The following is a 71323-nucleotide window of genomic DNA, read 5'->3' on the forward strand; positions in this document are numbered from 1 at the left end:
TGATTTCTTATGAAAATGTGAATATTCTTGTGAAATCAAGTATCTTATGTTAAAATATGATACCATACGATTGTCTTTAAGCATTAATGTGTTTGTCGTACCCAGTCGTATGACACTTTGCTCGGATAAGAGACAACTTGAGGATAAAAATAAAAGAAATGTGCCTAATTGCTCAATTTTGTTTAAAATCACTTGATCTAACTAAGTCTTGGTTTCATATGTGAGCGTTTGTGTAGCCTACTATCATGAATATCTGTTTGCCTAGTTTGAGATTAAAGTTGGCTAATTCTTAATGGTTGAATTGTCTCAGCACGAGTGGGTGCTTATATGGTGGTCGCTTTGAACATGATTCAGCTATGTGAAATTAAATATGCCAACTAATATTTTGGATTAGCTTGTATAGCTTCATGTTCTTGTGTCACTGTTTCTTTTTTAGCCTTTGTGCATTTGTGAGATCCATCTTCTAGTTTTTATAGTCCTTTGATGTTTCTAGCTTTTGTAAATGTTTTGTGGTATACTTGTGAAAGCTTATTAGGATTGCATATTCATGCATTGCATAATATTTTGTCTTTGACATTTGCATTGCCGAAAGTGGAGAAATGAATGAAAAAGGGGAGAACTGAAAATTTTGCACCAAATCAAAGAAAAAATCTTGCATAAATGAAAAATGTGCATTTATCAAGGGAGAGAATTTGATTTTGTGTTTTTTAGTTGTTATTGCTCTTTTGAGGTTTTTGGATTGTTTTTGTCTCTCTTAAGCTTTATGCAATCTTTCTTATGTCAAGTGATATATTTTTTTCTATTTTTTATTTTTTGTCACTTGGATGAGCCTATCTTCTTTAAACCAAAATCTTTATATTTTGAGGTGTTGTCAATGCACTCATCAACATGGAGATTGAGAAACCAAGTTAAAATGTGTCTTGGTTTATATGTGATGAGTGATTGACAAGGTTGTCGATTTGATTTGTCGAGTTTTGGATTGCTTGAGCTTGGTTTGAGTTTTTCGATTATGAACTAACTGGAGTTGGAGTTAGAGAAATGTATCTGCTTATCTCATATTGTGCAGGTGACGGATGCAACTTGGCAGTTGACAGTGGGTGATCGGGGCTAAGAGGGTGCTTCATGCTGGATGATCAAGGAGGTAAGGCAGAGTCAAGGGTGATCCTAGATGTACATGTGGAGGTCAAGCAAAATATGAAACGGAGGATGACGACGGCGTATTGATAAAGTCAAGTAAAAGGGATGCCGGTGCAAGTGACAAGGCGGTCTGAGAGATCGGGAGCGGGAGAGACTTGCCGACGGTCAGGATCACAAGACAGAGTACATGTGTCGATATCAGAGCTCTTGCTTAAAGCGTAAGCAAGTGGCAAATCACGCTTTGAGAAACGTGCAAAGGATTTCACGGTTGGGCCTCAAAACTATGGGATGGTTGGAGGAGTTATGGCACCATCGTGAAGTTTGTGTCGAGACGAAGTTAAGTCATGAAGGCGTACCCATTCGATGAACGGAGCAAGAAATTGACCAAATACTATCGATGTTATGTCTGGGTATACTAGAAAAAAGGATATTTTGGTAACAAATTATGGAACATATGGATCAAGTTTTTTAGCCTATAAATACAGAGGTAGAGCTATGGGAGAGTTGGAACTAGTCACTTGACCCTTTTATACCACCCATTTGAGAGTCTAGTGTTAGAGTTTTAGAGGAGAAAAAGGATGAGTGCTTAGCTTGTGTACTAGGTGTGAGTTTGAGAGGAATTTTTTTTATAATTTATCTAAAATAGGCTATCCTCTTTGAGTAATGTAGTTTATGTTTTTGCATATACTTGAATTCCACTCCTTCTAGTTTCTCTCCATTGGTTCCCTTGATTTTTTTAAAGTTTTCGATCTCAATTGTGATTTTAGTTTTCATACTTGCGCTGAATTTTTTCACTTTGTTGGAGTTAATCTTCTAGTTGCTAGAGGCATAAAATTCATGCACAAAAGTACACAGTTATATATTGAATTTCTTTGCCTCTAATCCACTAACTTGTAGATTTTTTTAATGAGGTGATCATCTCCTTGAGTTTTTGGTATTTCTTCTGAAGATCCAATTTTTGTATGGGTTGAGTTATGGATTGATTTACTGTAAAACCTATGGCTCGATTTTAACTATGAGACTCACCTTTTGTTAGATTTTCAAATTTGGTTTTTCAATTGAAACTTCCGGATTGAGTCTAAATTTCTGTTACATTGCTCTTTGTGGTGGTTCCTTTTTGAGATGTATTGGATGAAAATAGGAAAGAGAAATTTGTTGAGGCATCTATTCACCTCCTCTAATCATTATTATCGGTTCTGCATAATACATCATCCATCACTTGACTGCGAGCAACAGATGACTGTGACAATAGTATCAAGGTTCAATTTACCGACCGGAGCTCACCGAGCTCCGGCGGTAACCGAAAATGCGCGATAACCGAGGTTACCGGTCAAAAATTTAAAAAAAATAGAGAAAATTCATTTGGCAAAATTTGAATTTTGGAAAAAAAAATTGCGATTTTAGCTGTTCGGTAACCGCTCGGTTTTGGTCGGTTACCGAGCGGTTTGGGTCGGTTACCGAACGATTTTCTCGCATTTTTGAATTGGTCGATTACCGAGCGGTTTGGGTCGGTAACCGCTCGGTTTTCTCGATTTATCGAGCGGTTTTATCAAATTTCAGCGTAGTTCAACAAAAAACCCAAAAATGGGCTCAACCTTGTAAAATCAATAACTAATTCATCTGAGCTTCAAATTAAGTGAAATAAATTTTGTTGGCTTCCTTGTAACATGATCTACATGATAAAAGTATTTATACTCATAAAAAAGTTCAAAATGTTTTGTGAGAAATTGTATTTGTTAAACCAAGTTAAATGCATAGTTTACTCTTTGCTAATCCAAAAATCATGAAACTAATTTTGTTAGTCTTCTTACATGATCCTATGTCTTTTAAAAATACATGAACTCATAAATTAGTCATTTTAACATGCATGATTGTGTAAATGTGTTGCGACTAGATTAATTCATAACTGACCCATCACACCTCAAAAATTAGTGAAACCACTTTCATTAGCTTATTTATACTATGATTTACGTAGAAAAAATAATAGTAGACATGAAAAAGTTAATTACAGTGCTGTTTCTTAACATATTCACTTTATGCTTGTGAACTTTGTAAAAATCATAGAGAATTTAATAAAACTCTAAATAAAGTGAAATCAATTTTAAAGATTCTCTTAAAATATGTTTTATACAAGAAAAATATGTGTTTGCATGTTACACTTTTCCTTAACGTGAGTTAATAACTGAGCCGCACGTTTCAATTTTTTTTCATTTTTTTCAAACTTTCTCCCTATAGAATATGATGCAAACGACATTATTTTTGAAAACGTTTTTCACAGAAGGTCTTAGAATTGTGTCTAGTTTTTTTAAGATTTTTTTAAATTTTTTTATTTTTTCGAATTTTTTAAATTCAAATTTCGGTTACCGTTCGGTTTCTGAAAACCGGACCGGACCGAGAAGTTCGGTAACCGCGATTTTTGGGCGGTTACCGACGGTTTTTTGAACCCTGAATAGTATACGCTAGAATTTTGATTGGTGACAGGAGAAGCATATGCCCTTACAAAACTTACCAAACAACTCTTGCTGCCGCGCACAGAAATCAAATCTTCAAACTAGATGTGCCCATCAGCCGACCTCAGATTTTGGGAAGAAGTAAGAAAAGGTTTTAAGCAAACAAAGGGAGAAACAGGGAGCAAGGAGAGCAAAACAATGCATGAACTCTGTACTGATGGAAAAAAGCTTCGTTGTCCATAGCAAAGAACAACTACATACATGCTTTTAGTCTTTCAAAAGTATGCGTGTTTTTGGTCATTTGATCCAAGGGGAGGAAAAGGCAGGAGCATCTTAAAGCTGTCAGGAACATGTATGCAACGTAAAGGGCCCTAGTCAGATTGCTTGGATTGTATATATGCGCAAAATTTGACCGTCTGTGTATCGCCAGCGCTACATATTGTGCTTATCTACGGCTGAGATCGTTTCATGGATTGATGGTTCTCGTCGTCTGATCGATGGACCCCCATCCCTTGTAAAGTGATACAATAATACAACCTTTCCCACTGAAAAAAGGACTAGAAAAGAGAGAACTAAAGAGCTAGCGGAGAGATACATACATGTACAAGTGGTGTACACATGGTCCACACCTATATACGTATCTTGATGCAATCGTCGTATATATCTCTTCATGGATAAGCTACCTCGTATGGGAAAACAATTCCAAAGTTGCAGTGAACATGTTGAACCACTAGCCACGAATCCCACGATCATGATAAACAAAGATACAGACGTACCGCTTTTTGCTCACCAATCAGTGAGGAAAGAAGGAAACAGAAGAAGATCATGAAAGGGAATGTGAACATGGGTGACAAAGGTCTCAGACATTTGCAATGGCGCTGTCGTAGTACTGTGTTTAGTGAGTAATGATAAGCACGCTTGGATATTGCTTTTGGACATGGAAAGTGTTTGTGTTTCACTATTACTATTGACTTTCACTGTGCCAGCTCTGAAGCTCTGAAAATACATTGTGTATTTTCTAAATTTAAGTCCACAGTAAAAATAAAAAAATAGATAACATATGTCAACGTATTTAAAAAATTAGACAACATGTCGATGTATTTGTAATCTATCATCTATATTCGGCACATCAAAATCCAAAAACCCGTTTTAGTACCTCAAACACCAAAAAAGCGCCGGCCCCACTGATTTTAGCACCTGAGGTGCTGAATACGGTACTGTGCACTGTATTCGGCACATCAGTTATCGAAAACTTTCTGTATTTGATAACTGAGGTGCCAAATACGATGAACAGTGTCATATTCGTCACCTCATGTTCCAAAAACGTCGGGGCCGTATGCACGTCTTGTCACTGCCGAAAGCCGTTGTCGTCTTGTCGCCGCTCAATCACGTCACGTCGTGGGAGTTTTGGTGATGTACGTCCGCGTGCTGCTGCTCTTTTTTGCTTTCGGTGCATCGCGTGGTGGCCATGCATGTTATATGAGGAGATCAGCAGCACAGCGTGAGGAGAGGAGAGAAGCAGCAGCGCGAGGCAAGGACCGAAGAGAAGAGGAGCAACATCAGCACGATGAGTGGAGCTCCAGTGCTTGTTGAACAGTTTGAGAACGCTACCTTCAGCTATAGTAAGTATTTAAATTATGTATATAATTAATATTTAGATTAGTAATAATAATTAGAGTAAGTAGATTATTTAACCTGTTCAATTATATTAAGTTGATAAAATAGAGTATTTAGATTATTTGAATAGTTTGGTTATTTAGATTAAGAAGCTTGTTATTCACCTATTTATTGAATCATGAAGCATGTAATATTTTCTAATTTGTTATTCACGTACTTATTGAACCATGAAGCATGAAATCATTGTAATGGCTCATGGTGATTTTCCTGAGCTTCTTCAGCAACGGTACGATAAGAACCATAGGGGAAGGATGATTTTCACAGGGCGACAGATACCATGATTATATGTGATTTTTAATTACCATGATAATTGTCTACTAACTCAGTACATGTGCTGGATACCTTTTGCAGTTGGTTCCATTGCGAGCCCAGAGTGTCCACACTATTAAAGAGTTAGACCTTCGATTCCACGAGCCCCTCGCATGAGCATGACTACTACCATTCGCTCTCATGATGGCCGGAGCGCCTATGGCGGGCGGTGGTAGGACACCTCTCTCAATAATTGAGGAGGCACTGCTGACTGGTCTCGTCGACCGATGGCGATATAAGACACACATGTTTCACTTTTATTTTGGCGAGATGACCGTAACATCGAGGGACATGGCCATGTTGAATGGGCTACCAATCAGGGGTGCCCCATTAGTAGTTTCGTGACCAGTAAGGGAGCAGTTGAAGGGTTATGTTGAGGGCAGGTAATTATTTGTTATGTAATGCACTTCAAATATTGTATTACTATTCAAGCTTTATTGACCCTTCGCATCTTGTAGGTTTGGTATGCAATATGATATGAAGGATATTGGCCTCTCCATGTCTTGGATTTATGGGCTGTCACAATTAAGCCCATGACCATCGTATGCGGACGAGGCTACACTTATGCAGCACTATGAGTTGTACTTGTATGTCCTACTTGGAGGCATCATGTTATGTAACACGGTAGGCGATTATGCCGTCTCCCATATTGTATGGTTAACGAGTCAGCTCACCTCAAATCCTTATGAGTCGACATCTTACAGTTAGGAATCTGTTGTGCTGGCTGCAACCTACATAGGATTGTATGATGCTACCCAGCGATCAAATAAGAAGGGATCTATTACAGATTGTCTATACCTCTTATAGCTTTGGAATTGGGAGTACATCCCGGTTTGTCAGCCTTAGGTGCTCAAGAGCTACTATCCAGTCCCCACCTCCGATAGCATTGCAAATGAGATGAAGATTGCGTGGGGTATCGGTGGATTCATGCCAAGCTACGATGGAGTTAGCAGCAAGATCATTGTAACTACTCTCCGAGTGATCAGTGATTTAGACGTCCTTAGCACAGATCTCGTGGAGTGGGATCCTTGGTGTATGGCACGAGTCACTGAAATTACATGTGGAGGGCTCATCGCATCCTCTTGTTGACGTGACGCAGACTTATGGTTGATCAGATGTTTCTTATTGTACATGAACAACGTGGAAATATATTCTTCTGAGCGTGTATAGAGGCAGTTAGAGTACCAACAGGTGGTGCCAGTACCTCCCCCATGAGACGCCGGACGGGCGCATGAGTAAGTATGTTATTTTAGGTAGCATTAGTATCTTTTGGCTATCCATGTTAATAAATTATAACTATTTACACAGGGGCACATGCATACAGGACTGGGCATCTGTGAATGCCCAGCACATACAAAGGTGAATGGAGTTAGCCATGGTTGATGCCGTCGTTCAGACTGGACAATACGGCAACACCACTTACTGGGAGTAGCTTTTGTGGTACCGTCTGCAGCGGACATGTAGAGCTGGCCCTAGACCTTTCGTGGTCCATGCACCAGACCCCACCCACCATAAACGCTTAGGGAATGTATTTTGTTCAGACTGTTGTATGACTATTCATTTTGTGTACCTTTCCATTACATTAGTTCATTTAAATGGGTATATGGTTAGTGTCTTCTATTACCATACTATGTTATTAACTAATTGTGAACTTCATGTCTAATGCATGTGATGATTAGTTTGTTATATTAACGTACTATCTAAGCACATTTCTTTCCAACAAGTGAAAATCATCACTTAGACGCTTTCAAGCGAACCTGTGTCGTCAATCAAGTTTTACACATGAAGTGACCATACGACACAACTTTAACCATGAAATGGCACCACATCTATCCTGACTATGGCTTTAGATACCAAGCAACATATTTTCATAGGGAATCTCTGCCAAGCATTAATGCCACAACTTTTCTAGCTTTCGCCTGAAATTCTATGCTCCAGCCCCCGGTCAAGCCCATGAATCAGTCCATGCACTAGCCCTCAGCACCATCAATAACCCCACCCTCAACCATGCATAGACCACTCCTTCATTTGCCCCCTCAACAACAATGTCTTCCTCAGCTCCACCAAACCCACCGAAGAAATATTGAGGGTTTTCATCCCCCAGGGGGTCAAACTGTCGATGTGCTTCTGTGATGACCCGTGTAGACTTCGCGAGTCCCATGACATCTCCTACACATATGGCCTACGCTTAATCATGTGTGCCAACTACCAGTACGATAAGTCTCGATAGGGACCGTACGAGTACCCAACGATATAGCAACATAGTTAACTCATGTGGCACTTTTCATATGATTTCATGCAATGTCTTACTAATCTATCATCTTCTTTCATTCGTCCAGTCGCCTCCACCTATCTGTGACTTCATGGAATGGCTATATATGGAGCAAAATGAGCAACAGAAGCGGTTGATCAATATGATCATGCAATGGAGGAGGAAAGCGTATGAATGCCGGGGTACAAGCAACAACAGGAGGAACTCTGCCTAAAACGTCAGGAGGAGGAGCGCATGAGACAGGCAACAGCGGAGCGCGCTGTGACTCAAGCACGTGAAGCAGAGAGGGAAAAGAAGCGGGAGAGAGCCCATTGGGCTAAGGTGCTTGGCCCCAATGACCTGTGAAAGGGTAAATATCTTAGGTGCACTCAGTAGAGAGTATCTATTATACCTCTGTATTTTTTTATTCCCTATAGCATGTTAGGATTAACAGCAGCACACTATTAGGTTAGTCTTTAGACGTATCGTACATGCTAATATTTGTTGCCATCTCTTTATGGTTAGGGTCCATTAGCATTGCGATGAAAAACCCTATATCTCATTTAATGTTTATCAGCGTATATAATTTCTATGCTGGGTTATATGATAATTGTACTGCACAACTTTTATTGTTCGACAAATTAGAATTTGTATCCTCCCAATGTTACTTCACTAAAAAAATACCCACAAAATACAATAAATGAATAACAAAATGTCGATAAAATTACGTCAAAACAAAATTACACAAACTAACTCATCCGATTCCTTTCTTTATTTATTCTCTCGTATCCTGATGAAACAAAGTTATGCTAGTGCACTCTATTCAGCCCTACTATCACCAGTAGATACTGCACTCTATGCAGAGAGATGACACGAAATGACACACACTCACACATTCAGTTTCTTTCTTTATTTATTCGCCCATACTCTATGAAACAAAGTTATGCTACATTCAGACCCTGGTTGGCTTTGCTAGTAGTGCATCTAAATTGGCTTCAAATATGTTGTAATGTCTGTGTTGGAACAGAATGCCCCTCTTGTGCTAGGAGTGCTATGCGACATGAAATGACACGAAGAGTTGTGACGTCAGTGATGAAAGCAAGGGTGGAAGGCCAGGCCTGCTTTCAGAACCTGAGGTGCTGAATATGGCACTTTTACCGTATTCAGCACCTGACATCAGTGATGAAATACAGAGAGTTTTCGGCAACTGAGGTGTCGAATATGGTGCACGGTGTCATATTCGGCACCTCAGGTGCTGAAATCGATGGGGCTGGCGCTTTTTTGGTGTTTGAAGTACCGAAAATGGGTTTTTGGATTTTGAGATGCCGAATATAGGTGCTAGATTTGCAAATACGCTGACATGTTGTCTAATTTCATAAATACACTGCCGTATGTTGTCTATTTTTCCATTTTTGCCAAGTGCACCGGATGTTCTGTATTTTGGTGGCTACTATACTCTATAGAAAATTCTAGGGTGTGTTTGTGATGGTTTACTAGGTAAGAGGGTGCCTCATGAGGCGGGTCTTGTGCCGCTAAGTGTTAGCCAAAGTAGGTATTATTAAGATCACCATTTCGTCACGTGACCAAGGCGAGGTTCGTGCGACCAGCCTCCTAGTCACAAAGCAAGACCCTTGTTAGTCGCAGAGCAAGGTGTGCAAGACGACTAGAGTGGGATGGGCGTGCGTACCCATCATCATGATGAGCTAGGAATAGCTAGACTTTGTTAGGTGTAGATCTATCATCTATTTTGGCATGATCCGTTTATATGAACATATTTTTCACTAGTATATAAAAGGGTGAAGACCCTGCTTGTAAAAGGAGGAGAAGACACTTAGTAACAAGTTCACCCAACTCATAAGATGATACACAAGATGTATGGCTATTATCTCACAGGAGGTCTGAACCTGGATAAATCATTGTGTTCTTAAATCTAGTTCGATATACACCTAATAAAAATGTAGATCAACACATCCATCGTCCAGTATACCCCGAATTTATTGTCAGGGATCATCCGCCGACAGCTTGTTTCCCCGGATGCGATTTCATAGAGTTGCATCATATAAGCATGTTGAGGTAAATTATGCTGAGTGGAGTCATATTTGTTAAAAAGAAGATTGTTTAGTTGGTTGTATCTGTCTGGATAGGTTGTGCTAAGTTTTGGTTTGGTTAACCAAATCTGAGACCGTATGAGTGAATGCAAGAGTTGAGATTGTGATTGATTACTTATATAAAGATGATTTTGTGACACTGACAAGTGGGTTCGTTTGCATGAGCGGATGTAAAGTCTGTATTAGACGAGCCAGGCTGCAGAGTGAAGCTCAAATCACTCTCGAGCTAGGATAAGATCGTATATTTGTATCTGTTAAACGAAACTAAAACAAATATATGTTTTCTTAAAATTATATACATCCACTAAACTAAACTAAGAGATATTCAGATAACACACCTCTAATAAAAGTAAATGTACCAGTAATCACATGAGGCCACAGGGGAGGCAAATGGGCCCAAAATACGGGGCCTAAAGACTAATGCGTGTCACTGTGGAGAACAAAGATATGCCAACCAAACTACATCTCACTGGAGCATGCAAAGTTGCAAAGCGTGGCCTGGCTCTCGAATTCCTGGTCGTGTTTTCATTGCGTGTGGAAGCTCACGAGCAAAAGACGGCAACGATGTTGATGCAAGAATGTGAAGAAAAAGGAACAAAAATAAGTGACATGAACTTGGAATGGGTTAGGGGTTAGATAAGAGGTGAAAATGCTACCTCGTTGGGCAGCCAAAAAGGAAAGGGGGGGGGGGGGGGGACTTTGCATGTGTTGCGATCACGGACGACCCTTTTGAGATGCCTCCTACGCCGTACCACCACATCGTCCTCCAGTTCTCTGGAGTTATTTCTCATTTTCGTGCATTTATTTAAAGAGCCTAGAAAGTAGAAAGAAGCTACTATCGTTAAAAAAACACACGAGAACAATATATATCTACTGCATCTGGAATCTGACAATATTATTGTTTAGCTATGGTTTGTTGCTGCACACTAGGTAAAAATATAGACTACGTACTCCAGCTCTTTCTTGCTCCTTTTGTGTGATTGTGCGCGTAGAACTGACGCTTCCTCTTCGTCTTTTCAGAAAATCTTTCACGTACCACAATCCAAAAAGAATGCACTTATGCTCATCGGAAAGCTAAGCGAGAGAAAGACAGGGAAGAAGCTAGGGGCCAAACCTCCATATCTGTCACTCTGCACTTCTAAGACATGGCACCGCTCCTCCTGCCACTCACTTCACGTGGTTCTCATTGCTATCTAATTTCTCTGATTTTAAATATAAGTCTATTTAATTTTACTCCAAATTAAATAGTTTTAGCTTTAACTATTAATAACAAAAAATCATAAAGATGGACAATACAAGGTTGATGTTATTAGATTTATCATAAAAAATACTATCATAATATATAACTCTCTCTATTTAAAATACTATTTTTATAGATTTTGTTAGTCAAAATGGTATATTAAAGACCATGTCGATGTCCAAATATACTTGTATTTTGGATTGTAGGGAATAGTATCTTTTGTTACAACGTGGACTAGTTGCTTATTGCTAGCCAAGTGTACATAAGGAGAATTTAATTTCATCATACCTTTCCGAGAAAAATAAAACAACAATTCATCGGTGAGAAATGCACGTTGTATATGGCACAACATAGTTAGCGAGAAATGCACACCAATTATTAAAGAACATATTTGCACGTATTATTCATAGTTAGTGGGATGGAGCCCACAATATGAACTGCAAATCCAAACATAACGACCGATTAAGTCAACCCCTACAGTTGTTAAGCATATACCACCTCTATTCTTTTTTACTTATCATTTAGCACATCGATATGGACACTAATATACATGTTTTAATATGACTTTTTATAATTATTTATCCATGAATTGTGTTAACATATAACCATACGAAAGTATTTATCATGATAAATTCACTCATCTCATTTGCATGTGTCAAAACCTAATAATTTTGTGTGTATTAATGATCTATTTTTAACTTTGACTACACGTATTATAAAACAACATCTATTTTAAAACTATTGCAGTACACATCCACCTCTACCTCCCCTAGTCCTGTGCATGAACTTCTTTCGTGGCGCTTTTGCTTATGATATGGTTGCACCGAGCAAGCAAAGCAACAACCGAAAAGAGAGGATCATATCGACAGCCGGGGGACGATCGAGTGCCTGTCTCTGTTCTTGTTCTCTTCCGCAACCAACCGGTCCCTGTCAGTCACGCCTCCCTCCCTTCCAATCCCCTTTCGCTTTCTCCGGTCACCGCAGTGCAACGCGATGGCTTTCCTATAGCTCCTTCGCCTGGCGTCTTGTGACACGGAGGCCTCGCTCGTTTTCCGGCCGAGCGTTCCTTGGGTGAAAACGCCGCGCTGCTCATGCGATCCGGGCTCGGCCGCTCATCATTTTCCGCGCGCGGCGCGATCGGTCGCCCGATCAACTCGCTCGCTCTCGCCGTCTTTACCACCTTTCCACCCAGGGCGGCTGTTTGGATTACACCCGGGGATAAGGGCGGCCGCCTGGGCGCGCGCAAGTGGCTGGTCCGATCTGTGGAGCCGCGTACGTACGTGCGCCTCGGCTCGCCACTTGTTGGGGATGAGAGGGAGAGTGATCCACGTAGACTGTAGAGAGACAGCTCGGGGCTTAAATTTTTAGAGAAATAGAAGTCCACGTGGACATGTAGGATACATGCTTTATCTTAATCTTCATTTATCCCATTTGATATTTATACATTCATAATTTTTATTTATATTATAATTTGTTTACAATATCTTTTAATATAAATCTTAATGTAAATAAATAGCTCTGATAAACCATGAGTGCATAAGAGCTTGAGGAAATTTCATATTCATATTTCTAGTGCGAGCTGTGGTGGCTTGTTCTGCACGTCGGATCGGACTGGCATATCAACGCAGCGCATGTGAGGAGTGCGGACTAGCCATATTCTAATTTGTGCCTAGCGTATGAATGTCCATGCACATGCAACCAACTATTGATTTGCGTGGCAACAAAAACGGAGATTTGGGAGGTAGTGTGATCTCGTACTACTATCAGTTTAACCGCCGTGATGTTGTTGCTCGTGTACGAATTTCATTTCTTTGTCGGGGTGCGGTAGCATTGGCCGGCCGGGTACTTACTACTCGTAGTCGTAGCGAGCAGCAGTATAGTGCAGAAAAAGGCGAGCATTGCTCGAACAGGCAGACACGAGCGCGCGAGCTTTTGCTTTGCGGGGCTGTCCGAATTCCAAATTGTTTGGACTAGACCAGTAGCAGACTGGCGAGTTTTTTTTATTTGTATAATTTTTAATATTAATATTTAAATAAATAGATTTTTATGAAAAAAAAATTATAAAAATAGACGTCTATCATCCTCTCATCGGTGATATACTTTTATAACTTTTAACAATTGTTAGTGTCTCAAATAAATTTCTAAAAATCTAGAAAAATTCACTGATATTAATCTTATGTGATAGAATAATTTCTAAAATTATTTTCAGTCCTAGGATATATGGTAAAAAAGTGAGTTTTTTTAATACTCTATTATATACATTTTAATCATTTTACGTGAATAGAGCTTTATAAAAGAACTCACTTTTTCACCATATAGGCTAGGTCTGGAAATAATTTTAGAAATTAGTCCATCATATAAGATGAATATTAGTGAATTTTTTCAATTTTTTGGAAATTTATTTGAGACCCTAACAATTGTTAAAAATTATTAAAGTAGTCTTTTTGCCAGAATTTTAGTTTAAATTATACACATGTTTTTTATGTGAATCTAATTAAAATGAGTTGCACATTAATTATGAAACACATAAAAAAATTTAGAATTTTGAGTAACAAAAGACCACAGTTCTATGAACAGTGATTTTTGACGCAACACTGTTCACGCCACGGCTATTATAATTCTTTTCATCGAAAATCTATTTATTTAAATGTTAATATCAAAAAATATACAAATAAAAAAAACTCGCAGACTGGCAGTAGGCCAGTAGCCACTAGACAGTTGGTCCGGAAAGCTGGAGCAGCTGGAACAGTACTGCACTGCAGCAAGAACCGGCGTGCCGTGCTGGTGCGGCGTCCAATCACCTGGAAGCGAGCGAACAAACCCAAGGCAAAGAAGCATGGGCGACCACGCTGCCCTGCCAGCGTTTTCGCTCGCCCGAATTCGGCCCGGATCAGGACGACTGCCCGCGACCGGTCGGCGTTCCATTGCGAGCACCGAACAGTTAACACTGAACATCGTATTGGCAAACCGCGTGCTGGATCAGTTGCTTTCGCCTCGGCTCAGATAAGATCTCACACGAAACCGGAGGTTAAATAAAGAAGCTCGAAAGTTATGGCTAATGCGTGTCCAGCTAGAACGTGCTTTGCCGAGGGCATCTGATGCAGGAACATATTCGTGCCGGCTTCACTAACACGGCTGTTCGTTGGTCTCGTCTCTCGCCGGTGCAGCGAGGCCACGATAATGGCTGCATTATGCAATGCCATATCGCCGTGGCTTTTTAGTCCATCTGGTAGTGACCACAGTTGACTAGTGTTTTCACTGCATGGTGCTAGTGGAAAGCGTGCAATCAAATAACAACTATGTGTGGATCGCGAATCAGAATTCGATTCCAGGGACTCCAAGTGGAAGAGCTGGTCTTGCCACCCTTTCCTGAGAGGACTGCTCTCGGCCTCCGAGTGTAACTTGCCAATAACCAAAGATGAAGAGGCCCAAGAGCTTCACACACTGCGGACCTATTTCGGAGACCCAGATGTTCTCGCCCAGCGAAAATACGAAGCCCAGTTGTGCGCCCGAATAGCACAAACAACAAGGGGGGCTGGCTAATTCGCGATCACCCTCTGCCGCTCCAACGGCAATGTTTCCTCATCTTCATTCTTATTTAGTTACCGAGCGAAGATTTCTTTCTTCTCTGTTCCCGCGGGGAATTTTGCAGAGATCGAGTCCTCAATAGAGATGTAAAATTAAATCATATTTAATTATTTTTATATATTAACAATATGTATATAGTATAAATAAGTAATTTATTGATATACGAGGGTAATTCATACAAGATTGATTAAATATCGTATGTTAAAAAAAAGAATAAAAATAATTTATTATTTACTCTACGTAATTTAATGTTTTTATATTTATATACTAACATGAACCTTGAGCGAGGCCGCGGGGAGGGGAGGCAGCAGAGGCGAGGTGGAGGGGAAGTGGATGGAGAATTTCCTGCAACTAATCGCAATTTCCTGCAAGGACCCAATAGTTGGCTTAGAAATATTGACACCCCAATGAAGAAGTCCTTTTGGCCCAATAGAAGCCCATCAAGCCCCGTTTTACGCGTCGTGCTTCGTTACTTCCGTCGAATTAGCATCATGACGAAGAAATTCAGCACTAGTGAAAAATGGGCACGGCCAATTTTTTGGTCCCTGAAAAGCTGAAACGGTGAAAGTAAGATCCCAAAGACTGCACAGGCAAAGAGCAACCTTGATAAACACTAGTAGAGGCAGGATCATGCTGCAACATGCCCGTAACCTGGATAGACAAGCTATACAACAAGTCATTCCGCAGCTACTACAATTTTTGGGTCCACTGGTCGTCCTGTCCATGAGCTTTGCATACATTGTCCTTTTTCTGGGATTGCTTTTGCTAACAGAAGGATGCATATGCAGCTCAACGAGCAGATACGCAAATCCCCGCGCCGTAGCCCGATCACATACTCACAATCAGCATCGTCAGCAACCAGGCATTCCATATACATATGACGTGATACATCACAAGAACGAGATCCCGCAGTTCAGGGACAGAAGGGCACCTAATACTCGGGCCTCAAATCAGAGGTGGTCTGCTCTCCCACCACTTCCACTTCCCCACGTGAACACAGCCAGCTGCCCAGCTCAACCATTCCCAGGTTAAGGTTCATCCATGGAGGACACGGACACGGGCAGGTCGCTAGCAGAAGCAGCCCTCCTGGGCTCCATCTTGGCAACAATCTCTGCCACGACCAGCCTCGACAGCAGCAGCCCGGCAATGAGCGCCGACACCATCAGCATCGTGAACACGGCGCCCCAGCTCCTCGCGGAGATGTACCCCGTCAGCAGCGGGCCGACCGCAGCGCCGATCGACCCCGTGCCATCGATGATCGCGGTCACGGTGGCCAGCGCGCGGGAGTTGCCGTTCAGGGAGCTGTGCGTGCCGAGGTCCGCAGACACGGCCGTGGTGATCAGCGCGTAAGGCCCGTTAACCAGCATCCCGGTGACAAACATGAGCACGATGTTCCAGGTCAGCGAAACGCTACCGTATATGCGGTAGAAGAAGAGCGCCGGTATCGCCAAGAAGGTGAAGCTTGCTGCTGTCAGTGCCCGGGTGTCGAGGTGGTCGGAGATGTGTCCGGCGAGGATGCCGCCTACAACGCCACCCACGTCGAACAGGGTTGATAGTACCCCAGCTGAGGAGTCCGACAAATATTGTCCGCCGATAGCTGAAAAACGAATGGATTGGTGATGTGAGTTAAAATATGTGAGTGCTAGTGAGCTTTACTTCTTAGAACCTTTAATTCAGGGCAGTAAAACTATTTAAATTTTTACGAGATCAATGCGTGATGAGACTGAATTAAATCGGAATTAATTATGCACCCAAACTAGTCAACAAATTCTTTTTTTTCCTATTCAGAGACTGATGTGAGTATACAACAATACTCAAAACAAAAGTTCAAATCATCCAGTAGCACCATATTGCACACACTAGCAAATACTATCACAAAATGTGTCACTTTGTTTCTGGTTTGTTTAAACCGAATACTGAACAATACCTAAAAAGAGTGAGAAACCAGTAACATGCTGCGTCCATCAAAGAATACAACTTTTTTTTCTGTACTAACAAGTCAAAAGAGCACCATGGTCGCAGAGTGCATTTCAGGGGAGCCTAGTCCAACTGAAATGTTCTGCTCCTGTTATGATTACAAAACTTTAGACAAGAGCATGATGATGTATCTTAGTTAATGAATGTAATGAGAATGCTTTTAGCTTTCTGCGATTGTAGGAACTAGAAACGTTAACTTTCAATTCTAGTAAGTGCTTGCCAACATAAAGGGTTGGAAACTTTGATTTGAACATCACAAAGAGCTTATAATTTTCAATTGCTAATCTGCTTTGACACTAGGTAATATCTTAAGCACATATCCTACTAAATGACCAGATCATATCATACGGCTTGTAACTTTGGATGTCAAATAATGCTTTCTGAAAGGGTTCACTTGGTAGAAGCCAGAAAAAAAAAACTGTGCTTATTGCATACAAAAAACTTGACGAACCTGTGTGGCTGATGTAAAAGGGAAGCCAATATAGAAACGTATAAGCCACAAGCTTGCAAAAGAAAAGGCAGAGCGCAAAAGGAGCTACACCAGGAATTCTCCATGCCTCAATAAATCCAACTGCCTTTCCTTTTGATTCTAAGTGTCCTTCCAGCAAAGGGGTGTCCATGTCATTCTTTTCAGAGTCCTTCAAGTGGAGATCCTCCTCAATTCCAATCACATCAGGACTAACAGGCAAGAACAAAAACACTGTGAGCCCAACTAGAGCAATCATGATACCAGGCACCGCGAAGGACCAAGACCATCCGAACTTTAACATTGCAGCAGCAATTAGAGAGCCAGATATGTTTCCCACAGATGTGTGAGCATTCCAAATTCCCATTATCAGCCCCCTCTTGCTCTTCCCAAACCAATTACCAACTACTGCAACCACTGAAGGCCATCCGGATGACTGAAACAGGCCAGCAATCATCTGCATGCCCAAAAAGTAGTAGAAGTTGTGTATATTGAACCAGTATCCAGCTCCGAAAGCAGCAGTGAATAATCCAGTGCCTATCATTCCGATAGTCAGCAGGATCCTTAGATCCACTCGATCGCCCAAATGGCCAGCAAAGAACATGCCAAATGCATATACACCAAGAAAAGCCAAATCAATCTCGCCAAGCAATGCGGTGCCATCTTCAGCATTGAACGGAGCCCAACCACTAGAGAGAGTCACATTGTTCTCTGCGCCTTTTAACTTTTCAAGATATAGATGACTGGGCCAGTGCAACAAACCTAGGTTTGTCTTAGGATCAAGAACACTCTTAACAATGCTTGTAGTTTTCCTAGTTGCATGATAGCTGGCATATGATAAGAACGTCAGTACTAATACAAGAGCCTGGCATGATCTGAAAGAGAGAGGACTCCCATGGACACACTCAAAAAGCTGGATTCCCAGGGGCTTTTTGCTACGCATTTTGCTTTTTTGTTCACTTGAGGAGACCATGAATGAACCTGAATCGATTTCTTCGCAAAGATAACTCAAGCCAGGAAGAAGGCCCGGCCAATATTATACTATTGTCTTACTTGTGAACGTGTTGCCTGAAAAGGTCAAATAGAGCAGACATCAGAACTACCCATAGAAGTATAGGACCATAAGATTTGGCAACTCGGCACAAGTAACAGCTATAATTCTTATTCTATAATGCAAAAAAATATCCACGACAATAACGAAAGTAAGCTGTCATCAATTTGTAACCAAACGAATAGGTGGCATGTGCGGCATCAGCAATGAGTTATAAATAATCAAATTCTTCCAACTGCACTGCCCTTGACATCAGCATAAGCAATTAAGCATACACCTAATATTAAGTAGGACTCTAGCAGGCGAAACAACCTCTAGTTGTTCATAATATGAAATACGCAGCTCTATCGCGCGTTCTCGAATAAAATAAACTAATCATAGTACAATTAAAATCTTTTTTTTTTGCGAGGAATGTCTAAGTATTTATCTGCAGTAGTTTGACAGCACAATAGTTCCTTTTTTATCTTTTTTTTTTTAAACCGGGCCCCCTCATCCAGGGCCGGGGCCTACATTGGAGGCCAAATGAGGGTGTGCGATACCCGGAAACTTAGGTAAATTGGGGGATTGGGGGTAAATCTGGGCAAAATTTATGTCAAACATCTATATGAATATCAAAATCAAAAACCGTGATTTGATCAGGTTGCTACCACGGGAACAGCCTGAAGGCACCAATCCAGTGTATAATCACCAAATAAAAGAGAAAAGGAGCGAGCTTCACAATGAATTGAACAAATAGCTAGTGGTATGAGCTAAATAGGCAGAAAACGCGAATAGAATTCCTTCAACTATAGCTTCATGTCACCTCCAGTCAGGAAGGGAAAGAATCAAAGAAGGGAGGTAAGGTACAGAAAGCAATACCACCTATCTATCTTGCATTTGCGGGTTAAGCAGAGATGCAGATATAGAATACCAGTATATTACACAACCAAACTTGCAAGCAAGCCAAGACAGACCGTACGCAAAAGCAAACCAAAGGATAGCGCTCTTCAGAAATAAGCAAAACGAGCAGGGATACAAACAAATCAAATCAGGCTGCCGCCAATTCGCAAGGCAAAGAAGGTTAGGCGATCCGTTACCTCTCATCTCACCGCGGCAACTGAAAGCATCCTTTTTGGGAGGCGGATAAAGGGATGGAATTGCAAGAAGATGGACGGTGCAGGATTGCGCTAAACGATGGATGCGATTACCTTAAAAGCTGGGAGAAGCGCCAGTCGCCGCTGGCCTTGAGGTTGTTCTTGGCCGCTTGGAGCCGTGAGCGAGGCGCGTATGGGGTGCGGACCGCGGAGGGCAGCTTTCAGGGGCGCCTCGGCCGTGGTTTCCAAGGCGCTACTGGTCTTATAGAAGTTCACAAGAGCCTTTTGACTGGCCGTGGTGAACCGAGGTTGCCTCTGGTTCAGGTCATTCCCCGGTGAGCTTAGTGGCGCCTGATTGCTTAATCTATTTCTTCGGTAAACGTGATTCTTAATCTACTGTCAAGGCTCCACGTCAATGTGGGAATTTCACAGGATTCTGACTGAAATTACGTTGTTTCCTGCGTTCGGAACAGGGCCTGAGCCCTAAAGGCATGCTCGGAAAGGCACAAGAATTTCGTAAAGTTAGACATACACATAATATCATCTCCAACTATATTTCTTTTATTTCGTTCCTTTTTTATTCCCTTTCTCGTACCTATTTCTTTTATTTTCTCTTATCTCCAACAGTTTTCTTTCGAGAGGAATCTGAAGAGAAAAGAACGATAATCTCGTCTTAAAGGGAATTCCTTCGTGACAGGAATCGTAAAGAGAAACCATTGAAACGCTAAAATTAACGAAAATCCCTTCATGATGAAATTTTCGTCCCTGACAAAATACACTTAGGCATAGTTTAAGTTCAGGATAGGTTTTAAGCATTTAAAATGATATTGGACATACCAGGATATCAACCATTTATTTTGATATCAGGACCAACTTAAACAAAATAACAATGATCTACTTAAGATAGTCGGATTCGGAAGGACAACTTTGTTTCCTCTACCATCAACTTGTCAATATCTGCCTCAAAGGCACTCACGACTTCCCTGCATCCGTTATTATATCCCTGTAGTTGGATATGAACGGGGCCAGGACTATTGGCTTGGGAATTTCATATTCTTACGTTAAAGACATTTGTTAGCATAACAATTGTTCCATATATGTCCGTTCCTAGTTCTACATAAATTTAATAGCAAAAGTTATATCTTCCCATAAAAGTGTGTATATGCGTTTGCTCTCAATGTTATGCTCGTGGACTTTTTGTTGTTTCACATTTAAAGTCGATTCGCTAAGTGATATGTTGGCATAACTCATGTACAACTCATACTTTCACTATGCTTTGTGCTGCGTGGTTGACACTTGACTCACATAGAAACAAATGGCAATATAATCATGGCTAGCTCTGTAAGTCGTTTGGCCCTACTGTTCTTAGGTTTTACTTAAGTTACACGGTTGTATGCTCCACGGTGTTATCTTGATAGTTCACACCAAACCTCCACCTATAATTAATTGTATGAAATACAGACTAGGTCTTTTCTCATACTATGGTCCTATTTAGATAGGCTGTAGTTTTAAAGTTTCTGGCTAGTTGAGGAAGTGACTGTGACTGTTGAAGTTTGTTTGTTAGCTTTTAAAATAAACTTTAGCTTCTTAGCACAATAAAAATTAGAAAAACTCCTCTCAATGTGCTTCTCATCTTAAGTTCATTTCAGTCAAAAAAAAAAAAAAGTCACAAGAAGCCGGAGCAAAAAACCAGCTCTTTGAATAGTTTCAACCCTTTGAAAAACCAAAAAAAAATCCATACAAAGAAGGCCTATATATGGAGTACCTGGTGTGAAGCAAATGAGGTTAGACGAACTATGGTCGCGCTGGTTGGTGTAAAGCAGGTGACGATGCTCCTTGTTCATGCCGGGAGGTGACGACACGCACCTAATTTTGCCGTCTCACAGGCGGCCGGTTCAAACGCTAATATTGGAGAATCCAGAGGATATAAAATTGGATATTCTCTTGGAGATGGATATTCCTTTGATCTAAAATGCATCGCATGAGATCCTCCCTCTAAGACCCACAACTGTAGGGCCCTCACGAACCCAAAATTGTAGCTCATACGCATGTGACCACGTGTAGAATTATTTAAATATGAAAGATATAAATCATAAAAGATTAAATTTATTTTTAAAAATAAAAATAAAATTTAATTTTACACGGTAACTATTTGATCAACTTGAATGAATAATAAAGATAGATCTGATCTATCATAACTCGTGTATTTTATAATTACTAATTTTTATATTTGAACAATAAAGACATATATATAACTTGTGCATTTTATACTTACCAACTTTGATGTTGTGGGTGATATATGGGAGATAAGTTTTAATAGTAAATAGGTTGAATAATCTCAAGCATGATAAGGCACGGGTAACGCAAATGTAAGTCGAACGCAAGCAATTTGACAAAGCAACGTACATGTAAGATTCATTCAAATATAAAACTGGATTACTGGAGACATGACCAAAATATTTTGGAAAGCGTACCTTGTGAGGATAATCTCTGCGGTTGATGTGAACAAGAGCCCAACAGTTGATGCACGGACGACGCGGCGACGTGCCTGCACATGAGTGATGGGACGAATCGAATCGAGCGAGGAGAGCGAGTGAATAATCGCAAGCGTCCAAAGGGAACAATCGGTGGCATGAGATGAACAGCGAGGAGAGGTACCTTCGTCTGTCGTCCAGGAGGGTCCATGGGCGCCATTGCAGGGGGAGGAAGAGAATAAACGGACAAGCAAAGAGGACGAAGCGCTTCTGCCTATTTTATGCACCGCAAATGTGGATGACTGTTTCGGTTTATTTATGTACACTACAGCTGCTAAAACTATTTTCTACAGCTTCGTGATAAGTCAGTTTTTCACTCCGGAACATTGCACATGTTAAGATAAGATGTTTGAAATTTTCATCTGAAAAATGAGACGGCCATCGTGGCACGCGTCCGGTCCCTCAGCCAGCGCTCGTGAATATTCTACGGCCGGTGGTCACTCAGCGCCAGCTTCGCGCTGCAACCATCGATCCGTCGAACTGATCATGCCGAACTGGTAATCCGTAGAAGATTTGTTACTAATAATATGTTCAGAATTATACTAGGTACCATTAAGATCAAGAATCGAGTCCAAGACGTGCCATGTAGATAGGTAGAGTCTTCAGCTAATGTAATATCTTACATTTTGTATAAAGATTGATGTATTTGTATTCTCTCAAGTACAAATAACTTAAGTTAAAATTATTACCAAAAGTAGATCAGATCTAAACTAAATTATAGTTGAAATTACCAAGTATCTTTTATTGTCTTAGTGCTTACGTTGAGTTGAGTCGTGTTGAACTGTTTTAGGTCATCCAAGTTGTGGTTCTAATTGTAATTCTCTCCATCCATTCAAGGGTTTGGATCTTCGCCTTATATAGACCTTGACACTACCTTTAGTCTTGCTATAATTGATAATGAATCCTCTGTTTTGTCCATTAAGGCAAGGTAGCCGAATCCAGTTTAGATACTAGTCGTACTCGAGTTGATTAACTTGATTGAGACCTTCCTAATATAGCATTTCATGATATCCAACTATACCGAGTCCTGTAGATTCGGGTCCGTAATATCTGAAGTCGTTAAAGATATGAATAAAGTATCATATCCATATATGATGTACTTCTTATGTGTATATATCATATAGTTAGATACTCGACAGTATCCTAATAACTCTTCTCAGCAAGGAGGATTTTCACAAGCGTCTACTCAAGTACTGCCAAGTCCGAACCTGGTCGAGTAAGGTAAATCAAGCATGCAGTTGAAATAATCAAGCAAGGAAAAGCTCTGTTCCGAGTATCGAGTGGAAACGCTATTGGGTCGAGTGTCCTGCCATTATCCGCACTCGAGACTTTAGAAAGGCTTGAAAACTCGACTTCCTAACATCTGTCTCTAAGTATAGTTAAAAAGAATATCTCCAAATTTTGAAATGTTAATTATAGGCGTATTTAATGCTTCTAGATGGGCAGGCAGATATTCGCATGACGTCATCATCTTGTCTTTCACGCCGAACGAGGCACCACATCAGTGCCTCAAAATATCTTAAGACGGAAACAATTTCTAGAATCCACCTCTGAGAAGCGAATGTTCTTTGAAATTCATCATAGGATGAGGCCTATTTTTTATTTTGATGAGAGTTTCGTCATCCATCTTTTCGACTTCTATAGCTTGCTTGCTTTAGAATTTTTCCACCATCATCTCTTTCTCTAGCACCACCACTTTTACTCATAAACTTGTCCTTTAGCCTAAATCCAATGGAGGGGACCTCCGATTGGGCGGTCTTGCCATTGGGGTGCTAGATGCCATCTCCAATAAGTTACTACATCCAGAAGACTTCGCCTTCTTTCGCTGTGTCTGCACCACCTGGCGTGAAGTGCATAGAGTAGAAGAATTTGCACCTTGGATCTTAAAAGGTCCTTTCGTGCACGGGGACGACGTGGTAGAAATGCAGCGCCCGGGAGCGATGCATTTTTCGATCTTCATCTTTGGGGTTTAGCCAGCAACAGTTGGGAGATGATTGGTGCCTCGAACGGGTTTTTGATCGTCGTCGAACAAGGGCGTCAGATCAAGACCAAGGTAGTAAATCCAGTGATCGGACTCATTGAGCTTGGCCGCCCATTGCGCGATTCGTCCAGTATTATTCCTATTGCGTATAACAACCTTCAGTTGATACATCGTCATGACGGTGATCTTGTGCGCTTAAAAATAATTTCGTAGCTTTCGGGAAGTCATCAGGATAGCATATAGCAACTTCTACACTTATGGGTATCGCAGTCTAGATCATGTAGGACTTTGCTCGCGTAATAAACCAGCTTCTAGATCTTGGCCTTCTTCTCGGGGCATTCTTATTCGACCACCAAGACTGTGCTTCCGACTTTTACGTCGACCATCTCGTCTTGGAGATCTATGGTTGTTGTACCGATGATCATCATCATGGCGTTCCTCACGACGGTTGTCTATTACTCTCCGTAAATCGTGGCGATCACAAGGAATGAGGTTCCTTAAGTCTTCTTGATTTCCGCACCGATGGATAGGGCAGTTACAATTTGGCCCACAAGGTTGTGCTCGAGTTTGACTACTCGAGCTTCCCGTCTGCGATCCCTCGACTCAAGGATATTCGTGTCCGTTGCTCCTCGAATCGGCACCTTGCCGACTGGGATGTCTAGAGCCACTAGGGTTATTTGCTCGAGCTGTCTGAACTTGAGCTACATCGAGTAGGGTCTTAATTTGGTTGACCATTGGGGTTAGCGAATTTGTTGGATCCAACTCGGGAAAAGATCTTAGAATCATATGGGGTGCCCTGAACATTGGCCTCCAGGGTATTGAAAACAACGCTGCCCAGGCTTATCTGCGGTCTGGCCGATGTCACCCTTGATTACTATTCTGAGAGAGTTCATTCATTGATCTATGGGGTGCTGCAGGTGGAGGTGTATCCACAGCAAGTCATCGTTGAAGATCAAGATAAACTTGACCTCCTATGGTTCGTCGATGAAGAGTTGTATCAGGGATAGTGCCTTGCGATGGCACCTCCATGGCGTCGGTTCCTGCAACAGTGGCTACTGCCGCTGGGGTCTTCAAGGATTTCCACATTATCGTTCATCATAGTATCTTAATCTCCATCATTCTGCTCAATGGGTGTTTCAACGGCTCTAGCCATAAACACAAATCGATCTGTTCGACTGCTCCAGCTGTCGATGGAGTCACCGTTGTCACTTTCTTGACTTTCGCCGTCACTATCGGTGACCATGAACTGGAGAACGTTAGACTCTTTGGGATCCTAGTCGAGGTGCCCCACATTGTGGTATGTGTCCAGTGGGCTGAATTCGAGAATACTGGTGTGGATCGGTCCACTTGATTACCCCAGTGGTAAACTATAGTTTTGAAGGTGATCTTGGAGCCGACGGTAGGTGATTCGAAGATAATTGCCATTAGCTCAAAGTGGTCATAGAAACCGGTGTTAGAGAATCCGATATAGATGCACACTTGAGATATGATCAATCCTGAAAAATGAAAGAAGACCCCTACCTGGCGCGCTAACTGTCGAAGATTTGTTTCTGACAATGTGTCTAAAATTAGACTGAAATACCTTCGAGATCAGAGATCGAGCACAAAACAAAACATGTGATGTAAACAGCTTCAGACCCTCCGACTGGAGTAATACCCTACGTCCTGTATGGAGGTTGATGTATTTATATTCTCTCGAGTATCAGTAAGGTGGCTAGACCTACTACAAGGAGTAGATCAGATTTATACTAAACTAGAGTTAAAATTGTCGAGTATCTCCTATAGTCTTCATGCTTGCATTGAGTTGAGTTATGTTAAAATGCTCTAGGTCATCGAAGTTATGGTTGTGGTTGTAATTCTTCTCGTCTTTTCAAGGTCTAGATTCCTGTCTTATATACACCATGACACTGTCCCGAATCCTGCCATAGTTGATGACAGGTCCTCTATCTTATCGATCAAGGCAAGACAACTAAATCTGATTTGAATACTAATCGTATTTTAGTGGATTAACCCAATTTAACCTTCTTATTATATGCTTTCATGATTTCCGATTATACTGGATCCTACGGATTCGAATCTGCTATATCCGAAATCGTTAAAATATAAAAAAATCCTATCTATATATAATATACTCCTTATACGGTTATATTCTATAGTCAGAAATTCAGCAGAATCATCCGCCGCGCGTTTATATCCTATACTCAGATATTCAACAGAATCATCCGCCGCGCCTTGACCTGATCGATGAGTCAGCGTGTGACACGGGCGCAGCAATCACGCATCGAGCCAAGGCCTCGACCTGATGGCAGCGGCAGCGTGTGTCAGGGCGGGCGCGGCAATCGCGCACCGGACTTGCAGTGCCGACGACGCGACCATCTAATTTACGTGTAACCCGCCACGTGCGGATATGTGTCCCCAACTGCCTCCCTCCAGGCCATCCTGCCACGGCAGGGCGGCAGCACGGACACCTGGCTCCGAGGAGGAGGGGGGATGCCGGCCCCTCCGCGGCCACAAGTTTTCTAGGCGTTTCGTGAGCGCACGTTCCGCGCGGCACGGAGGGCGACAGGGGCCGGCCACTCTTGGACGAGAGCGGCGCGCGTACGGGGACGTCGTGACTCGTGACGGGGCCGCGCGGGTATCTCGTGGCGGAGGAGAGACGGCTCGGCGAATCTCGGGGACGTGGCTGACGCCGTCGGCCTCAGCTTTAGCAGGCGAAAGGTGCAGTGCACCGGTACCTTTCCTTGGGAGCTGCCGTTCGGCGGTGCGATAGGGACCGACGCGCGACCAAACGGAGCGAATACCGTGCCGGGGCAGTTCACGATTTTGGACTTTGAATGGGGCATAATCACCGTCGCCGCTTCCCAACCAAGGCGTGGCGTGGCAGGGAGCTGAAAGAAGCTGAGGCGTGGGTCCCCTAGTCAGTGTAAGGGCACATATAGCGGTTTAGACAACGGTGGTCTATAAGGCACATCCGTATAATGAATTGTCTAAAAGTTGTAAAAAAAAACCTCAAATGCAATGCTATAGACACTAATAGCTGCATATACAATGGTTTACATAGCGACAAGTCATCTGATAAATCACCCACTAATTACTAGACATCGTTTCTCTCTCCTCTTTCTTTCTTATCCATGTCACTAAAAATCTCACGTGTTATCTCTTATAGATAGCTAACATTAAAAAAGAACCAAGGTTTTATGCATGTTAAATCATTTTTATTCAAATTGAATTAAAAAGATAATATCACATGAAATAATAAAAATGTATATAAATTGGGCATTACAAAGGAACTCACTTTTTCACCAAATAACATAGGATTGAAAATATTTTTATAAATTAGTTCATCACATGAGAAGAATATTAGTGGATTTTCTTAGATTTTTGAGAATTTATTTGTGATATTAAATATTGCTAGAATTTATAAATGTTGGTTTATTTAGAGAATTTTAATTAAATATTGGCTTAAGTTTTTTGGATCAAATCAATTAAAATGGTTTGCTAGTGATCTCTAGTTTACTCATAAACATGTTTAGAATTTTTAGACTATTTTTTCTAAAAAAGTCGTGAATTAAATAAAAAACTTACACTTTTATACGCTTCAGCTTTCTAGCTTCTCACTGGCTTGGCGCACGGGCGGACGCCAAATTCGGCAATTGAGCTGCCGGATTAGTTATATTCGGCAGCTCAATTGTCGAATACATAGAGATTTCGGCAACTGAAGTGTTAAATACAGTGAACAGTGTTGTAATCGGTATCTCAGTTGTCAAAAAGGGTGGAGCCAGCTCGTTTTCAACATTTGAGTACTAAAATTGGGTTTTTTAATTTTGAGGTGTCAAATATAGATACTAAATTTATAAATACATCAATCTATTATCTATTTTGATAAATACAGCCACGTATGTTATCCATTTTTCATTTTTCCCTATGCATACACAACACCACAGGGAAACCTGCACATATCCTGAATCAATCCTCGCTGGAGGAGTCACCGTCGCTGGCCACCGGAAAGACCAAACGGGAGTAAAAGTCCCCATACAACCTATTTCCCATGGAAAACCTAACTAGCCTACAACAAAATCTATACTAAAGAGTATTTACAGATGGACAGCGGGAGGCCGGTTCCCCTGCCCACCGGTGCTGGAAAGGCCGTCGGGGTCGGCTTTCCTTTCACCTCTCTCAACTGTAGCAAGGGGAGGGGAAGGTTCGAGAGTGTTTGCTGCTGCTCTGCTTTAGCAGCCGTGGGCGTCTGGACTCTGGAGTCCGAACTCCTCCGGGAACGCCCACGCCACGGCTCTACAAAAATCAGCCAGCCCAGCCGGACCTCGGCCCAACCAAGTTAAGCTTTCCACTTTTGGCCCACCCCACCGGAAAGGAGGATCTGTGCGATTTTTTGTTGTTGTTGTTTTTCTCTTCAGAATTAAATTTGTGCCGTCGATCTGAATCAGCAATGGGTGGTGTTTGTGAAAACAAACTATACTCTTCTGTAGCATTGGTGTTGACTTCGGTGATTACTGGACCTGTATGCCCATTCGCTATAGCAATTCTTGAGTTTTGCCTTGAACCGCGAGTGTAATTTTGGGTATTTGATCTTGACAAACATTTTTGTTTTTCGTCTCTTTATTCTGGTTCGATCTGAAGCTATGAAAGCATATTTTGAGTCCAGTCCAATTCTCCTCTGCAGCCCGACCCAAGACAGACGACACAATGAACCAGATGTCCAGATCCAGTTGCCAGTAGTTAGTTTCCAACAGTTAGCCATTTAGGTTGACACACTGACTACTGCCATTGTCATCTACGCTGATCGATCATGAGCACTTGCGGCTGTCGACTTGACGCCCCGGTCTCAGGCGACAAGTGGTTCAATTCTTAGCGCAGGTCGTCGTGGAGGGTGACCTGCCCCATGATCAGCGAGCAGATCAGCCTGCCTCCCAACAACCTGCAGGCTGCATCACGCAGCTGACAACCAAAGCAGTCTTGCTCAGCAGCCAGCGGGCGGTGTGACCAGGAGGGCTGGTTGATGCTCGCAGGAAGGAGTCTTGCTTGATGATTGGTCACATTCGTTCCCTACATTCTGCCATCTGAAAAGAAAACATGTGCAATCCAAACATGTGGTTTACAAATATATATCCAACAGCAACCTTCACTTGGCTTATTTAGAGTTCGAACGGACTAATATCTGTCCATGCATACGTGTGACTCTCATGTACAAGTTGCAAGCATCAGCGATCTTGCTTGTCGATGCTTGGAAGCAGCAGCAACATCAGTCAGCAAGATATCCACAAGCAGATCAGAAGCTACGAAAGCAGAGAGATTTCTTTGGACGAAATAGTGGCGATGGGATCTGAAACAGAAGCACCAAGCCCAACCTGTCGGCCCAACATGGGCTGAAACCCCAACTCTGGCTTCAAAGCCCGACGACAAAACACGCCTCCCTCGATCCACACATCCCAAACCGCACAAGCACGATCCAATGACTAGTGAAGTGTAACATACTGAGTTTTAAACATATGAATTATAACAAAATTTACTTCAATTTAATTTTTTTATAATTAATAAAATAAAATAAAATCAAGAAAATAGGTATATGAATATATGTATACCTGTATGTATATATTCATATATATTAAATTGGCTAAGTATTCCAATTGCACTAAATTAAATTCTAAACTTCTCTATGCATTAATTGAATCATAAGTATCTGGTTTATTGCTTTTATGGTTCTTTGAGTGGAGATTTAAAATTGAATGTCTCTCAGTTTCAAATCTATTATTATTTAAATTCAAATCTTTTGGATTCAAATCGTCTTCCAAATCTCGAGCTTTACTCCCATTTCATAATTGAAATATCCCTATTTGAATTCATACCAAGTTCACAGTCAAATCCAAATTTAAATATCTCTTTTGAATTTATCCCAAAACCCTTTTCCCTTTTTCCTTTTTCCTTCTCTGTCCGGGCCAAATCTCCCTCCCCTCTCTGTTCCAGCCCAACCGCTTGGCCCAGCCGACCGTTCTATGCCCCCTCCCCCGCGCTCAGCCCATTCCCCGCCCGCCTGTGTGGCCTGGTCGACGCGCTCTCCCACGCACGCGCAATCGCCCATGTGTCGCCCATCCATCGGTCCCCTGCTAATGCTCACCATCTCCCTCCTCTAGCGTGACATCACGCCGCGCTGTCTCGTCACCGCAACCACCATCGCAGTTAATGCTTCGGCCACTTGCTCACCACCTTGCCCATCCCTCTGCACTCTCACTCTCTCTCTCCCTCCCTCTGCTCTCTCACGCGCGCAGCCTGGACTGCCTGTCACCCACGACTTCCTTGTCCGCTGCACGTGCTAGCCGGCACAAAGCTGCTACCACCGCGTGAAATCCAATAGGTGCCACCATCGAGCTATGCCACGCCTTCTCTCCCCTTGCCACCTTACTGCCACACACACTCTCTATATATAAATAGAGCGCCCGACCTTCCATTTCTCTATTTTTCCATCTCACCACCACCACAACACCACCATCACGCCATTGCTAGTCGTCGCGACCTTGTCGTCACCATTCTGTCCCCGCGAGCCATCGAGGAGCTTATGGAGATCATTGTTGTCCCTGTGCTGCCCTCCATCGCCCAAGAGCCCGATGGGAGTGCGCCTGAGCCGAAAGTCGAGTCGCGTCGCCGCCACCGCACCGTCGCATTGCTGGCCACCGACCAGCCTCTCGCCTTTTTCGAGCTTAGTGAGCATCCTCGTCCTCCCTTACACCCACCTAACTAGCGTGTCACCGTTATTGTGCCCTTCCATTGCCTAGCTGCGTGCAGCCGCCAGCTTCCTCCCGTCGCTGCATCGAACTCTCACCACCAATGTGCACATACCCTCTGTGTGTGAACTAACCATCGTGCCATGTATCGCAGGAGCGCTAGGCTCCTTTTCCTTGCAGATAGACCACGCTTAGTATAGGGGAGGTGCTACCCATGTTTTGTGTGCTGCCACCGTCTTCACCAGTCGTCGTCTGACACTGCCCTGAGCGTTGTCTACCATCGATGAGCTTCCAGATGAGTTCCCCATAGTGTGTAGATGCTCGTCACATCTTCTTCGTCTTGAGTCCTCACCCGCACTCATGCGGCTGGGCCACCATTCCCGCGCCGCACACCAGTGGGTCGCGGCTCGGCCCATGCACCGTCAGCCAACCAACCCAGCCCAGCCACCAACATGTCATACCCCAGTGGGCCAGCCTAGCTTCCATAGTCCGCAACACCAGTCGGCCCAACCCGAGTGGGTTGTCTACTATGCAGTCTAAACCCGATCTGGCTCAATCCAAGCCCATTTTGGCCCAACCCAAGTTACTATACCATGGGCCCAATTGAGTTACTGTTTAGTGGGTCTCATCTATGGGCCCCACCTATGAATAGCACCATTTCATATTTTTTGGATTTATTTTTAGAATAAATATTCTAAGAGTCTTTACTTCTCCGTTCTAACTACGATTTTGGCAATTCTTTCACCTAAATTCATCTAAATTCGAGATCTACCTTTATATCATGGTGTGACATCCATTAGGGATCATTTGGTTTTCTATTTAGTGTTAATTGATTCTTCTCTGGTATAGTTTGTTATTGATCGTCACGTTTGCAGAAACATGTGCTATATATTATGCTATTTAAATTGCTTGCAGTAGTTAAACCCTATCAAACAATTGTTATACCTATCGTTATCTATATTAACATCGGGCGACAGAATGATATCTAGCATGCTTATGATTAAATATGTCTCTTCGGAGATGTCGCTTTGGAATACATCTTCAGATATGTCGCTTCACTATTTATCAATTAATATATATTCCATGAATGCTTGATGATTGTGAATTCTGTGATGGTTGTGAAATCCTCGATATCGTGTGGGATATGGATAGTGTGGTGAAAAAATGGGTGAAAACTGATTTGGCGGGGGTAGGTGGAGTAGTCCTCCAGTCGAGGATGCTCTTTTGGGGGCTTGAATCACCTTGGTGGTGATTCATTGCCAACAATAGATACCTGCCTTGGCCGTATAAGTACAGATTCATTACGCGATCATGCTAAGTCACCCTAGTGCAATAATGTGTTTTTGTTATGGATAGGACTTGACTTTTCTTTCTCCGACCAAGCAAGGCATCCTACTAAGGGGGGCTGGGGGGCAACATTCATCCAAGCGTCTTCAGGTTGTCGCGAAGGAGCTCCCCCCCCCCAACTGATCTTGGGGTCTGGCCTCTATACAAGACCTGAAGCACTTGACGTATCATGTAGTAGTGTCCAGCAAGAAAATATGATTAAAGTGTCTCAGTATGATTGCTCCTTCGCTTGCAATGGTTGGAGGCTGAGCATATTGTGTGGGTATAGTGTACAATCTCTGTAGAGTGTAAATATATTTAGTAGCCGTGTCCACGCTCATGGACATGCGAAGCATTGGTTACGCTTTGATTAGACTCAGAGTGTGTGCGTCTTGATAAGTGAGTATGTGAGCTAGATGTTCGTGAGGTGAAGTTACTGGCTCAATCCACCAGGGGCTGTGTGGTACTAAAGATACACCAGATATGATGATAATGATTGCATAGCGAGGTGTAACTGATCCATTAGAACTCGGCTCTACCCAAGCAATGTAGTGTAGCCATAGAAACCCACATGTCTTGTGGTACTGCTGCCATATCAAAATATTTCTCACATTGATGCGTCCATCCAACAGGATTATCTCCATTGAAGGTAGAAAAATCGAGCTTGGGTTTGGATATGGACATGTTAAATGCATTCTCAGTGTGCCTGTTTTGGCCAAGGTTGTACCATGGTTCATAATGCCTAGCATGGGGTTGTATGTAAGTAGGGTGGCTATTAGCTCGGATTGGTTGGTGTCCCTGCATATGGAACGATCTACTGGGGCTTATGCCAGTGTCAAGCAATTGTGTACCAGGCTTAACTAGAAGGTCAACATACACATGCCCGAATGTTGTATTCAGATGGGGTCCTACAGATTCATCAGTGTCCAATTTGCCATCAACCTAAAACTTTTCACCATTCTCTACCCTGAAGGTTTTGCTTGCTTGCTTCCCCACTTCATCACCCTCAACTTTGGCCACCTCAACTGCAAGAGCTGAAGATGCCATAGGATCACTCGCCCCTTTCACAGATCTCATCAGTTCGAATATGTCTCCCTGTAGCGAACTGATCTGTTCATACACAAGACCTAGTTGCAAACCAAAATCCCCCATTGTACTCTTGAGTGCAATTACCTCTTCCTGAATGTTCTCGGCGAATCCTTGACCCATCCAAATCTTCTAGACCATTGATGATCGTGGCAGATGCAGCCATTGCCGTTGTGTTGCGAGTCATTCCTCCGATGAAGTAGATCGGTTCGGAATTACTCCATCCCCTTCAGGATCTGCTCTAAGCGTCTACCGTTGCCTGGATTGGGGATTGGCTCCAGGATTTTATGCACGAATATACCGCACAACCTTCACCATAATCCAATCCGCCTCCGGCACCACCACGAGCAAACAAATCGCCAGAGCAACACATTTACAAACCGGTACGGCACTGTAACCTAATGTGAACACTTAAAGGGCAGAGAGTGGTACCAAACTGGTAATTTTCAAACGGCGCGTAGTTGGCAGACAAATTCTCTTGCAAGTTACATAGCCGTGATCCGCAATAAAACTTGTTCAGAAGGATCCTTTGTATCGGAAGCTACAAATTTTTCATTCTTTAACCAAAGAATTTTACAACTTTTGTTGCTTGTTTAGCTTTTGCCTTTGTGTTAGCATTCTTCTCATCGTTGCCTGTCCCTGTGCCTGATTTTGCCTTTTTTGATTTGGTGGGTTTTGGTTCTTCTTCTTCAACGAAATCGTCTGCAAGGTCATCTCCACCGTAAAGAACAGGACGGCCTTCCGGATAGTGTTCTTCCATATTGACAGCTGAAATAAGCAGAAATAAACCAGGGAATAGTTAATTTCTGTACTGCACAAGCCCAGTTAATAGTTTTTTTGTCTAAAAAAAGTACAGCAGAAGTTCAGTTGCATCAGCTTGCTGACAATCTCAACATATACTACAACATAATTTATCTCACACATTGGTATATGCATAGCCAATCATTACTAAGAAGTAAAAGGCAACATGTTCACCCATCCTTACAATGTGACACCATGCGGCCTACAGATTACTTTCTTAATCTTTGACATTCATATCCAAAATCATGTTCTCTAACAACACAAAAGAAGTACGCCTTTAGAAGCAAAGTAAATATAGCTTCCTTTCTGGAATCATCTGTCCACATAAATGTATCTAACAAGCATATGGTGTAAACGTCCTGGTAAAACACTTCGCGTGCTCATCGTGGAGACTGAATGATAACAACAGGTATGTAGAACACGCGGATCAATTGTAGAACAATTCGCAATGCTCCGAATTTTGAGAATGCATCAAAAGTACTTGTGATATTCCAAAGATATGTAAATCAGTTGATAATTGGGGTTCACTTACCATCATCTCTGGAGGATAACAAATCCTGTTTCCCTTTATTTGGACAATTCTTGGCCAAGTGCGCAACTTCACCGCATATCTTACAACAGCCACCCTAATAAATATATACAGAGTTTACATACATGTGTAGTCAAGCCATAATTTCAACAGAATAAAAGAAAGATTGCACAAGCAGTAGCAGTCTCAACATTCACAAAAGCAATAAAAGAAACTTTTGACATTAACAAGCAGATTGATGTCTCAAAACATGATTTTCATCAGAGTTCTGCCCAAGGATAGGCTTGTGCCTTGTGCAGGACCACCAGGAAGAATAGACTAGGAGCTTGTTAGAGGGACTTGACATTTGATTATGAGTTGATACAAGTATAGCCCTCCAGCAAACTGTTTCTGTATGTCTGAATTTTGAACAAAGACAACCTTCACAGCAAAATGTATCGATAGCTGGATTGTTGTAGTTTAGAGGCTCATAGGATAAACTCCTAAGATGGTGTACTTATCAATCGTTAGTCATGCTTAGCTATACATTTTTTACATGACGCATTATCATCACAGCAGCCTAACTAGTAAATAGGTAATGATCATGGACCAAAAACATCTGTCAGGCATGCCATGCTTGTTTCCAATAAACTCTATATACGATTAAAACGCGTGTTTTAATTCAGTGCCTTACATTTGCAATAGCATGAGAATTGAGAAGGGATAAGGGAGCATGGTGAAATACCTTTGGATATATTCCATGTTTGTTTTCAGGACAATTCTTGCTCAAATGTCCTTGCTGTTTGCAAACAAAACAGCTTGCAAACTTTGTGCCCCCTGTGTATAGAATCATGTTAAATGAGTGAAACCACATAAGTAATGATAACACAGGTATCTAGTACCAAAAAATTTCTACGATGGATGTACGAGGATTACCATTTTCAATGGGCTTGGGGCACTTGGAAAGAGAATGACCAGATTCACCACAGTTGTAGCAAAATTTCTTCAAATTCCCCTCACTTTTCTCAGGGCAGTTCTTCAGACTATGCCCCCGCTCCCTGCAGAGCAAGCAAATCTAAAAAAAAAGAGCTTAGCCCTATCACATTGCGAAAAGGAATTGGGATATAATCATTTCAAATGGAAAAACCAGACATTAAACCAACTGGCAAAAAAGAACATCAACATACACCACTGATTTAACTCTCACTACAGTTCATTAGGAACATGTGGCCACCTTATAAACACTGATCAAAGTGGCACATGTTTGCTCAAAAAGTTCAGTTGTGAGTTTGCATCTAGCAAGTAAGGATGGTGTTAGTACCTGCACAGTAGCACTACATGCCTAATGAAATCTCACCCAGCAATGCCATGCACTAAATTGAACAAACTCATGGAAAGGCGCAATCACTTGTACCGTTCTAAACTTCGCTGGTTTTACCCCAGCAATGGCAGAGAGAATATTATGGCTACTATAAACCTACTACCCAGCTAAGTTACATCATTCGATGTCCATGACATATTAAGCAATTGGCGTTACTTCTAATCAAAACTAGCTTCACAAGCTTCTAAATACAGCGCTTCTAGGTGGCTAATGGTAGGCTCGTACCTTGTTCTTGTCCCAGAGGGCCTTCTCGGGGCAGGCCTTTGCGACGTGGTCGGTGGACTTGCAGATGAAGCAGCGCTCTCCGGGCCGCATCCCGGGAACCCGCAGCGGGTGCTTCGACCTCCCGCCGCCGCCTCCCTTCTTGGCATTCTTGAACATGCTCTTCTTGTTCTTCGTTCTCTTCTTTTTGGTGCCGTCGGCGGGAGGGGCGGGCTTGGGAGGGCAGAGGTCCGGGTTCGCCTCGCGGAAGCGCTTTCGCGCCAGCCGTTGCCGCTGGTTCACCATCGGTGTCTACGGCTCTCTCTCTCTCGCGCGCGCGCGCACAACGCGCTTGGTAGGACACTGTAGGAGCTGTGTCTCCCTCTGCGGCGGCGGCGGCGGCGGCGAGAGGGGGAGAAGGGAAGGATGCGATTGGGAGCTCACAAGGGTTCTCTTTTGGGTGGCAGACGTGCTTTAAGATTCGTGTTTTCATACTAGATGGACAGATTTCTCACTACAGGAGCTAGCTCTAGACAGAAGTACGACTTCTCACTGGTCACTACTGCCAAACGTAAATACGTCTACTGTTAGCGCGACATTGCTGGTAGGCTGTTTGCTTGGGTGACCAAGAGTTCAATTCCCCTTCACTTGTTGTGAAAGTCAAAGAGTACATCAGAATGTTTTATTCAGAAACAATAAATATATATTTTTTAAAAAGTTAAACTTTATTTATTTTGACTAATATTTAATTAAACTATAATAATATCTAGTGTATAAAAATTATACAGCTAGATTCATAATTCAAAATAATTTCATAATATATAGATTTTATAGCTATAAATAATATATTTTATAAGAAAACCTTAGTCAAAATTTGACGTCTACTATTTATGAACAAAGGGATTATACCTCAACAGACAAGACAGTGTCCTGTATGAGTATGAAATCAATGGATTACAAATTTACTGTGTCTCCTTGTACATTTGAAATTCTAGTACGAGTTTCAACCGTCCAACTCCAGTCACCGTTTATAGAGCGACTCCCAAAGAACACCGAGGTCAACATTGCCTCCCGAAACAATGATCCCTATTTTGCTGCTCTCATGCCAAGCACAGCTTTGCTTGAACTCGTCGGACAGGGCTGCGGCGAGGCCAATTGCACCACTAGGCTCCACAGCCATCTTCAGGATCTCGTAGCACATTTTCATGGCGTCCACAATGGCATCGTCATCCACAACGATGATATCATCCACCAAGTCACGCACCACTGGCCTAAAACATAGAGATCAAATGTTACACATTCCATGAAACATGAGCAATTGGTGAGCAAAGAAGTAAATGAATCGATCTTTTAAATGAGACAGAGAAATTTGCAAATGCATTCCTCTATCTGCAGAATGGTTCAGAACTTTGCTATTCGATATAGTGCTCTTTCTACTGCCAACATCATTGATTAACTCACAGAGCAAATGTAAGTTCTACCCACTGGCATATGTCCTTATCCAAACTTCATAACACCAAGTATTGGCAGTGTTACAAACCATTTCAGGATATTAACACAAGACACTTTTTTTAGCAAAATATATTTTCAAGTAGCATTAACATTGCTATCGAAGTTTTTGTAAGGATAAAAAATATATGTTAGGAGAAAGGACCAACATTTTAGTATGGTTCGAAGTACTATAGACAATGCATGCGAAAAAGATATTGCATATGTGTTTAATGCAAATTGCTTTACCATGTTAAGTCACCAAGAAAAGCTCGTAGTCCATCAGCAATGGTGTTTGTCGAAGGCAGTGTGATGATCTTTCCAGCAGCCTTGGACTGAGCAGAATCATCAGCACCTTTGGGTTCTGCTGCCAGAATACGTATTGAAGGGTTTATGGCCTTTGCAGCAAGGGCCACACCAGAAATTAAACCACCACCTTTAGTTCAGCCCCCCCCAAAAAAAAATATGCAAGTGTCAAAAAAAAAAAGAAAATAGTATTGTTTAGATCATAAAGAAGTTCACGTAGTACATACCACTAATGGGAACAATTATTGTGTCAATTTCAGGGACTTGCTCCAAAAGTTCTAGAGACACTGTACCCTGACCACTGGAAAATCATCACAAATTTCCATGTTGCAATTAGAACAGATATTGTAAAATGGTAATGCACTAAAACGAAACCTGAGGATTTTTTTATACAAGTTGTTCTTTTTCGAGAAAGTGGCTTGATGCAAAATATGGGTTACATAATAGCAATAGTTTGTGTCTTTCGGTTAATATTTTACAGGTAAACTGTCCTGGGGTTAAGAAGCCTTTTATTTTATTTATTTTGCTTCCTTTTGTGTCTGGTTGCATCCGCAAGCAGATGTTCCAGTCCCTTCCTTTCCCTACTCTCATTTCTCCTGAAATCTGCAAGCTCTATGTAAGCTGCATCTTACTTTTGTCTAAGAATGAAAATGAGTTTATATTCGTTTAAATTCAATATTTCCATATCCTCCTTGTAATCATTTCACTAGAAGAAGAATCCATGAGTACTGAAGTAAGCATGTGATCAAAGTTATCTATCCCTTATGCTCCAAATCCCAGACTGACTAATTGCACATTGAAACAGTTGCTTAGGAATTAGGACTAGCGAATAAAGAACTGAAGACAAGTGGCGCACTAAATTCACTTATATAACCAAAAGCAGTGTCTATGCAAAAAGAAAAACAATTTTGTGGAGTAGACATAATTTTCACATAATAAAAGAAGAGTTCAACAAAAATAGCTTTTTTGTTGTCAAAACACACCTGATAGTGTACTTATCATTGAACGGATGAATAAGAACAGCGCCAGTCTCCTCCTGGATTCTTTTACAAACAGATTGTCTCGATTCAATGCTCATATCACTCCAGATAATATGACCACCATACCGCTTAACATTGTTGACCTTACATGCTGGTGCATTCTTTGGTATGACAATGTGTGCAGGTATACCACGCAGCTTTGCAGCCAAAGCCACAGCAGCCGCATGGTTCCCACTGAGAAGAGACCATCTTATCAACATCCTTATGTTCTTCAGATGTATGGAAAATTTGCAAAAGAAACACTAAAGCTTAGCACCAACCTGCTATGTGTCACAACGCCCTTCGACGCCTGCTTGTCATCAAGCGCAAATATCGAATTCGAAGCCCCTCGGATCTTGAATGCGCCTCTACACAACACAACACACCCCCAAACAAACAATCAGTACAGTACAAAAACACAAAGCATTCCAGAACTGAATAACACATCGGCCAGTAATCCTCACGCCTTCTGGAAGCACTCGCACTTAAAGAACAGCTGCTTCCCCACTATGGCATCGATAGATGTCGACGATAGAACGGGCGTCTTGTGCACGTACGGAGCAATGCGGGCCTGCGCCTCCCTGATGGAATCGATGTCAGCGGCGTAGCCCTGGCCGCCTTCTATGCAGCGACCACCGCCGTCTCTGCTCCCCATCAGGCCTAGTAAGGTTTAGCGACTACATCAATGCTCTGTACCGTCCTTAAAACCTCAGTGCTTCAAGGTATTGCGTACAAGCAGGGGCGGACTCAACATGGGGAGTTGAACCCCCAATTTTTTGGGGAAAATAAACTGCTACTGCCTACTGGTACTCCACCACGCAACTGGGTGGATTTGAGTATCCATCCGAGCAGGAAAGATTTGGACTTGATTGATCACAGTCCTGCAGAACAAAACTCACTCTCGGGAAAGTCCGTCCGAGAAAGCTAGGGTTTCCTTACCAGCAAAAGAAGGAAGCGATTGAGTCCGGATGGATCTCCAGTCTCCACTCCGCGCCAAGAAGAGGGGAGGACGACGACGACGACTACAAGAGAAGAACGGAAGGAGGCTGCTTCGCTTCAGTGGAAAGAGGCCGGGGCCGGAAGGCATGCGTAAGCCCATACGCAGCCGACGCAGAAGACTCGACCCAGCAACGGCCCAACTCGCTCGACCAGGAGTCCAGGAGTGCTCCTCCGCACTGCAGGCTCCCGCTTTCTGCGAGGCCGTGGAGCGATTAGAGCTGACCGTTCAATGCTCTCACAAATCAAACTGCTGCGAAAAAAATGCTAGAAAAATTAAGAGATCCGTAGCACACTGCTGCCATAATTTCAGACTCAACTGAGAAAGGCAGAGAGGGGGGGGGGGGGGGGCGATGAGAAAGAGGGGGAAAAAATGAAGGGGCATGGTTCACCTATCAGGCTATCGCCTTTTGCATTCCTATCTACCTAGGTCGTTGGCAGCAGTAGACCAGCAGTGGCATGCCGGCACTGGCAGCAGACACGGGTCGTTCGTCGGTCTCTGTCTCTTGCTGCTGCTCGTGGCGGCGATAGACCAAGAGGCAAGCTTCTCCTCCTGCAGTCCTACTAGCCATTGGCCATTTACATCTAACATCAGTAAACGTACAATGTTAGTACGGTGAAACAGCTTGATCTTGATGGTATCAGATTGATCTCCTTGACCGTTCGCATAAGATTTTCAAATTCAAGAGCAATCACCTGGCTTAGATGGATAGGTCCATGCATCAGCATGCCTCCAGCGGCATCGGTTGATCTAATAATCATCTCCCACTTGTTCCCTCGCTTTTGGCGCTGACCTTCATGATTCAGATAGAGACAGTGAAACTGATCACTTATGTATTCCTTTTGGTTATAAATACATATCATTGTAGATAAGATATAATATTTACTATAGAGTTTTGATCAGTATTTTTTATTAAAATATTTTTATAAAAATCATTGAATTTGTGATATTATGAAAAAAAATTAAAGACAAAATTTGATTTTAAGGTTTTCAAACTAAATATTTTAAAAGCTATTATTAGTCAAAATTTTAAAAGTTTGATTGAATCTTTTTTAAAACGACATATATTTACAACCGAAGGAAGCTAAGTAACAATATATGCTCCTCAACAATGCAGGCAGCTTGCGCTTGTTAACTTGATTATATATATTCTCAGGCTATTCTTCAAGAAAATGTCATCGAAACCGAGCACAGAAACCGCCAAATTCGTATAAAGAAAGAAATAAATTACAGCGAAGCTGATCTTCAAGAATCTAGGATTCAGTGATCCAAGACAGTTTGGTCTCCTCCCGGTATTTATGAAATTACTATATATTAGAGCAGCGTGGCTTTCTGGCCAGCCATGGCATCCACGTTAGCGAAAAACCTTTAGACCGTTCGAACCGTATCGTGCGGCTTTCGGTGCCTTCAGAGCGGAGCTTGTTGCACATCTAGTGTGGTCCATGTGTGGACAGGTGAAGGTGCATCTAGTTTATAAGTGTAGTTTTGAAAATTAATGATAATACCTATAGACTAACAATTGTATTGAGAATTGTTTAGTAGATTGTTTTATAGGTGATACATGGAGGATTGAGCATGGATTCATTGAGAAATATCATGTGATCAAAATAAATACGTCAAGATGAATAAACTCTAAATGATGCTTAGGTAAGTAGTGATAATACCTATAGACTAATAATTATGTTGAGAATTGTTAGTAGGTTATTCTATAAGAGATGCATAAGTGATAAATAGATTCGCTGAGGAATACCATAAGATCAAAAGATATGCATCGAGGTCAATTGAGCTCTAAGTGATGCTCATGTGGTAAAGTAGAAGTTAGAGAGGAAGAGATCTCGGAGTTTGAGGATGGTTTTAAGAATATTGACAATAAGCGTGAAAATCAAAGTTACTTGTGGAGATCAAGTAGCTAAAGGTATAAAATTGTCAATTGAGTTTTATGGACTAACCCATATACTATGTGTTTAAAAGTAAATTGAGGTTAGGTTACATATGAAGGTAAATATTGAATTGAGATATTCAATATGACGAGTTGGAAGAGCAAGATTAAGACAAGCTTAATGGATAACTTGTGTACTTGATGCTTACAATTCATATCTTGATGGTGAACCGAATGAAGATGATGTGAAAAAAGGTCTTCCATACTTGGTGTATAGGAAGTAATCAAGTGAACTTCATTAAGCTTCCGAAAGATCAAGAGAGAATTAAGATGAGAAGTGAGGATGAATATTTTCATCAAGCATAACTGAAGTGTTGATGACAAGCCTAAAAGAAGCATCGGAACTTGGATAATATGTTCGTCAAGTCCAAAGGGATAGCTAGCTCAAGGTAAAAGTATAAAATATATGTCATTTCTTTACCGATCAATGATGATTAGAGAAGAAAAATTACCAGATTGATAAGATAAATACCGTACTATTAAGAGGGGTTTATACTATTGCTTAAGTTTTTATTATGTGTTGATAAGCTCAATCTTTCATGTGCATACTCTCTTTGGTAGGATGCTATAGTTTGCAAATGAGTTTTGCAAATAGCTCAAGTTCATGTTCTTACTCCGTATGGCATGTCACTAAGTTTGCAAAAGTGTTTTGCAAGTTCTCATAGTGAATGCTTTAACCTTTGGTCGTATGGAACCTTTAGGTTGCAAATTTGTTTTGCAAAAGTTTAAGATTCATGCAGTTTTTATTGTCATGGATTTTTAGACTATATTTTAGGTTTGATCTAATGTGTTTGAGATCAAGCAATTAGTTGAGATGTGTGGTCCTTTAAATAAGCTTTCCGTAGAGTTTAAGATCACATAAATCGGACATTAGGTTAGAAAGTTATCGCTATTTCTCTGAGTGTCAGATGTGTTGATTAGGGAGTGACGGTCAGACCGCCAAGAACTCCGGTATGATCGCCAAGATAGCCGATCTGACCACTGGAGCTTGCAGAGAACATTTATCTCTCTAGAACGGGTGTCGGTTTGACCGCCAAGGTGGTCGGTTTGACCACCAGACAATAGAGAATTTTGGTAGTCTATTTGAGGCTTGCGGTCTTGGCCGCGAGAGGCCTAAAAAAGCTGTAATAGATAGTTTTAGAGTCGTTGGTCTAGTGACGGTCAGATCATAGTACAACTACGGTATTATCGTCAGATGCGTATTGAAGTTAGACTTTTGGCAACAGCTATATTTTGCATTTTGGCTTATATATATCCTTTGTCCAATAACTTGGAGGATCTCTTATGCCCCCACTGAGCCTTGAGCAAAGTGAAGTCATTGCCACATATTTGTGCATGTGTTTCACATAGAGAGGGTTGTGAGGTAAGAATCAAGTGTATCTGTATTAGAGATTGAGCTTTAGACACTTGGCGAGAGTCGAGTTCATCTTGGCTTGTTATTCTTGGTGTTTGCTAACACCTAGACGGCACAGTGGTGTTGTGATCTAGTGATATTCTCAAAGAAGCTTGTGAGAAGGTCCGGTGTGATTGTGAGAGGCTTTGTACACGCCTTGCCAGAGTAGTAAAGTGCAAACATAGGGGAATAGAGGCAGTAAGTGATTCATTGGATTAATCTAGCTTAAGATCAGGTTGCTCGTAGTGAGCCTCTTTTTGTGGTGAGAATTGCATACTTGATAGAGGAGCGGTTAATGGCTTGAAGTCACCTCAATATGGATTAAATGAGACCGGCAAGTCTCTGAGACCACGATAAAGAATCTAGTGTCTCCTTTGTGGTTTATCTATTTAAGTTTATTTACATTATGCAATTTACATTCCTAGAATTATAATTGCATATATGTCACTCTAGGTTGCAAAACTTGACATAGACATAGAATTGATCACTTTATTGAGATATAGATTTTGAAGGTTTTATATGTGTTGTAACCGATCTTTTAATTCCGCGTTAGAATATAATTTATATCTTGGTAGAAATTTTAGAACCGCCTATTCATCCCTTGCTCTAGTCAGCCTCCTTGATGCTATAAGTGGTATCAGAATCTGATCTCTCTTTTTAGTGGTCCTGAGAGAAAAAAGATGACGACTGTTTGTATAGAACACCCCGGTGAGACACTTTATTTGATGTCACAAATTATATTTATTGGAGAACACACATCATTTCTTATTTTAAAGTCATAAGTCCGAAAATATGGTGGATCGTAGATGTAGGCTTTTCTCATGCTTTGGATGACCATGCTCCAACAAAAAGGGCCAAAGAAATACCTACATCTCGATGCTATAACTATTAATGCTTTATTTAGTGCTTTGAGTGTAGATGTGTTTTATAAGATATGTAATTTAAAGAGTGCTAATGACATGTGGATCAAATTGTAAGAAAAATATGATGGATCAACATGACAAACGATGATTGCATTGATGAGTTGATGATTGTGGATGATTCTTCCATCTCAAGCTCTAACAATAAAGATTATCATTCTCCTTCAAGTGACTATGTTGATGAATCTACAACTCCATCTACATCACCATATTGCTTTATGGCAAAAGGTAACGGGAAGGTAAAAAGTGTTGATGATGATGATCATGAATATTCTTATGATGATCTTGTAGAGATGTTAGAAGGCATGAACGAATATATTGGCCAAGAGAAATTTTAAAAAGAAAAATGCTTTTTTGAAAGACTTATGTGAGGAGCTAAAGCGGTCTCATGAGGAGGTTAACGAATCTCATGAAAAGCTAAACTTCTCTCATGAGATTCTTAGTGAAACTCATGAGAAGCTCAAATAAACTTATGATTCTCTTGTGACCAATGTATCCGAAAATATAAAAGTGGACATAGGCATTATATGTGATTTAATTAATGACATGACATATGTATCTAGTTTATGTATTGCATCTAAGATTGACATGTCCACTTATTATGATGAATTACTAGATATAACTTGTATCTCAAATTTGGATATTAGTTTTTTCTCTATGCTTGTTGATACTAACCTTGTAGAGAAGAACAAAGAGCTAAAAGATGAGATCAAGAAATTAAAGAAGAAACTAGAAGATGCTACAACTCGAAGGTCTTTCTTAATGATATCTTGAATTATCAAAGAAGCATAGATGATAAGGATGAACTTGGTTTCTACACCAAGAAAAAGGTGAACAACTGAAGGCATAATAGAAGGCATCAAAAGGAATATCAAGATACAAAGAAGATGAGGAAGAAGAAAGAAAAGAAAAGTCTCGCTCACATCTTGTGCTTCAAATGCAAAGAAATGAGATACTTTGCCTCAAGTTATCCTAGCAATCTTGATGAGAAGCCAAAAAAATCAAAGAGGCAAATTGGTAAGAAGGAAGTCGATGTGACTAGAAGCAAAAATATGACTTGTTATAATTACCGAGAGAAATAGCATATTGGTAATAATTGCTCAAATGGTAACACTCCTAAGCCTATTCTTTTTAATGATCATTATTTTCTTAGGAAGACTTGAAATGATACTATAATTGTAAGGTTGTTAGTTTACATAAACTTCATGCAAAAGTCATTTGGATACCTAAATCTCTCTTGACTAGCATTCAAGAACCTAACATGTTTTGGGTACCACAAGGTACTTGAATTATTTAATAGGTATTTGAAGAGGCATTTAAGTCTTGACTCATTTGGGTACCACAAGGTACATTATGAACCAATGCCATCTCGGTAATAAATATTTACATTGAAGTATCTAGTCTGTAGCCTTGAGTAGGTTACATTGTTTAGTTGTAGTTAATTTTATTAATTATTGCTTTTTTATGTATTATGTTATATTTTAGCTTTTGGAGCATATTTGTTTCGGTTAAAAATACTCAAATATTTTGCTAGTTGAAATCCCATAGTTCTTCACCCAATCTTTGTAGGGATCTTAAGATTGAACATATTTATTTAATTAACAAATTAGATGATATACCTCTAGTAGATTTAGATATGTTATGTACTAATTTTATTTCTTTATCTAATGACAAATCCATTATTTCTCCTATTAATGATGTTTGTGTCTCTAACTCTATTTCTTATATAGCATATTTGGAGAAATAAAATATTGAGCTAAGGGGTCAACTTAAAAAACTAACTAGCAAGTATGTAGAATTATAAGAAAATCATAATGAGGTTTCGTGCACTCATGAAAGTCTTGTAGCTTCTCATACCGAGCTAGAAATAGCTTATGAGGTAATTCTCTCAACGGTAAAATCATATAAATCTCGTATGGATAATAGTACACTTTCTTTGCATAATGTAGATTTAACATGTGTTGGTCCTATCAATTCATTTGATGCGAAATTTATATTCAATGAAGAATTATTGGTTATTTCTTGTTGCTCTAACAAAAATACCTCCTCTAGTTCTACTTGTGAAATTAACATTGTAGAGAAAATTAAGAAGCTAAAGGATCATGTCAAGAATATATATGACAAGAGACCAATCAAATGATCATCAAGACAAGAATCCTCAAGTGAAGAGGCTTAGCGGCAAAATATGATATACATGCCATAATAAGGAAAAATTATCCTCATAATGTCCTCAAGGTGGAAAGGAGGGCGTCGGAGATTTGGCAAAGTACTAAAAGTGCCAAGTCATGTGGAACATTCATCATCTATCTAATATCACCCTATGGGTAACACTCTATCATAATATTTTTGAAGAGATATGTATTCTTGGAATTCGTATTTCCATCTTTATGATAGATACATAGTCTAATAAGATCTGTGGAACTTTACACACATCAAAAACTTTCGATCGAAAAATCAAAATATCCGACGGTCTAAGAAACCATCGAAGGTTTCTAGCCCTTTTCATATATAGGTTTTGTATCTATACATAAATAGAGTTTATGATTTTTGCTTATCTAGCATTATATCATGATTTACATGCTCATATTTATATATACTATTCATCCTTATGATCATAGCAAGTTGATGCAAAATTTCGAATTGAGGTACTCAATCTATGGTTATGTTTGATAGAAGTTGCTAGTGGAGTTTTCAAAAATCATCTCATTAGAATTATTTTTAAAATCAAAATCTTAACTCAAATTCTCTCAGCAAATATAAGAACTTCGTGATGCCTTATTTGACTTTAAATATAAGCTAAGAAAAGACTTTTTTAAAAAGCTGGAGGTTACCTTCGGTGTTCCGTAAGCACGGCAGCCGGCAGCATGAAAAAAAAAAAGAACAGGGAGAGGTAAATTAAACGCCAATTGCGAAATGAAAAGCGCAGATATGCATGGAATGTTGCACGATTGGTTCCTGCTGCCAAGAGCTCGAGTTGACTTCTCTTGGGTTTCCAGACCAGTAGAGTAGCGTGTCAGTATGCAGCGTGTTCGCATGCGTGGCATTTTTTCATATAAAAAACTGCTTTCCTATAAACTCTCCGACCCTCGTGTCATCTGACTTCTGAAAGTGGCCTTGATTTCGAGTACTACTACCTGCCGCCGTGAAGTTTCAGAAACCCTGGGTGGTGTATGGTTCAGTTCAACTATGGCATGGCATGTCGTGCCGTATCTTGAATTCACACAGAGCTCACGCTTTCAGCTGCGATTATCTTCTTGCGAATTGTGATCGACCGATGTTTCGCCACACACTGCCTCGTTTGTAGCCTGAAATCAGAAGTGGTCTGCCCCCTGACGGAGCCGCGACGAGGTCCTAAACAATTCGGTTGTCAACGAAGCAGTCGTCAGCTCGTTTGATTGCCAGGTTATTTATCTGAACACTGACGACGCCGCGATGTAAAAACAAGGCTTATTTACTGCACAATTCCCCTCAGATTAGTTATCTCTATCATATAAAACACGAGTTGATTTTCGTGTCATCTATTTTGATGTTCTTCTCTCATCTAATAAAAACTTTTAAAATTCAAATAATTTTAAAGGTTGGGTGAAACAATTTTTTTTCTTGCCATTAATTTGAACAGCTCTATCTCACATCAGCGCCGTAATAAAGGGAAAATGCAAGTTGTTTCGTCTGCTTCCAAAATAGAATTATGTAAAAACTGGGTTTTAGTTCTAGAGTATTTTTACCTTCTCCTTTAGAAATGTGATTTTAAAAATCACATAGACTATCTGTAATTGACATTATAGCTATGTTTGTTATTCATAGATCGTATATGGTGCTACTAAAAACAATTATTATAGATTATCAAATAACATATGTGGCATTTTCCACTAAAGTTACTAAAGATGGAACTACATTAATGGGTATAGAAAGTGATATATCATCGCTGATAGTCCAACAAATCAAAATACCGCATGACTATGGTGAATGCCTAGGCAAGCAATTGGCATCATGTAAACGAGCTGCTTTTGCAAGCCATGATTTTCTTACAAAAAGATATATGCTTTGCAAGACATAATTTTACTATTTTCTACAGGCGAGGAGGGAGAGTTGATAGGCATGGTCTGGATGAGATGAGGCGGTCTATGCATTGGCGAGGCCAAGGGCGAGTTCTCGATGGCGTAGAGTGGTGCAAGAAGAAGTTGTAGACCACCAGACGCAGATCGAATGGGTATTGCCGCTGTCCTGAAGCCCTGCCACCATGTGCAGGTGCGTGCAGGTACCAACTTAATCTGTCTATGAGTGGTCCTTGCGAAATGCTATAGAATCTGATTGGTAGTAATTGCATTTTTTTGGAAGAGCATGTGCTGATTGCAGGAAGCAAAAGAGTTCCTATTTAATCCTAGATTATTATTCCAATGCTCCTCAAATTCACATAGGAACTTAACTTTAGTGTAGTTGTAATATAAGAAAGGTTGTCCAAGTCGATTAAAAGATCATGCTACCAATGAAAATAAGGATTAGGAAGTTGTGCCTAAATTAAGAGGTTGTGTTGTCATTACAATAATGTCAACATCATCATGTTGTGTCCTGAAATTTCTATGTAATCTTTATCCTTGGTGGAAGCAATTAAGTATGCCGACCTTATTTTTCTTCAAATTAGCTAAAAATGAACTTAGAAAAATCAGCAAAACTATCTTTAAATTTTTTGCTAAACTGAATAGATAGAACACTGAAATTTACTCATCATTTTTTAGGTTTTTAGAGCACTACATCCGGTAGGGTGGAGTTCAAATTGGAAGCAGCAGTAGCAGTGCACTTATGGACCAGCTATCCTACCTACCATGCAGGAAGCACTCCGCCACCGCAGCACTGTCATAACAAGATCAATTATTGGTGAGTTCCCGTTGTTCATACCGGAAAGGTTAGCAATGTTGTTTCTTTTGGTTAAATTGCTCACATGTCCTTAGTGTCAGTAGTTTCTTCCCTTGAGTTAGTTTTGAGTGAAATGTGATATGACCGTGTTCCCCTTTCTATTATGGTCTATTAACAATGCAGTCTAGTGTCATTCAGGAAAGATGACCAACATTATTTTCAAGCAATACCAAGGGAAAACATTATTTTAGGTTTTTAGAGCACTACGTCCGGTAGGGTGGAGTTCAAAGCCGAGGGAAAAATATATGAAATGTAAATATGCTAAGCGTGTGTATTGTGGTCAACTATATGCTTTGAGAAAAAAGATGGAAAGTATAGGAGCAGTATTATATCGTAAGACTTATTTACCTTTTGATGCTTGTTATTGTACTTGGTTTATACATGCTAGATGGAATTTGCAGTTGCTCTTGTTGATGTTGATTGTTAAATTGAAAACTTGAAATTTCGTTATAGCAAAAGGACAGTAATAGATATAGGTATGCCCACCACTCTCACTGTGATACCGTTTGACTAAATTTTGTGGCAATATAGAGTTCATGGCCAATATACATATGCATAGTTCAAATTACAAAGTAGTAGCTATGGCTCAACGCGCGCATGGGCGCGCGTAAGCTACTAGTGTTGGTATCTAGTGATACATGGATGAGTAATTTCCGGTGTGGCACGACATCCCATGCTATTTAGTCAACCACTACGTACTAGACCATTAATACTCCTATTAGATATGAAAGAATCTGTGAGACTCATCTGTTAATATGATTGAGGAGTTGAAAATCTGGGATTTCATTTCTGCGGAAATGACTATTGCTTAACAATTTGAAACCCCCCCCCCCCCCCATCGTCTCCCGAGAGGTGACACGGGGCGACACCACCGCCGCCACAAGAGGCCCTCCCCACTGTGCAGCCTAGAGCAGCCGCTGCCACCACCCGTCTGCTGGATACGGCTGCAGAGACAGTGGCCGTCGCGGTGCTCCCCCCTTCCCCTCTTTCCCTCTCTCCCTCCGCTCTACTCTTCCTCTCCTCTCCCCTCCGGTTGAATACTAACGAGATATGGCAGACCAACGCGAGACCTACCCTTATCTGCTGTTTTAGAGGCTGGATCTATGGGTTTGGGCCGTCATATAGTGGTGGTCGGATTTCGACGTGTTCTTTGCTAGCGTGCTCTTCCCGGCGCGCAAGGGTCCCTAAGGGCGAAGTGGATATGGTATCGGGAGGAGATGGCAGCGGTGTGTGTGGTCATGGCGTTTGGCCAGGCTATGCGGCTGGTGCTCCGGCTGGTGTAGGCGGCACGCCGCGCGGCTCTACATGGAGATGGTCGGGAGTCCGTCGGCGGGGTGCATGCTGGCGGCGATCCGGCACCCTAAGGCAATGGCCCTGAGCTTGACCTTCCCCATGGTCGCCTTGTGTGCGTTGGCCGCATGTTGTTGTGACTGCAGGTCTCCCTGACTATGCTACCACCACCATCTCCCTAATGCTTGGGCTCCTTCGCTTGCCAGACCTGCCTATTCCCCCATATTTGGCTCGCGGGGAGCCTGTCGGTGTGCAGAAGGTTGGTGAGGCGGTGCGCTCTCGTGATGACAGCGACATCAGCAGAGGCAGCACGACCACTGGCGTGCTTTCTTCACAGTAGGTGGGCTGGAGGAGTCTAGGGTGAAAGCCTAGCTCGTTTTTGCCAATGCCGATGATGGCGTGCCCTTGTGTGCCATCCCCCTCCATGAAGGCGTCTGTCGATGTGGCTTCCCTTCCCATGGAATGGGTCCTTCCATGTGAAAACTCAGTCTATTCTTTGGACCAACGATGGCGGTGCTATTGGCATCACGTCCTTCTTGGAGGCATCGCCTTGGAGGACTCTCACTGTGATATGGTGGCTGTCGACTTCGGTGTTACGTGGTTGCGATCGACGGTGAAGTTTGTACACATCTAGCCTCATTAGGGGTTTGTTGCGGCAAGGTTTCTACCTCTTTTGAACTGCACCTCAAGTTCATGAGGGGCAGTTGAGACGCTTGGTTACGCAGGCGGAGGTGGAGTCGGAGCTGCTTCGTTGTGAGGTGGGCGATGAGCTTGGCAACAATGACACGAAGTGGGGCTCTCACGCGTTTCAATGGTGGTCGTGAGGGGAGACGTGACAACATAGAGGCTGAGGTTGAGGTTTTTTATGGGGAGTCAGAGCTCCTATGCCGCTAACGCAACGAGCTTGGCAACGATGACTCATGGCGGACCCTATTGGTTGTGTTTGTTCAGGTGTGTGGTAGTGCGTTGTTTTGGTTTATGGTGGTCTTGGAGTTCCCACAGTTAGGATCTTTGCCAGTTTCGCCTAATTAACCGTGCAGTTGTATAGTTTTTTTTTTACCTAATTGATCTTATAAATTGGATCAATTTTCTTCTTGTATGATAAAATCAGTAGATCTTGTATCATTATTTTTTAAAAAAACTAATGCTGCTTAAAAAGTCCTGATGCTTAAAGACGAGGAGAACATCTAGAATGGATGAAAAATTTTGCACCTACTCAAGATATTCTCGCTGACATCGTTGAGTTGGCTTTGTCCTTCGAATGGGTTTGCTGAGCTCATGGAGAGATGTAGGTAGACTCCATCTAAGTAGTTGGTTTTGTTTTGATATCCTGTGCTGGTCTTACTAAGTTGGTAGTCCCAGAAAATATAAGAACTTCGTGGTGCCTTATTTGACTTTCAATATAAGCTAAGAAAAGACTTTTTTTAAAAGCTGGAGGTTACCTTCGGTGTTCCGTCATCACGGCAGCCGGCAGCATAAAAAAATAAGAACAGGGAGAAGTAAATTAAACGCCAATTGCGAAAATTAAAAGCGCAGATATGCATGGAATGTTGCACGATTGGTTCCTGCTGCCGAGGGGGGCCGCCCGCACACGATTGTGGAGAGCTCGAGTTGACTTCTATTGGGTTTCCAGACCAGTACAGTAGCGTGTCAGTATTCAGCGTGTTCGAATGCGTGGCATTTTTTCATATAAAAAACTGCTTTCCTATAAACTCTCCGACCCTCGTGTCATCTGACTTCTGAAAGTGGCCTTGATTTCAAGTACTACTACCTGCCGCCGTGAAGTTTCAGAAACCTTGGCTGGTGTATGGTTCAGTTCAACTATGGCATGGCATGGCATGCCGTATCTTGAATTCGCACAGAGCTCACACTTTCAGCTGCGACTATCTTCTTGCGAATTGTGATCGACCGATGTTTCGCCACACACTGCCTGGTTTGTAGCCTGAAATCAGAAGTGGTCTGCCCCCTGACGGAGCCGCGACGAGGTCCTAAACAATTCGGTTGTAAACGAAGCAGTCGTCAGCTCGTTTGATTGCCAGGTTATTTATCTGAACACTGACGACGCCGCGATGTAAAAACAAGGCTTATTTTACTGCACAATCCTCCTCAGATTAGTTATCTCTATTATATAAGATATGAGTTAATTTTTTTATCATCTATTTTTCTGTTCTCCTCTCATTTAATAAAAAACTCTAAATTTCAAATGATTTTTCACTTTTACCATCCACCCTCTTCACTTTATTACCGAATACATTCACATTTCTGTATCTTTAGTTTGTGTTTGATGTTACCATATCAAATATTTATATATTTTTACAGCGTATGAACACTTACCTAAGTCTGAATTTGACTTTGTGACCAGACGTCGTAAATTGTCTTGCACGTGTTTGAATTTGCGAGTTTTAGTTGTCCTGATACGAGTCATTGATTCTTTCTCAAAGCTACGTGTTAGTTGTCCAGATTGAACCGGCATTCCCTGCTTTGTTTTATCTGATTCGATTTGACTCCGTTTGTTTTTTGAACGCTGACCGGTCCAGTTTAATTGCAAAGACAAATCGGGGTCGAATTAGATTCGTGGGTTCGGTTTCGAGAGAGTTCATTGTTGACTTGACACAAATTCAATCCGACTTTGATTTGTTTGGAGGCTACGTGGGTGCGTAGGGTGCTGCCCAAGCAATTCGAAGTCAAATTTGAATTGAAAACTTATGTTGGTGTTCCTGTCATCCAGGCTTGCACGCATTATTTTGAGAAGCTTTGACGTGTGGAACGTTCAAACGAGACCGAAAATGTTTGAAATTCGAATGACACGCAAGTTAGACGTGGTCAGGTGCATTTTCAAATTTGAAAGCTGCAGCCCGCAAGAAATGGGCCAACTGGGCCCGTCCTCCAGATCCTTCTGGTCTGTAACAAAAAGAAGAAATAGTTTGTATTGGCTCCCTTAACTATTGTTCAAATCTATTTTCCTCTCCGAACCGCAAAAACAAATATACCCTCCAACTATTCAAACCGGTGTAATTTACCTCTTTAACTGGTTTTGATGATATTTTTGTCCTACGTGGCGCTGATGTGGCAGTGAGACCCATATATCGGATGACACGTGGTATGAGTTATTGTACACGTAGACATTCCAATCAGATTGCATGCTCCCAATCACCCTCCCTACAACACGTCCTCGCTCCTGACCACGCGCCCACCCTTTCTCCCTCCGCCGCCACTCCTCCTTTCTTCTCAAGCTCCGGCAACAGCTGTCACCACTCCTCGAAGCTCCATTGCTCAATCCAAGCACACCACTGTGACTGCCTCACTCCTTTGGTTCCATTTTGCCGCTCCCCAACCTCGATTCATGCCGAGACCGAAACGCCCAATCTGGTCCGCCTCTGCTGCCTTCTCCAATTTCTCACCGACGGTAAGATCTCGCTCCAATCCCCTCTGTATACACCATCTAAAGCATCACTGCTAGCTAGCCAAACACCCAAATCGAGCCCTCATGCACCGAGATGCCTCGGCGCCATGTCGCCTCTGTTCCAGCCACAGAGCTCCATCACCAGACCAATAGGTAGCATCTAGACCTAATCCAAAACACAAGACTAGTGCCGTCCTAGCCTCTAGTTGCTTCGACCAAGCCCAATTGACCCAAGATGCCCCTGTCTTCTCTCCTCTCTCCGACGGGCGAACACCCACTGCGTTGCCGCTCATCGTGTTCCTGAGCCCTATAGCCTAATTAGAGCCACTCATCCCCTTCCTCTCTCTCCCTCCTCTCTCCCTTTGCAAAATATCATAGCCCGAGTCACCATTATTTGACTGGCTGAGCCCGAGCATCGTCGGTCATCCATTATCTTTTTCTACCTCTAGCCACCCTCACCGACACCCTCTCGTCCGCCCGTGAGCGCAGTGGTTGGTGGTTGCGGTCGAGCATGTGGTCGGGTGCATGGTTGGGAGCGAGGACACCAAGAGAGGGGATGACACAGTGACAGCGATGCTCAGGCTAGTCGTCGCGGTGCTGGACATGTCGCCGAGGGTGAGGACGGCGGTGGAGCTTCAGGCGTGTGCGCTCCTCGTGCTTCGGTGCTACCACGATGTCGCGAACATGCTCAGTGACTACATCCCCATCTGCAGCAAGCCATGCTCTGGTGACTAAGCAACCTCCTCCTTCTCGTCGTCTTCCTACTCATCCGGCTATGGCGACCTCAGCGTCACCTCCCGGACTGAGCTCCTGTCCCCAGGGCACGACCACTCCGAAATAGCTGACGCACACTGCACGCTCACAGGGTAGCGACATCGCAGGCTTGTGGCCATAGCCTAGTGTGTCGGCGCTGTGTCTACCCGGGAACATTGGGAACCTGCACCTGAGCCGACTGAGGTGGTCGAGGAGGGTGGGGTCGGCACCGACAAGGAGGAGGCAGTAGACGACGATGGGGGACGAGGCATCTTCTCGCTCTAAGCCGCATGCATGAGCAGAAGACGAGGAGAGAGAAGAAGTAGGAACAAGATGATGAGATGTCATCTGACATATGGGTCCTACCGCCACGTCAGCACCACTTATGACGAAAACACCATCAAAATTAGTTAAGAAGGTAAATTATACTAGTTTGAATAGTTAGAGAAGATATGATATCTAGTTTTGCGGTTCGAAGAGGGAAAAATCAGATTTGAAAAATAGTTAAAAGAGGAAAAATAGATTTTTACTTTAAAAAATTCGTCGCCCAACACATGGAAGGTCAACGAGCTACAAGCGATGGCAGCCCAGCCCAAGCCCGCTACTGTGAAATAGAAGATGCTAGACGCACACGTTACAGTTGACAACTCAGTGCTGTCGATCAAAAAGATCTACTCCTCCGTTTCTTTTTATAAGGCGAATTTTAAGATTCAAACTTTGTAATCTTTAACTAATAATTAATTTAATAACATGTATATTTTGTATTAAAAAATGGTACCACTAGATTCGCATCTAAAAGTATTTTGTAATGATTATAATTTTGTTTCTACAAATAATTTTACTTGAGAGAAATTAATGATTAAAGTTTAATTTTAAAGACCGTGTTATGTCAAACTGCATTCTATATTTTAAAATAGAGGAGTATATAATACAGTGAACAATGAAGTAGACGACTCAGTGGTATAGTGCTAAGTAGTCAACCAAAAATTAATGTCTGCTCAGAACAAAACACCCTCCAATATGTTGAGTGAAACTTTCGCTCGTCCACTAGAGCTGCACGTCCCCTTCTGCGTTAGAGCAAGGAGGCAGCGAGGTGGCCTCCTGATCCGGTATCGATCGCGTGACTCTCCTCCTCCTGTGGCCTCACAAACACTGGAGGATGCGGGGAAGCTACGAATAGACGCCCGACTAACTTGTAGCTTAGGAGGTAGCTTATAGTTTGATAGATCTAGTAAGGTTGTGTCGGTGTAAAGAATAATATTATTTCTTGGTAGAGGATCTATGACGGTTAAATATTAATATTTTTTATATATCATGATTAGGCAAGAGCATGATCTCCTGACGCGTCCAGCTAACGACTACACGATTAGTTTCTCTGATCAATCTCTAGGTCTCAGAGGAAAACCCCGCGACTAGTTTTTTCTGGTCGTGAGACAGGTATGTGCCTAATCAGTCTAATTTTATATATACTTTTTCACTCAAGTGTTATCTCTTACTTAAGTCGTCCTTCCGAGCGAACCTAGACGTGACCGGCACAGGCTTGTCGTGTCCCGTCCCGTAGCATTAAACACTACGGGACGGCCTGACAAAGTATGATAGTAGGTTTTGTAGAGCACAGACGGCACATCGGGATGGGACCTAGCAGACCAGGCAATAAGGCTTTCCCCACGTACATGTTTGGCCACAGCCAGAACTTCTTGATGGCGTGAGCATGGGATCGATGGCATAGACCCTGCAGATCGATAGGGCAAGTAGAATACGGTCACTCACCATAATGATAGGCATAGGGTAGAAGGATTAGTTTGATCTGGGTTTAGCATGGGTCCCTATATAAGTCATCTCTCCCTCAGATATATAAAAGAAGGGAGACACGGAGAAGGAATCCAGTTCATTCAGACCCATATAAAAAATACACATGATGTAGGGTTATTATCCCAAGGAGGTCTGAACCTGGATAACTCCTGATGTTCTTGAGTTCATCACACGCTCGCAGCTAGGACATACGGCCCCAGGTCATGAATCACGCGAACATCATCAGGTATACCTTGGTATCATTGTCAGGGACTAACCTTCGACATTTGGCACGCCAGGAAGGGGGCGCGTTTTTCGCATCTTGGTAAATTTCTATAGTGTGTTTAGGCTACCCATGGCTGGATCCACCGCAACTGACGAGCCTAGCTCCAAGGACTCGGGTTGCCGTGGGGTGTTCACCATGAAGTAAGATCCAGACGAGCCCGAGGGTTGCAGAGACCTTCATGCTGCTGGGTCCTAACGATAGACTCCAAGCCGTGTGCCTTGGGAGAAAATTGCCCTGGTAACTACAGGGCTGTCTGGAAAGTCCCCTTCCGTGCAGGGATGGTTCGCCAACCATCATGTGCATTCCCCTATTTTTATGAAATGACCTAGAGCCGCCGACAAGGTAAGATCTATAATCAGGTAAAAGAGTACCCTGAAGCTAACCAGATATGAGCCCTCTTTGAGTAGGTTCATCCAAAGGACGAAAAAGGGTCTTACGCTCTTCAATTTTTTTTTGAAAGAAAGAACAACCATTTTTTTGCGGATAACTAGAAAAGAAACAGCTTGCTCGGAACATCAAAAGACAACAGGTTGCGAACATGATACGGGTCGTCTGGCAAGAAGGGCATCCGAAATCGGGACTGAAACGAGCTCGACCCTACCAACTAGCAACCTCCTCAGGTACATAGTTCAATTATGTTTTTCCCAATTATTTGACGATATTGCGAAGTATAAGGGCTTGTTAACTGAAATATGAGCAATGGCTGAACAAGGGTTAATACACCAACTAGCAATGAGAGACTCGCTATTAGGCATAACCCAAGTACATATAGGGCGCCAGTGCTCGGGCCAGCCAACGACGATGCTCCAAAGTAAGAAAGCTAGAGCGACTCTTCATCGGCTTTGAAGTCTAGTACTGTCCCTTGCAAGGATAACTTCTTAGGCCGGTGAGCTAGCTCGTCTGGTCTCTTCTTACGCACCTATCTTGGTCAGAGTCTTTGAAAAAAATCACACAATCACCATTGTGGTCTCAGATCGATGTGTAAGGGATGCTCTGCTTGGATATATAGCACCAAAGGCAATACCTTTAGAGACAACGCCTCCTTCGGTGTCGTCGACCTCGGGTGGCCATCATGTAATCGCCCTGCTTGATTCAGGTACGGCCTTGATGGATCAGATCTCGGACTACCTTCAGAATCAAGTAACCCTTGACGATGACATATCAACAGAAAAGGTCATGTGGCAAGCTCGCAAAAATACTCCTTGGTAGAGGGACGTCTTTACCACCTAAGGAGCAACGACTTTTTACTGAAATACGTCACTCAGGAAGGGAGGAGCACACCGTTTCCCAACATACCGCTCTCCGGTTGGAAAAACATTCTGATAAGGATTCTCTCGGCCCACGATCCTTCAAGATGCTTGTGAGCTAATGAAATGATATGTGCTATGATTGTACCATGGTCGATATATCAACCAACCAACCCAAGCACCGAATAACTATGAACCATAAGACTTGATTCGCCAGTCAGAGATCGCCTGTCAACCACCTTCGATGGCCAACTACTCGGGTAGTGGCCAGGTGGAGTGGTGAGAGGGTGATATAGACCCGAGCGAAGAGTTTCGCGAATGTGCTCTAACTTCAAGCAGCCCAATGCCGACAAAATCCCAGGCGTTTCCACGACCACAAGGTTCAGAATAGACACTGGTCACGGACAACCCCGATGCAGTCTATAGTTCCCGACCTGGCATGGTCAAGTTTGCCGTGGAGTTCGGCCACAAATCACACAGCTCGCAGAACATCAGTTCTATATGTAAGGCTGCTCGAAAACGAGCATATTTTCCTATTTTGTAGGGCCTTCCAGACGAGCATGGAAACATGACTTGTAAGTCTTTTAAAGTTCTATAAACTATGCTCTCTATTTTGTAGGATTTCACGAACAGAAATGATTTCCCACCAAATTGTAAGTTTTTCTGTTTCAAAGGCTTGACCGCCTAGTCGGAGTTTTTCTTCTTTCGATCAGACGGTCGGGGGCTAGAACTATTAGAATATGTGCTTGTTTTCGTGGCAGCCAAGTTTTTTTCCCACCTGACTGCTCACCTTGGTGGGGTGAGGACTATATGTAGCCACTTGCGGAAAGTCAAAGGTATATACGCTCGTGGGATCGCGACCACAAGGCCACAGGTCCCAATTCTGGTCGAGCGCTGGTCGCCACGAGGGGATTATCATACCGAGGGCCACCCTAACAACCACGAGTCCACAGGTCCCAACCCAGGTCGAGCACTGATCACCACCGAGGAACTTGTTGAACTAAAAGTCATCATTAGCGTAGGAACCTAACTCGTGAGCGACTACGCCATAGAACAAAAGCAAGCCACTCGCACAAAATCAAAGGTATAGACGCTTGTGGGATCACGACCACAAGGCCCCATGACCCAATTTAGATTGAGCGTTGGTCACCACCGAGGGGTTTGTCATACTGAGGGCCACCCTAACGACCACAAGTCCATAGGTCCCAACCTGGGTCGAGCACTGATCGCCACCGAGGGAATTGTCAGACCAAAAGTCATCATGAGCGCAGGAACCTAACTCACGAGCGACTACGCCATGGAATAAAAGCAAGCCACTCGCGCAAAGTCAAAGGTATAGACCCTCGTAGGATCACGACCACAAGGCCACGGGTCCCAATTCGGGTAGAGCGCTGGTCGCCACCGAGGGGCTTGTTCTGCTGAGGGCCACCCTGAAGACCACAAGGCCACATGCCCCAAATCGGGTCGAGCGCTGGTCACCACAGAGGGGCTTATCATGCTAAGGGCCACCCTAACGACCACAAGGCCACATGCCCTAAATCGGGTCGGGTGCCGGTCGCCGCCGAAGAGCTTGTCACGCTAAGCCATTGTGAGCGCTTGGAACCTAGCTCATGAGTAGTGCAACGTGATCCCCCATGCATAGCAAGCACTCCTAATCTACTTGCTACCGGAGCACAAGAAAAACTTCCTTAAATAACATGTCCTCTCATTACAAAGCAACCCCTCGGGCCACACTCGGGGGCTGACGCTAACTTTCTGGTTAGTACATATGGGACTCAAAAACATGTGGTAGGAGATCAAACCGAACAGTCCAAAAAAGAGAATGAATGGCAGGAAGATATAGGTCAGCTTGACCACGAAGCTCCTCCGTTGTCCTCGTAGCGTCGACAAAGCCTCCAGAAACTGCCAGGATAAGGTTAATGTCTGGAAAATGCTCTTGGACGCAGACCAAGGCAAGGCAGGCACCAGTGGCTCCAACATCCAGCAAGTGGTTGACCACCGTCATGCGAAGCATGTCCTCGAGATCACGGGCCTCCTCAGAGGCTGCCAAAAACCAGTCAATATGATTGGTCATAGTGTTCCCGGGTGTTGGGCGAAACTAAATGCCGACGGACTGGAGAAATGAGTCGAAGGGGGTAAAAGCTTGGCTAAGGCAGTCGTAGAACTTTTTGCGCCGCTTGTTGTTCTCCCTGACCATATGTTCTTGGTCCCTTCGCGTCACGAGGAGTTCATCCCGAAAGCGGCTAAGGCGATTGTAGAACTGTTCTCGCTGCTGGTCGTTCTCCCTAGTCATTTGCACCAAGTCCTGCCATACCATAAACAGCTCCTCCCGACATGCTGATCGACAAACAGGACAAGAGCTATGCAGGAGTTAGCTGGTTGAAATTTTACACGGCTAGCCTAAGACTTCACGTAGCTCGGACGGTAGAACCAACATACCTTGGAGATCACCCTGTAGACTCGCTGGCTCGACCGCAAAACCCCGCTCACACTCAGCCACCGCCTTCCGAGTACGCTGGTCGTTGAAGTCATTGGTAAGCATGGTCGAGGGCACACTGCGAGCAGAGGGGTCGGTCAGCTCTAGCCACTCTATGTTTATGGGCGTGGTCGGAGGCTCGAAGTGAACACCAGGTTCGAATATGTCATGGATTCTATGACCACAACAGTGACACAAGCTTATCAGAAACCAAAAGGCATCATCCAAATATATTACAAAACCAGAGTTGCTACTCGGTTCTTACTCATCGGCGGTCTCCACCCTAAAAACAGACTCTACAAAATCTACAACCCCTTGGCACTCCTGCTGCAGCTTCTCCTCAGCTTTAGGTCCAGTGGCCGCGACTCCCTCCTGAATGACGTCCGGATCGAAGTTGGGTTCACGATTGTGGTAGCACTGGAGGACGTACCCCGCAGTCTCCCTCACTGCCTCCATCACGTCCTCCACTGCTCTTGCCGCCAGGATACCTGGGAGCTCAGAAAATCTCTCCAAGAGAACCTTGGTGGTGCGGGCCTAGGATAGGGCTATGGGTCGTGACTATGGCTCAATGATGTCTAGCCCGAGTTTTCCCAAGGGATCCGCCAACGCCTTAAAGGCATCCAGGAGAAGGCCGTGGGTGGAATGCTCGTCTGCCTAGAGCGGCAAGCGCAGCTTGCTGGCACTGGAGCTCATCATACTTATGTTGAAGCATGAGCCTCGCCTCCTTCTCCTGAGCCAGCTGCCTCTCCAGCTTGGTGCACCTACTCGTCGCTGCCTCCTTGTCGACAACTAGATTACGGACCGAGGCCAAGAAACGGGCGACCATAGAGAGCAGGTCGAATTCTGGAACTGGCTCCACGATTGGCTCCATCAGCACAGAAGTCACGATTAGTGCTCCTGGGGATAAGGCCAACGCTGGAGGAGGGATCGGAATGCCCTGCTGTGGCGCCGGAGGGGGAGTCACGACCAAGGCCGTATGAGCGGTCGAGGGCCTACAACAACAACAGAACCATGAAATCAAAAGGAGAATACAAATTCGGTGTATCCTACACAAACTAGAGAACTCACCACATACGTGGAGACATGAGCATGAGCCTGGTCCTCACGAAGCCGTTGGACTAGCTGTTCGAGGAGGACAGGCCTGCGGACGACCCACGGATGCGCTTGGACGTGTTCAGGATAGACGAGTCCCCCGCTGGTCTTTTCCCCCTAAGTGTAGATGCTTGACCAGCAGTGGCCTGACAGCTCCAAGTCTAGGTAGAAGGGGTCGGGTCGAGGGATGTCTGGTTGGTGGGCACCTGGTTGGGGTGAGGCAGGTCGAAGCAACGCGAGTCAGCCCCCTACTAGTATGTGCCACTCTCGAGACCACCACCTGCAGCCTCCATCTGGCTCTAGGCAATCTGGCAACCTCCGTAACCAGCTGTACTGACTTCTACGGCTATGGCCTCGGTAGTCACCAGACGTAATACGTCGACCAGTGGAAGATCCTGCTATAGTGCGAACTATGAAACCTCAACCCATGGGAAGATCGGGGACCAAAAAGTCTAAGAAACAGCTAGGCATACCATGCAACGGGTCCCCTTCGAAGGCGACAGATCACACAATAGAAAAGCATCTCGCAGAGGTCCATTTTTCCTCGCAGCGGCTGCCATCAAGAGTTTGACTGCTAGTCGACGACATCGTCGGCCAACTCTGAGATAAGGGAATACGTAAGATACCATACGATCAACAAGCGGACACCATGAAAAGGGATGCGACGTTACTTGTGGAGCTTGCCGGAGTGACGTCATCCCTCCCAGTGTACAAATAGGCCAGGTGCTCTCTCCTCCGCAGAGGGCACAACCAGTGCTTGACGAAGTCGTGGACGATGTGCGCTCCCGTCAGCCCGGCGTTCAGGAGATTCTTGACCTAGGCTGCGAGAACCAACAGCTCCGTGGTGGGGATGGGGGTGTGGTTCACCAGTCCTCGTGGTACTGAGCTGGTCCGCTCGGCACACGGATATTATCCATAGTGTCCTTAGTCTTGAGGTAGAACCAGTCCTCCCTCCAGCCCGACCATGAGGACTTAAGGCCCATCTCGAGGTATGAGACGACGAGGCCATCGCGGAGATGAAACTCGCAGCTCCTGGTGACCGGCCTGACCACCGGCTTGGCTGTGTAGAAGTACCTAAAGAGATCAAGCCATGGCTCGATCCTGATAAAGCCATCGCCTTCAGCCTCGCCTCGGTGCACTTCAAATTGGAAAAGTCAGGCTCGTTGCCAGTGCGTGGTGCCATGGGATGTCTGAGGGCGGTAAGGAAAGCTCTGATAAAGAAGAAGGCGATGGGTGTTGGGCTCTAGGGCTTGGTGACTAGAAAGATGGCAAAAAGTTTTGTGGGGATTCTTTGGCTGTCCAACTTATAAGGCCAACGCGATATCCCAACCGTCACGAGTCCAACCATTTTGGAATTTGAGAGGCTGCATAGGGAACCAAAATTCCCTTGGGTCCAGCTTCAATTAAAGTTTCTCTCTCCCACGGTCCTCTCCCACGCACATGCCTTCTTTTTTTTTCTCTCTCCGATGATTCTCTCTCTCCTAACGTTTAACCTCCCCTCGAGATGTGGTTTTCTGAGCCAGACACAAAAGTGAACCATGTCACCAGCCACTCCCTGGGCGAACTCATGTTCACCCAGGCCAAAATGGTACGACTAGGTCTGACCACAACCACATGACAAACTGCGCAGTCTACCATATCCGCGAAGGAGCTTGGGGGCTATTATCAGTGTAAAGAATAATAGGGTCCCTTGCGAGGGGGACCCACGGTGGTCAAATATCAACCTTTTCTACACATCATGATTGGGCAGGAGCATGATCTCCCGATGTGTCCAGACAGTGACCACACGACCAGTTTCTCTGACCAATTTCTAGGCCTTAGAGGGAAACCCTATGACCAATTTTCTCTGGTCGCGAGGCAAGTATGTGACTAATCAATCTAATTTCATTACATACTTTTCCACTCAAGTGTTATCTCTTACCCAGGTCGTCCTTCCGGGTGGACCTAGGCGTGACCAGCATAAACTTATCGTGTCCCGTCCCGTAGCATTAAACACTACAGGCGGCTTGACAAAGCGTGGAAGTAGATTTTGTAGGAGCACAGATGGCGCGTGGGGACAAGACATGGCAGACCAGACGATAAGGATGGCTTGGGCGTGGGACTAATGGCATAGACCCTGCAGACCGATATGGCAAGTGGAATGCGGCCACTCGCCGTAATGGTGAGCATATGCAGAAGGATTAGCTAGACTTGGGTCTAGCTTGGGTCCCTATGTAAGTCCTCTCTCCCTCGTATATATAAAGGGAGGGAGACACGGAGAAGGGATTCAGTTTATTCAGACCCATATAAAAAAATACATAGGATATAGGGCTATTATCCCAAAGAAGACCTGAACATGTATAATTTCTGGTGTTTTTGAGTTCACATGCATCTAGGACATATGGCCCCAGGTCACGGATCACGCGCCCGTCATCAGGTATACCTTGGTATCATTGTCAGGGACTAACCCTCGACAGGTTGTTTGTCTTCCCGGTGGTGCTATTGATGTCGGCACCATGCAGTCTTTTGACATTTCGAGCCGCCTCCAGTGATGCTACCATTTGCGGCGTCATCTCTAGTGGAAGCTGTGTGAGGTATGTATTTAGTTGTGTGATATGTCTATTAGGTGTTGCTTTTGCCAGAGCACTGATGTCACAGCTGGTGGGGCTAGCCTCTTCTGCGGAGGGATTAGATCTCATTGTCATCTCTTTGGTGGGTTGTAGCTTCGGGCTGCATGCTTCTTTGAAGGAGATCACGGAGGATTAGGTCTTCCTGTGCTTAAGCTAGCGACACAACAGCCGATTCGCTTTCAGCAGCTTAGATGTGCTTCAGCTGTGTTAGATGTTACAAAGTGTTGGATGTTGCGACGTATCTAATGCTTGGAGTTAGTTGATAGTCTCGGCGCAAGGGGCTCGCTTCATGGTCTCAGCTTGTGCAAAGTGACATAGATCATTGGAGCCGGAGAAAATGTAAGAAGATTCTGAATGTGTTTTACTTGTTTTTTTTTTCTAGTTTTTTATAGTTCTTTATGTATTTCTGTGTTTTGGGATGTACTGTTTCTTCAAATTAATATAAACCCTTTTCCTTCGTATAATGATTGTTGTAGTCTTTTTTTCCTCTACTATGTAAGAGAAATGCTAGTATGGAGAAATACTTTGTTTACGGTGTTTCTTGAGCCTGAATGAAGGGATAATATATGGATAATTTATTTATTACCAGTTATTTGAATAATTTCTACTTCTAAACATTGTACTCCCTCCAACCAACAATACTAGGCGTGCTTTATTTAAAAAAAGTCAAACGCATTTTTAGTTATAAATTAACTCTAAAATTTATCGAAACCGCTAGTACACGGTGTTTCGGCATGGGACAATGAATCTTTTTTGCGTACCCTTAGACTATCCCTAACCATATTCCCTTCATTTCGTTCCTTTCCCGATTCTCTTCCCTGTTTTCATTCCCTTTATTTCCTCTCATCTCCAACAGCTTCCCTTCGAAGGGAATCGCGAAGGGAAATGAGAGAGAATCCCATCCTGAAGGGAATGACTCTGGGAATCCCGTCGTGAAGGGAACCGTGAAGGGAAACTGTTGAGAGTGTTGAAGGGAACGAAAATCTCTTCACGATAGGAATCTGACCATGAAGAGAATCCGTTGAGGTAATCTTAGGCCATCTCCAAAAGAGTCCTCAAATCTCACTTTTTTCGTACTACAGTGTTTTGCGGTCTACTGTAGCACTAAAAATTTATCTCCAACATCCAGTGCTATAACGCTGCTACAGTAGAAAAATAAGGTATAATGTAATAAGTATTTTAAGGATGGTTTTAGCCGCTAGCCCTTTCTGCTTTGCCCAGCGAAATCAATCCGCAAGCTTGCGCTGGGCTCCACCACCACTGTGCCCGCGCTATAAATTCGCCGTTTGAACCCAATAGCCCCGACCAAATTCCTAAACCAAACCGAGACTCTCCGATCTCCATAGTTGCAGTCATCACGCCGGCGGCGGCAAATGGCGGCGAGCACTAGAGCCCTCTTCCTCTCCTGCTTCCACGGCGGCGGCTCCGAGGTGAGCCGCCACCTCGCGCTGCGGCCGCGGTACCCGTCCATTCCGCGGCGCCCGAGGTCGTCCTTGATCTCCGGAGAAGGAGAAGGAGGCAGCGGAGATCTGGAGGCCGCGGCGGGGGCGGAGAAGGAGGAGGAGGAAAAGGTGGCGGTGTTCGCGGTGTCCGGTATGACGTGCGCCGCATGCGCGGGTTCGGTGGAGAAGGCCGTGAAGCGTCTCCCGGGCATCCACGAAGCCGCCGTCGACGTCCTTGGGGGCCGCGCGCAGGTCGTCTTCTACCCGGCCTTAGTTTCGGTGAGCACCGGCTCTCTGCTTCTGCTGTGTTCGCCTTTGATAAGCGCGTTACATTTTTTTTTCGGCCTTTCTTATCGGTGCGGTTTCCAGTCTTCCAGATGATCAGATCGACCGGCTCGGTTACGTTCTTTAAGTTTTTCTTTATAAAACATATATATTTAGGAAAATTTTGTTGTCAAATTTTCTGTCGGACACTGTAAAAAGTTCTTTGCGGCAGGACACTCATTTTCTTTTCTGTAGTACAGTACAGAAAAAAATTACCAGTGCCCTACAGAAAGGGCAACTTTTATTAGTGTCTTACAGTAAAGTTGTAGTATCCAGAACGACGATTAAGAGAGGTGAATAAATATATTAATAATTTTTTTACAAAAATTTATAGTCTTCTACTGTTTGAACACCTAACGCATCTCTACCGGATAAACACAACAGAACGCAACACAAATACTCCAGTGCTCTCAAAGTCCATCACCGGACCATCCTGTGTTTGCTTTCATTTCTGCTTCAGTACTGAAAATACTCCAGTGATACCCCCTGATGTAGTCACCACACTCACCAGACCTTCCGGTGCATTGATCTCCATTTTCATCCGAAAAGTTGCTCTCTGCAAGAAATGTCTGGTGAGTATACACTGCCCACATCGAAACTTCCAGTGGACACCGGAACATCCGATGTTCACACTGAAACTTCCGGTGCATGTAATTTTTCTACGTACAGAGAAGAATTTGTCAATTCCAAACACCGCCAACTCAAGTTAGACATAAACAAGAACAAGCATCTACAAACATATGCTAACCAAGTTCAAGACACATCAGCTGTTGTTAATGCCACATCACATGTAAACCAAGACACTTCTTCACTTGGTTTCTCAAAAGGTTTACTATATATTTAAGTATCAATTTCGGAGCGAAATTTTCTGTCGTATAATCTTAAAGTGACGTAGAGCTGTAGATTGAGAAGCTTTTGGGCGTATTGGCAGGCCTCTGGTTCCAAAATTCTTAGAGCTGTATATTCCTAACTCTAGAAATTTATAATGCTGAAGCTCAGGATACATTGTAGGTGTTTAAATGAGTCATCTTATTTACATTCTAGATTGAAAATAGATACTTAAACCACTTTATATTAACTTATAAACATCAGATCTGAGATGGAGCTAGAAGCTGGATCCCTGTCAAAAAGGGTCTTATCCAGTAAGTTCGCTATATGATTTTGATATGACGCAGAGCTGTAGGTTGGGATGCTTCATCAAGTTAGTTCGCACATAATTTAACCCTAAAACTGTAGTTTGGGACGCTTCATCCAGTTATTTCGCTATATAATTTTGACATAACGTAGAGAATGATTTTTTAGATAATGGAAAAAGAGAGAATGTTTTTATGAAAAAAAAAACTTGCAGATGCTGGTACGTGTATCACTACTAGAGGAAGAAGTTCTGTGGCCTCGATTGATTTGATGCTACATATATAAGTTGAGAAATAATTGAAATGAAAAGGCTCGTGAGAAGTTTTCTTTGCATTTATTTGTTTTCATGCGGTTTAGAGGGTTAGAGGTAGACAGCTTTGCTTCTGATGTGGAACTGCTAACTGACGTGCTCTCCTAAAACATGGTTAACTGGTTGGAAACTCATAAACATGCTTAGTTATTATATTGTGATGTGCACAGAGCTGCAGGCTTATTTTCTTTTAAGAAAAGGGAAAATGGTGCTTCCTGCTTATTGTTTGCAAGTTTTCAACTACAAGCACGGAGAGCTCTTGCTCTTAGACAGAAATAAAAACAGTCATTGCTAATTTGCTTGATGCTCCTAGAAGATAGTTTCAAAGTTAACTAACTAGGGTGTCTATCTAAAATCGTTGCATATTTTGTTTTTCAGTTATCCCCACATAATGGAATGCTGACACATGTCAGGGTTCTTTTCCTTGTTGAATTTATGTCTCTTACTCTGTTCCATCTTGCATTCTGTTTCATAGTCCTAAGTTCTTTTTCCACTCGTCCGAAAGCTCATTACCCTTTTTGACCTTTTGCGACTGGATGGGGTTTGGGTCCACACTCCAGTCAGAGTGCTCCGTGACAAAAGGGGAAATCAAAGTGGCAAAAGGAATTAAGGTTCAAAACCAGTGTTAAAAAAGATTTTCCCTATGTTGGTGACCTGTTCACTTGGTGTTCTTCCACTAGATGCGACCATACACCCATCTGATTATTAGTTTGTTCAGTTTGAAGTAAATGGTCCCTTTCAAGGACAATTTGCCACTCACGTTTCTAATCTCATAATTGCTTCCATCCATCAGTGGCGCATTTTTGGATACAGACACTGCAATCTTGTCGCCAATAAAATCTCTGGATATCTTTTTGAAAAAGAGCTGTTAACTTTGAAGGCAAGGCATAACCCTTTTCACCTGTATATTGGCATTTATTAGAACGAAAGGGATACTTTTTCCTATTATTGGAAGTCATTTTCCTGCACTTTAACTGTATTAGTGCACTTCTGGTTCCATTACGGGAGATGCTTCATGTGACTTTAAGGTAGGACTAGGGTAAAAAATCATATCATGTTTCAACCAAGTGGTTGCTTGCTCACACACAATCTTATTGCATGGCATCTATGATTTGGATGCTGTCGATTCTTGCTATATCTTTTAACTTTCCAGTAATAGCTACACTAATACTGGCGTACTTAGGTGTCTTCATGGATATAGTAGTTCCATTTATGGATAAAGTTGAGCAAATTAGATACTGAGATACTTTTTATTAATAAATCTTTTTCTTAATATATGGAAGTTTTTCAATCCCCATTTTATTTTTACTTCAGGTATAACACCAAGCTGTCTTTAGTACCTTTGTCGTGATCCCACTATGAGCATAAGCTCGTCTCTTCATAGCTTGGAGCATTATTTGTGCATGATCTTGTACTTACCCACTTTCTTCATGGATAGTGCCCCCCTTTGCAATAGCAGTTTTTAATGACTAGGAATTGGAAAAAGATTATCATTCTGCTGTGAAACTGTCAAATTTCCAGATAACTAAGGACCATTTGATGATTGGTCACTACACACAAAAGTTGATTTTAAAAATACATGAAAAATCAATCCATTTATTATAAACCACATCAATTCTCATGTTCTCCTGAATAGACCTGTTCCAAACATTGAGCTGTCACAGGCCTGAAAGGCCCGCCCAACAAGGCTGAACTCCTGCGCCTGAACCACAGGAGGAGACTGAAAAATATATTAGTATTATTTTGCGAACAAGATATTATTTTTGATGCAATATATGCGAAAGTGCACCCACATTTTTTTTCCTCTTAGCCTGGCTGGGCTGACCATGAACAGGTGCCAGGTCTACTCCTGAATACTGTGCTTTAGGGCATGCTTCCTTTTACATACTAAAAAAACTCATACTGTGCTCTTTCTTGTTTGCATTATTCAACGCCCTAGATCACAGTGGTTTCAGTTGATCAGAACAATCTTGGTAGTAATCACACCAAGTTCTATGCTCACTTTGTCTATTGTGTATAGTGACCAACAGTTTGTAGATTTTTCGCGGTGCACCTGAAACCCATTTAAAATTTTAATTCATTTAGTATTTTATGTTACTTTTTTACAGAACAAATACCCAAGTTTTTCAATCCTTGCTTCCTTGGCAGGAGCACAAAATTAGGGAAACTATCGAGGATGCTGGTTTTGAAGCTAAGCTGATTGATGAGGAGGTCAAAAAAAAGAACATTCTAGTATGCAGGCTTCATATAAAAGGAATGACCTGTACGTCTTGCGCAAGCACAGTTGAATCTGCCTTGCAAACTTTTCCTGGGGTACAAAGAGCTTCAGTTGCATTGGCCACTGAAGAGGCAGAAATCCGTTATGATCGCAGGATTGTTGCTGCTAGCCAACTGGTCCATGTAGTGGAAGAAACTGGCTTTGAAGCAATATTAATCACCACAGGAGAAGATCAGAGCAGGATTGACCTCAAAATGGACTGCGTTCTCAACGAGAGGTCAATAATGTTAGTGAAAAGCTCTGTCCGAGCTCTTCCTGGTGTGGAAGACATAAAAGTCGACACTGAGTTACACAAGGTCACCATCTTATACAAGCCTGACCAGACAGGTCCCCGCGACCTCATCGAAGTCATTGAGTCATCCACATCTGGTCACATTACTGCATCAATATACCCAGAAGCAGATGGAAGGGAGCGGCGTAGGTATGGGGAAATCAAGCGATACAAGCAGTCTTTCTTGTGGAGCTTAATATTCACCATTCCTGTGTTTCTCACCTCCATGGTGTTCATGCACATCCCTGGGCTGAAGGACGGGCTTGAAAAAAAGGTTGTCCACATGATGAGCATTGGTGAACTATTGCAGTGGATTTTGTCGACACCAGTCCAATTTGTAATTGGCCGCAAATTTTATGCTGGTGCGTACAAGGCAATGCGCCATGGTTCGCCGAACATGGACGTGCTCATTGCTCTAGGGACTAACGTAGCTTACTTCTACTCAGTTTACTCGGTTCTCCGAGCAGCCACCTCTGAGGATTACATGGCAACTGATTTTTTTGAGACTAGTTCCATGCTCATATCATTTATCCTTCTTGGAAAGTACCTTGAGATCTTGGCAAAAGGAAAAACCTCTGAGGCTATTGCCAAGCTGATGGATCTTGCACCTGAAACTGCAACATTGCTGATACATGATCAAGAAGGAAATGTTGTCGGAGATAAGGAGATTGACAGCAGGTTGATTCAGAAAAATGATGTGATCAAAGTAGTCCCAGGTGGAAAAGTTGCTTCTGATGGCTTTGTTATATGGGGCCAGAGCCATGTGAACGAAAGCATGATCACTGGAGAATCACTGCCAGTGGCAAAAAGGAGGGGTGACACTGTAATTGGAGGAACAGTGAACGAGAATGGTGTGCTCCACGTCCGTGCAACATTTGTCGGATCAGAGAGCGCGCTGGCGCAGATTGTAAGGCTGGTAGAGTCAGCGCAAATGGCAAAAGCTCCAGTCCAGAAGTTTGCTGATCAGATATCTAGAGTCTTTGTCCCGTTGGTAAGTTCAGTTGCATTCTTGTAATCCAATCAACGGGTGCATTCTTATCAATACTGAACAATCTGCAACATTTTTGCAGGTCATCGTTCTTTCTTTGCTTACCTGGCTTGCGTGGTTCTTAGCGGGGAGGCTCCATAGCTACCCTAACTCATGGATACCATCTTCTATGGATAGCTTTCAGCTAGCTCTTCAGTTCGGAATATCTGTTATGGTGATCGCCTGTCCTTGTGCCTTAGGGCTTGCAACTCCAACTGCTGTGATGGTTGCAACTGGAGTCGGTGCCTCGCAAGGCATTCTGATCAAGGGTGGGCAAGCTCTTGAGAGTGCACATAAGGTCTGAAAAATAAGTAATTACCATGTGGATGCACATGTTTAAGACAGTGTTTCAAATTGTTGGCATGCATTAATTGGATCGCATTTTTTTATAGGTGGACTGCATCGTTTTTGACAAGACAGGGACATTAACTACCGGGAAACCTGTTGTCGTCAGCACAAGGCTTCTAAAAAACATGGTTTTGCGTGATTTCTATGACTATGTTGCAGCAGCAGAGGTATGTCCTGCAATTATATTGTTTCTCGTTATGTTGTTTGGTAGAAATGTTTTGTCAATGTTCTGAAAAGTTACCCTTTTCAAATTCCATGGATCCTTGTCTCATTCAGGTCAACAGTGAGCATCCACTGGCGAAGGCAATAGTAGAACATGCCAAGAAGTACCACTCAGAAGAAAGCCACATCTGGCCTGAAGCAAGGGATTTCATTTCAGTAACC

The 71323-nt window shown here is 42.9% G+C and overlaps 4 protein-coding genes and 1 long non-coding RNA gene across 8 annotated transcripts in view; 2 read left to right on the top strand and 3 right to left on the bottom strand.

Moving 5' to 3' along the window:
• Positions 1–5112: 5112 nt before the first annotated feature.
• Positions 5113–6207, top strand: LOC133887936 (uncharacterized). The gene is made up of 3 exons (XR_009903674.1): positions 5113–5209; positions 5616–5956; positions 6032–6207. It is a non-coding gene; the product is annotated as an uncharacterized LOC133887936 (long non-coding RNA).
• A 9136-nt stretch (positions 6208–15343) lies between these two features.
• LOC133888105 (putative glycerol-3-phosphate transporter 1) lies at positions 15344–19601 on the bottom strand. Of its 2 annotated transcripts, none has more exons than XM_062328226.1 (3): positions 19442–19601; positions 17189–18271; positions 15344–16357 (listed from the first exon to the last, which is right to left on the bottom strand). In XM_062328226.1, the coding sequence occupies exons 2-3, from the start codon at positions 18174–18176 to the stop codon at positions 15789–15791; spliced, it is 1557 nt and encodes a 518-aa protein (XP_062184210.1). In that variant the 5' UTR covers positions 18177–18271; positions 19442–19601; the 3' UTR covers positions 15344–15788. The 2 variants fall into 2 exon arrangements, with proteins under 2 accessions (XP_062184210.1, XP_062184211.1); XM_062328227.1 differs by having other exon boundaries at positions 19331–19577.
• A 13807-nt stretch (positions 19602–33408) lies between these two features.
• LOC133889828 (uncharacterized) lies at positions 33409–36358 on the bottom strand. Its single transcript, XM_062330306.1, has 5 exons — positions 35907–36358; positions 35237–35375; positions 35046–35137; positions 34325–34418; positions 33409–33759 (listed from the first exon to the last, which is right to left on the bottom strand). The coding sequence occupies exons 1-5, from the start codon at positions 36186–36188 to the stop codon at positions 33551–33553; spliced, it is 816 nt and encodes a 271-aa protein (XP_062186290.1). The 5' UTR covers positions 36189–36358; the 3' UTR covers positions 33409–33550.
• Positions 36359–36794: 436 nt separating this feature from the next.
• On the bottom strand, positions 36795–39833 carry LOC133889366 (serine racemase). Of its 3 annotated transcripts, XM_062329898.1 has the most exons (7): positions 39635–39797; positions 39160–39355; positions 38977–39063; positions 38660–38890; positions 37904–37977; positions 37620–37806; positions 36795–37153 (listed from the first exon to the last, which is right to left on the bottom strand). In XM_062329898.1, the coding sequence occupies exons 1-7, from the start codon at positions 39792–39794 to the stop codon at positions 36904–36906; spliced, it is 1185 nt and encodes a 394-aa protein (XP_062185882.1). In that variant the 5' UTR covers positions 39795–39797; the 3' UTR covers positions 36795–36903. The 3 variants fall into 3 exon arrangements, with proteins under 3 accessions (XP_062185882.1, XP_062185883.1, XP_062185884.1); XM_062329899.1 differs by lacking the exon at positions 38660–38890 and having other exon boundaries at positions 39635–39833; XM_062329900.1 differs by lacking the exon at positions 39635–39797 and having other exon boundaries at positions 39160–39358.
• Positions 39834–65099: 25266 nt separating this feature from the next.
• Positions 65100–71323, top strand: part of LOC133889675 (copper-transporting ATPase HMA5) — a 7400-nt gene continuing 1176 nt past the window's right edge. The window contains exons 1-5 of the mRNA XM_062330127.1: positions 65100–65526; positions 69164–70555; positions 70635–70889; positions 70984–71106; positions 71216–71323. The exon at positions 71216–71323 is cut by the window's right edge and continues 369 nt beyond it. Of these exons, the coding sequence (XP_062186111.1) occupies positions 65179–65526; positions 69164–70555; positions 70635–70889; positions 70984–71106; positions 71216–71323 (2226 nt within the window). The 5' untranslated portion in view covers positions 65100–65178. The remainder of the gene's footprint in view (positions 65527–69163; positions 70556–70634; positions 70890–70983; positions 71107–71215) is intronic.

This window comes from Phragmites australis, chromosome 13, assembly GCF_958298935.1.
Source record: "Phragmites australis chromosome 13, lpPhrAust1.1, whole genome shotgun sequence".
Taxonomy (NCBI): domain Eukaryota; kingdom Viridiplantae; phylum Streptophyta; class Magnoliopsida; order Poales; family Poaceae; genus Phragmites; species Phragmites australis.

Coding starts and splice junctions, on each gene's coding strand:
- LOC133889828 (XM_062330306.1), bottom strand. CDS start 36,188: ATGGTGAACCAGCGGCAACGGCTGGCGCGAAAGCGCTTCCGCGAGGCG. Junction 35,376..35,906: donor CCCTCTGGGACAAGAACAAG/GTACGAGCCTAC, acceptor CTTTTTTTTTAG/ATTTGCTTGCTCTGCAGGGA. Junction 34,419..35,045: donor AACATGGAATATATCCAAAG/GTATTTCACCAT, acceptor TATATTTATTAG/GGTGGCTGTTGTAAGATATG.
- LOC133888105 (XM_062328226.1), bottom strand. CDS start 18,176: ATGGTCTCCTCAAGTGAACAAAAAAGCAAAATGCGTAGCAAAAAGCCC. Junction 16,358..17,188: donor CTTTTACATCAGCCACACAG/GTTCGTCAAGTT, acceptor TTCGTTTTTCAG/CTATCGGCGGACAATATTTG.
- LOC133889366 (XM_062329898.1), bottom strand. CDS start 39,794: ATGGGCTTACGCATGCCTTCCGGCCCCGGCCTCTTTCCACTGAAGCGA. Junction 39,356..39,634: donor ATCGCTTCCTTCTTTTGCTG/GTAAGGAAACCC, acceptor AAACCTTACTAG/GCCTGATGGGGAGCAGAGAC. Junction 39,064..39,159: donor TGCGAGTGCTTCCAGAAGGC/GTGAGGATTACT, acceptor TGTGTTGTGTAG/AGGCGCATTCAAGATCCGAG.